Genomic DNA, 71,867 nt, shown 5'->3' on the forward strand with positions numbered 1-71,867 from the left:
TTTTACATGCATTTTAATTTAAATATTCCGTGAGTTTGATATCGACAATAATTCGCTGTACGTGGGTTCGTTCTAAACGGGTCTCAGTGTAGTTGCTTCCGATTCATAACGGGGATATACGCTCCAAAATACGAGGACGAGAAGATGAGTGGCACACGGGACAGGGACGCACTCTCCTATGCGCCACTCATCATCTTGTCCTCCTTTTTTTTTTTGCATATCTTTTTATTTTGAGAATGCCCGGGCTTTGGCACGAGCTCCACACCTCCCACCATGTTTTGGCTATACGCATGCACTTGAGGTGCCCAAGGCGCCGAGGTGTCGAGGAAGGCGGGGAAGCTCACGCCGGAGGCGGGACAACTGACGCTTTGCTTTGATTAGAGTGCAATTAAATGCAAAGGTGCAAGCGAGCTGGACGAGAATGACGAAAATAAACCCTGGAGAAGGGGAACAAGAGGGACAAAGGACTAGCACAAATCTGCAAACACAACTAGGTGACTGGTGCGCGACCAAAAAAATCTGCCTGGTCTGGTTATCGAACCCGGTACCTCTCCATTTCCAGTGGAGCGCTCTACCAACTGAGCTAACCAGGGATTAGACGTCAGTAGAGCAAACAGGTTTTACGTAAGCCTTTCACCCTTGTTGGTGTTAGACTGGTTGCAGCTGATAAAGCCTGTTTGCTCTCTTGACGTCTAACGTCCTTGGTTAGCACAGTTGGTAGAGCACTCCACTGGAAATGGAGAGGTCCCGGGTTCGATACTCAGATTATGCGGACCTTTTTGGTCTCGCACCATTCACCTAGCTGTGTTTGGGAATTCGTGTTTGTCCTTTGTCCCTCTTGTTCCCTTTCTCCGGGGCTTATTTTCATCATTCGTGATGCTCTACCCTGTTTTTCTCACCTTGTAAGTGCTTTCGCTGCCTTCTAGTCTTTGTACTTTTGCACTGTGTTTCTTTAAAGGGGTACGGAAACAAAATTTTTGCTCTTATTTCTATGTTTAGATATGGAATATGTGGTGGTGCCAGCCCAGAAACACTAGATCTAGACTATTGTTTCTGTGCTGCCAGCAGAAAAGTCAAGAAAACTAATATTAAAACGAAGGAACAGATTTCAAGATTGCCCTGTTGGCAGTCCGTGAAGCTCCGTTAGAATGCCACCACATTGTCAGCGTCTAAGAAGGAGCGCCAGTTCGCAGCAGCATAGCTCGCTCGTGGAGTTACTTAGTCCTGAATGTGACTTGGTACAGATTGCTAACGAATCTAATACGTTGTATATGTCAACTTCAACAGTGCTTCGGCAACGAGTATTCCACACCATCAAGATAGCGAAAATAATCCCTGGAGAAGGGGGACAAAGGACAAACTCAAATCTCCAAACACAGCTAGGTGACTGGTGCTCTACCAAAAAAATCCGCCAGGTCCCTGGTTCGATACCATGACCAGGCGGATTTTTTCGGTCGTGGTCCAGTCACCTAGCTGTGTTTGGGGATTTGTGTTTCTCCTTTGTGCCCCTTGTTCCCCCTCTCAAGGGATTATCTCCGTCATTCTTGTTCAGCTTGCTTGCACCTTTGCATTAACTGCATTGTCATCATAACCATCAAGATCTCACTTCTTTGCAGACGTTAAGTAGGAGAGTGATCTCATGATACGAGGACCTCTGCAAGGCCAACCATACCACTCTCTCCCCCCCCCCCCCTCCTTCCCCTTGGGATGCGCTGTGAACGTGCTCAAATATGGCACCCAGCGAAAACCTTATATACAGGGTGTCCCCGAAAAAAAAAAATGTTTTACAGGGTTTTTATTACTGCGAAAATAAACAATGCATCACCTAATGTTCATTTTGTGCCCAGAGGTAGCGCTAGAGGTCCGAACTAGATGCCAAAGTTTCAGCAGAAACCATTATTTTATTCCAAAGTTATAAGTGATTTTTTTAACATTTCAGTGGGAAAATGGGGCTCATTTTTGCCCGTTTTCGGTTTCTGGCGCCATAGAGCTTTCATGTATTCGAGAGCTCCGTCGGCCACCCATTGAAATTTTCAGAAAATCGCTTTTAACTTTTGAGTAAACTATTGGTTCGTGCTGAAACTTTGGCATCTAGTTCGGACCTTTGGCGCTATCTTTGTGCAGAGAATGAACAATCGGTGATGCATTGTTTATTTTTGTGGTGGAAGAAACCCTGCAGGTAGCTTGCAGGTGTTGCCATTGCAGTGTACTGACTGTTCTTTCTATGTTACTGATTCCGTCGAGTTGCAATGTGAAGCTAACACTGTGAACCGAACGCTAGTGACAGATAAAATGCCGGCATTTCCGCAAATGACGTTACGGGCATGCTATATATAGGACGTAGGGCGCACAGTCCTGAGATATTACTACTAGGCGAGATTGTCACGCGTTGACGCCGATGGCAACGCTTGCAACGTCAGCACCCTTGGCCATGCAGGAGCCATTGACGTCACGAGCGCGATACGCATTGCGCTTCTTGCTGACCGATTTCGAAGGAAGAGGTAGAGACCACACGTCGACGTCATTTAGTTTCCGTACCCCTCCAAGTCCTTGCCTGGGAAGTAGTTCCGTGGTGTTTCCTTGGTCACAAGCCGTGCTGCCATGTGAATGTTATTAGTCGGGGGTTAGTTGCAAAAGGTGCATGCCTCTTCATGGAATTAAAAGTTGGCATTGCTGAAAATCTCAACTAATTTTTTTTTTTTTTAACGTGGTAACGTAAACTTGAGATTTTAGTGCTCTAAGTCGTCGTGCACGTAAATGCCTCTTATGTAGTTGTGCCTTTATATTGAGCTGTATATTGATCCTTCTGGTGAATAGGCAAGCATGAACTGTGCTTCCAACTTTTTATTGTGACATTGAATTTGAGCTTCGCCTAAAGGAGCTCAATGGGTGATATTCACTGGACGCCATATTTGAGGTGACTGCTCACAGCGCATGCTCGGGATGGGTTCTTATTTACGGTCTCCCAAAGAAGACAATCTTGGTGGTGTGCAATGTGCGTGCTGGAAGCGTTGTGGAAGCCTCCGTAATTGTAGTTCACAGGAGGTAGGCGGCAGTGTACGGGGCAGCTCGTGCCATGTTGTGCTCTGCTCGCGCACACCCGCAGCGGAGTTGTGGCGCGAGCGGAAAGACTACCTTTTCCTTTTCGAGGATGCATGCCGGCAGCGGTGGTATAACGAGACTGTCTGGTGAGATCGGTCTATAGTTGAAGTGTACCTTTCTGGAGAACCTATACTTCTGCTCATACTTCTGCTTTTGCACCCAGGGGCACAAAATATGTCTAATCATTTGAGTTTCCTGGGAAACGTATACTAGGCACCTCTATCCAGCCCCTTAATCTGAGACTACAACCAAAGCTACAAGCGAGATCTAGCCCGCGCTTTCGGCTTTGACGCTTGTTCTGCAGAAGAACGTTTCAAAGCCCTGTGCTCTCGCGCTTGTGGCTTTGGCTGCACTCTCAGCTTAAAGGGTGAAGGGAGTATTATAAAAGTTGGGGTGTTTTCACATGACGTCAATCCGCCATTTTGTTGTTCGTTTGTTTTTTCAAACAAATTTGCTAATTTGAAGGATTACATTGCAACCTGTTGGGGAGATAATAGCGTGGTAAGACTTTTAAGCTTCTGTGCTCCATGCATTTGAGGGGTCATGTAAATCCTTGGAGTGCTTGCCTTCGGCCCACGCCAGACAGCTCACAACAATAAAATGGAGGACAAAATTACGTCAGCGAAAACAGACTTGTAGCCTTGTTCTTTTTGCTAAGAATCAATACGGTTTGGGGCAAATCTGGCCATGTAATCTCCAAGCACGTTTATATTTCTGAAAGTGTATATGTATAGTTTTTTTTTTTTTTTTTTTTTTGCACAGTGATTGAGCTCATAAAAGCAGATGCTCTCCGTGTGGCATGGAAGACCCAGCAAAGTGGTGGAGTCTCAATAAATAGATGTAATTACCCAATTGTAGCTGCTTCCATGACTTTCTTTTCTAGTCCAATTACAATTTGATTAAATGCTAATGACTATCTCTGAAGGAGGTGACCATGATTTTGGGAAACAAACGCTGTCCGCATTGTGTGTCATATTTGACAAAATGGTGAAGTTCCAATGAATAACTGTATCAGTAACTGTCTAAAACGCTCTCTTTTCTAATGCAGCTACGGAGGGATGGGAAGGGCTCCCTGTACGGAAACTGCCAATATATATTTTTTTTTCTTCTTTTTTTTTTTTTTTGGGGGGGGGGGGGGGGGGGGTTTGTCGCATAGCAAATTTGAAGTGGACGTCTTTGTCTCGTGAAACTTGTACATACAGTTGCTCAGTTTTGTTGGCTTCTAAGAAACTGGTTCTGCTTTGCATCGTAGTAATCTTGTTGCAATTTTATTGTACACACACGGTATAACATTCAATTAACTAACAGAGTGACTGCAGCAGAGGAGAATATTAAAATTACCAATACTTGATATACCAAATTATGAACCTTGATGATGTGGATGCTTGGGCGAGTTGGTAATTCACGCTTGGATTACCATTAACGTTAATTAATGGCAATGAACGTTAATTACCATTAACGGCGAAGCAGAAGAAGTTGACGATCTGAGGAAGAAGAAATATATTATTGAGTTGCTAGTCAGCCCTGCAAATGTGTTTCTTTCCTTGTGTTCCATCCAAGCACAAATTATGAAGTAAAGAGGAGCTTAAGTGTTTTAAGATTCAATGCAGTGAAGGTAGGCTTATGGTACTAGTACATAGGGTGAAAACCTATGTACTAGTTCGCAGGTTGAAAGGTCTAAATTTTGATACATTAAAGGCAGTATTTTGGATAACGAGATCGTACATATCTATTGGCCTGTTTTCGAGTTTTTAGGGTGGAGCCGCGCCCGTAATGTTAAATACGGGTTTAAAAACCATATGTTAAATAAACGGCTGCTAACTAAATACGCTGTTTTTCTTTTCTTATTATTATATATATGGACATTTTAGGTTAAAAATGATTCAACGGCGGACGTGAGGTTACCAGTAAAATCATAATTACCGTATAGATACCTGAAATCCACTAATTAAAAAGTTTAAGGGAAAAAATATATATAAATATTTTAAATATAATTGCGCATTGTCAAACGCTCAATCTCCGCCCAAATGTATCGCTAACGATCCGCACCAGACGCACGTGCAAAGTTTTGTGACATTGCTAGGAGAAAAAAAAAATTGGACGCTCTTGTAGATTTTGGTTTTTTATCGGAACGCGCCTTTGCGCCTCCTGCTCCCGGTCGTGACCAAAACGCGCAACTAGATAATGTACGCTGCCACGCAATATTCTTCGCATGACGGACGCATGCTGCTCGATACGGCGAGCTAGAAGGGGCGGTGCGGCCATGCATCGCTTTTGCCTCTCCCAGCGGCCGGGAGCAGTGATTTCCCACACACACCCTAGGGGGGGGGGTGTACACCCCTCCCCGCCCCCCTAACCACTCCGCCCCCCCCCCCCCCCGCCCCCCCCGCTTATGGTCAAGAGGTTCAACGAGTCAAAAAGTCCAAGGAGTCAAGAGGTCCGACTTCTTCCAAAACCGAAGCGCCCCATCGCGGCGAAATACCACGCAGTGCACTCTGGGAACTAGTTGGCAGCTCAGTTTCGGTTTCGACTGAGCAGCCATCTCATGCTATCACGCCGCGACCGAACGCGCTGCTTGCGTTTTCGATTATCTGACTTTTCACGAACGTACAATACACTCATTCTCGAGCGATACAAAACGAAGACCGGGCACTTTTCTTGGTTCCCGAAACACCGGATATTAGAGTGCGTATGCAAACGTAGTGAGACGTGGCTTAGTCACCTCACCCAACGAGTGCATCTTTGAGTTCAATTTCAATAATCCCGTCTAGTACTAGTGAACTAGAACTGAAATTCGTTCACCTGGAGCCGTTCACCTATTGTTTGCCAAACGTCCGCTTCTTGTTACTTCATTGGGCAAAAAGCAAGCCGCATTCTCACAGGAGTGTCAAAGTGGAGCCCAGCGTTGACGCATCAACTTTAAAGGAAACGCAATAAATTCGACCTCGCTACTACACAAAAGTTACTATGATGTCTTCCTCGTGTCATCATATATCTCCCACTCAAATTTTATGCTGATAGAAGATTAAGTTTTTACAAACGCTGAGATCGGCTAGTTACGACGGAGGCCCTAACAAGCGTCCCCTACTCCTCGCTAAGCCTTTTTGGACGAGCTTTTACTGACGCCCAAGATCTGTGCCTGAATGGTGTGTCTGAAATTATCTCGACATACTCAGGCAGGAAAAAAGCAAACACATAACAAATATTATGGCCATTAGCAACTGTCAGACGCGCTTTGAATAATTTCGTTCGTTTGGCGCACCGCATAGGGGTTCTTGCCCGTCCGGCGCACTCCCGGCGAATGGTGCGACATTCTTCACACAAGTGCTCGACCTTTGCTTTCTAAAAATGGTCTGTATGTGCGAATGTGCCTATATGATTGCAGGATAACTTTATGGGCATACGCCATGTTGAAGATTATTGAAATGCAAGCGGGTGGGGAACTCACTTCGTGGAGTGCTGCGGGTCAGTACAGATAAGAGATTAAAAGTGTGTTAAAATTGAGCTTTTCAATGGCGCCTCCGAGTTTTACCTCGCGTACTCAGGCGTATTAAGAAAAACAGTAATTGCAAAAAGTGATTTTTCGTCTATGGACGCACGAAACAAACAAACTTCCTGATCAACAACACTAATGTAAAGACGCGAGCTCGATGTATGCATACTTATTGGTTGCTACAGCTTGTTGGTTCGTACATAGGCAAGATCCCGAGCTTCGCAGCGTCGAGATTCCCAGCACTGGCTCGTCCACTTACCTCGATTGGAACGCTAACAGAAAGGCTCAAGTACAAAAATACAACAAGCATCAGTTAAGACAAACTATACGTCGCGGGCTTGTCTAAGGCTTCAAGGTCTGGCCATTTAGGTTAGTTTAGAGACCACAAATGACGCTCTCGGGACCAGAAAACATGAGATAACGGCCGTTAATAGTCCACGCTCTGTGGATAATCTTTTGTCGACGTGTCAATTTCCAGGCTTCCTTTCCTTTCAACACTTCTCTCTCTCTCGACGTGTCAATCGAAACCGAAACCATGCCACCCTCCTCCCTGGTTGGCCAACTAGTTCCCAGAGTGCAAAGCGCGCCGTGTTGCATGTAGGGCTTTATGGAAGTAGTCTATTCGAGTCAAGAGGTCCAGCGCGTCAAGAGGTCCAACGAGTCAAAAGGTCCAATTTGTGTCAAGAGGTCCAACGCGTCAAGAGGTCTAACGCGTCAAGAGGTCCATCGAGTCAAGAGGTACAACGCGTCAAGAGGTCCATCGAGCCTTATTTTTATCTTCTCTGTTTATTATGATATTGCTATTAATGGACTGCTTGTGACGGTTACTGACTAGTTGACCTGTTTTAATTATTTTGGAGAATACAAGTACAACATAGCCATTGGAGACAAGTAGACAGACACTATTTGCCACAATGTATATGCATTTCAGTGTTAAATATTGGACAGTGCCTGTCGACGTATTTTGGACTTGTAGAACTTAATATCTGTGTTCCAGTCTCTCTGTTCTATGACACATTTATGCCATTTCTACGGAAGTGTCTCTCAAATTCCCGAGATATAAAATACAAATGTACCTCAGCATTTCGCGTTGAGCCTTCCCTTTCATGTATCTCAGTATTTCTAATCGCAAATACTTTCTTGGGTAACTTTGTCCAGTCCCGGGTTCTCGTGTGTTGTTTTAAAAATATGATGCACTACTATTTTATGCTTTAGCTTTTATTCACTGAGTTCACCGAATCACTAACGAGGTAAATAACACAACATGGGAAGAAGCTCAAACGAGCCCAAATTATGCCACTTGGCGTCCAATAGAGTGTGGCAAATGAATGCGAGCATTGTCTCCTTGAAGCGTTATGACCGGTGCAAGCTATAGCGGGATAATTTGGGCCGTTGGCTTACTTAAAAGCAGGGAGCAGTCAGAAATACCTATGCGAGCGATATGTAACTCCTTTACTGCTCTTTATTTTTGAGAATGCTGTGAAATAAACCATGAAACTGAACGTTTCATGATTAAGCATTTTTGACACGAATTACCTAACACTTGTTTGTCTATATCATTTACTTTTAGTTGAAATTACGCGATGTGTTAGTCGATTGGAATTGTAAGATGGTGGGTTACTCGCTCAATCATTTTTAGAAAATTAGGTCATAGAGATTGAAGTCGATTGAAGAACTGCTCGTGTCGGAAAGCAGGTCAATCTCTGAAGCCGGTAGATCTCTACTGTTTCCAGTGCTATGCCATGGCGAATGAAAAAATGACTAACTTTACATGCCATGCTGCGCCAAGGCAAACTCTCTCTTCACGTTCTTCGAAGACTAAGCACTTCAAAATATCAAGAAAGCTATTTTGACGAGACGTGAACAAATTTAAACAATTATTACAACATTTAAAAACGATGTCACAGAAATAAAAAAAAAAAAAACTATGTTCAGTTATCCTGACGTCAAACGCCGTAGTAGTGCTTTAGTGTGATGGCAGACGTCGAAATAGCATATAACTATGGACATATCTTTCGTATGTGACGAAATATCTGTTCAAAATAGTTTTACAATTATTTCGAACCCGGATGTCGAAGTAGTCACTTCCTAAAAAAAAGGCATCTCAAATATTGAAATGCTAAGACCTTTTTGGTTACGTGTTCGATATTCGCAGGGGAGAGCAACACGGGAGATGCAGATTTACGACTTTGTGGTCAGGGGTAGAAGAGAGAAAGCACGCAGGTCCCCAACAAACGAATGTTGCTATAAGCTTGAAAGTTTAAAGCAACAATGATTTTCGGTGTTTACAAATCCACTGCCCAGCATGCGATCCCCACAGCCCAGAGCGCGCGTATCTTTCGGTTCAGAAACCAAACAAATCACAGGTCATACGCACGAACACTGATTACATCACCGGCCACAAACGATATATCAAAGCCGTGTTCGTGAGATCCCCGGGCCTGCCGTGTGGAAGTCGTCACAGCTCAACTTTTATGGGCGAAGCTCCTTAGGGGCTAGCCATGTCCGTCCGATGTCCGGCGTCGGGTGCTCGTGCTCCCGTGCTCGTGTAGGGCAAAAAAAAAAAAAAAAAAAACGCATCTCCACGTGGTGAATTATGTTTATTGGGGCGAAGCTCTGGTGGTGCTTGTCTGCGTAGACGCTGAGCCGCAGCATGCCGAGCCTTTCGTTCGTTTTCATCCATGTCAGAAAGAGAATGTGTGGTATGGAACCTGGTTATATACGCATTTGAGCATTTGACCGCAGCGTGACATGAATGGAAACGAACGAAAGGCTCAGCATGCTGCGGCTCAGCGTCTACGCAGACAAGCACCACCAGAGCTTCGCCCCAATCAACATCATTCACCACGTGGAGATGCGGTTGTTTTTTGCTTTTTTCGACATTGGCGTCTCCGTCTTTATTGTTGGCATCTCTGTTGTCTGCTTTTTTAATACGTGTGCATTACCTGGCTCAGTCAGCGAGAAAGCCGTCGGCAAAATCCGTCGTCAAATTCCGTGACTTGCCAAACACAATCCAACATAAAAAAGAAAACTCTGGTTACGGGTATCTCTGGTCACGTGATCTCTCTGGTCACGTGACCTATCTGGTCATGTGACCAAACAAAAAAAAAGTCTGTGGTCACGTCACCAAAAAAAAAACCCACTGGTTACGTGACCTCCCTGGTTACGTGAGCACGAAACCATCACTTGCCTGGTTTCGAACCTGGCCCTCTTGATCCCGCAATTAGCGCGCTATCCGTTGCGGAAACAGAACTCGGGAAAAGGTAGTGCTCGCGCATTCTCACATCGTAAGAGAAAGCTTACGTGCCCTCATAGTTTTTCTTTTTTTCTTTTTTGCCTGTACTTATTTCACACCCCTTGCCTGTACATATTTCACTCCAAGAGATGCAACGAGTCGAGCTATCCAATATTGGACCTCTTGACACGTTGGACCTCTTGACACATAGAGGCACGAGTCAAGAGATCCAATATGGGTCAAGAGGTCCAACGCGTCAAGAGGTCCAACGAGTCAAGAGATCCATGGCGAGTCAAGAGGTCCAACGCGTCAGGAGGTCCAACGCGTCAAGAGGTCCACTATTGGACCTCTTGACTCGTTGGACCTTTTGACGCGTTGGACCTCTTGACTCGGAATCCCCCCCCCCCCCCCCCCTTATATAATTCGCTTATTATAATGCAATCATGGACAGTTCCAAAGACCCGTTTTCAAACCGGCAGAGAACATCTGTCGTTTTGAAAATCTAATGTAATCTGGAAACTAGCGGTTACTTTGAATCGAGTGCATGCCTTTTAGGTTCTAAATGATTTAAAACGGCACCTCTCTCCCTGCATCATATTTACATCGTAAGGATAACGCGGAATCGCTGGATTATCAAGATGCACGATATTGCACCAATCGTCAACGATATATCCTCGTCACATTTCACACGAGACTGCAGAACCGACTTTGGGGTGGGCGACCTGGGGGGCAGGGCCGTATATTGGGAGAGTTTGGCCAGTGGGTGTGGCGACGAAGGCGCCGGAGAGGAGAAAAGTAAATGAAAGGGAGGAGAGCGCCGAAGGAGCGAGAGAGAAAGAAGGGAGCAGAGAGGAGAGGACCGCCATTTTTGAGCAACGCTGTCGGAGACTGGTCGGAGAAGAGCACTGCTGAGGCTACGCGTCGTCTGCTACGGGCCGACTTCTTTTTCGCCTGAATAAAAGTTTGTGGCCATACACCGAAAAATCTTCATTTATTAGCTTTTTAACCCACCGAGGAATAACAGAATGTCATTGTCTTGCTAGAGCCAGCGATATAAAAGGTAATAATCGAGATTTAGATGCCTATCCCACGCATTCCACCGGGAGAATGATCGAAGATGGCGGCCTTCCCACTCAGGTGGGAGCAGCCGGGAGTTCATGCGCATGCGCCCATGCCTCTCGCTCTGCGCCGCGTGCTGATTGGCTCACTCGGGAGGAGAGCGTTACAGCGGCGAGATCATAGACTGACCAAACTCTCCCCATATACGGCTATGCTGGCGGGTAGCCCAGGACGCCATCTAAAGAAGGGCGCCGCCGCGCCCCCCTTTTAGAGCGCAGCTCATATTAGGCGCCCGTTTCCGGCTTGAGCGGCGTCGGCTTAACCGCGCGTTGCATTATGGGACGTTTCGCATAATGACGTCACGGGTGACGCCACTCGTAACGTCACCGCGCGTTGCATTATGGGTAAAACTCCCCGCTAAATTTAGCGGAAAATTCTCCCCCTAAATAAAGTGGAAAATTTCCCCGCTAAACTTAACGGCAAATTTAGCGAACATTTCCTGCTAAATGGCAGGGGAGAAGGAAAGGAGGGGAGGGTACGGATGAGGGGGCATACCCTCCTTTCCGTACCTTCTCCTCCTCCTCAAGAGCTGCGTTCTAATTCGGCGTTACAGGGGATTGTAAACGTCTTCTTTTTATTTATTTTTTTATTTTTTTTTGGGGGGGGGGGGTGGGGTGGTTTTTGGATTTATTTGAACATGGCACCCGACAGGACACTATATGCTCGATCGCCGTTCGTCTTTGGACTGCGGTTCTCGTCTGACAGAACGCTCGTGTTGGGCTATACTCACATGTTTATTAAAGGGACCATGAAATGATTTTAAAATCTAATTTCATCCACCGCACGTCGTAAAAGGTGTGAAAAGAAACACAAAAACACAAAACTAGGGAGCCAAAAAAAATTATTTGCTATAGAACTTTTAAAAGAAAACTGGACTCTTTTGCAACTTCTTTCCTTCGAAAGCTCTGCCGTTTCACTACGATATATCCGCAGAAATGGAGCACGTCAGCCGAATCTACGTCGCCTATTGGGTAAGAGCCTACCTCACCAGCACCGCGATCGTAAACAATAAATAGCCGGCGAATGTTTCCTAAAAATTTTGTTAAATAATATTCAGACCCACATTTTGTAGCATAATTAGAGATGTGTGGCGAAAATTGCCAAATTTGATAATGCTGAGAGCCAAGCGCCATCTCTCGTGTGGTAAACGAAGCAACTACTGCGCGTGCGCAGTAGGGCAGGGCTGGCAGGGCCGAGTTCAGAACGGTTATTTCCTTTGGTTTCCTTCCTCTCAAAACTCTGACTGACTGGACGTTTATTTTTCTACGTGTTCATCTCGCGCGTGCCGACTTCAAGCAGCAAGAAAAACATGTACTTAAAACAGACCACGACGAACAAGAACGCTGGATCCACAAACACCCGAGAAGAGCGACAACAGCCGCGAATCGCGCTCCGACGAAGCTCTCAGAATATAGGCCTAGCAGGCACTCCGACTCGGCGCAGCGTTGCTTCGTCGCAAGACCGTCTGCCTACGACCGGCTGGCGTGCTGAATGGAATATGCCCGCGCTACCCTTGTGGACCCTTCCCGCATTATAGTTTGATCGCTGACCTCAATTTTAGATTAAGAGGTGAGGTCAATCTCTTCCCCTTGTTTTCCGAGGCAGTGTTGACGAACACTCGTCGAAAAGGGACCCTCGTCGATTCTCTCTTCTTGTTTTGTGTGATATAGAGCTGAAATAAACGCTGTATGGATTACCTTCGTAACACGGTATGTACACTTTGTTATTGGTATGCCATTTTTATCCTGACAGACTGCACGTCACTGTCGAGCTGTAACAGTTCGTGAGAGGTATACGTGCAATACCGGTCCAACCTTTCTTTGCCGAGTGTCGCGTCAGTATCGAGTTGCAATCGTAAAAGATCGGTCTCGAAGCGCTTACCAACAGCGCGAATACAGCACTTCCATCAAACGTGCGCGTCCGCTCCGAGTGTTAACAGGTATTTATACGTGGCTCTTGCTGACACTCGTAGTTCAAACGTATCTTTTTTAACGTCGGCTCGCTCCTGCATCTCCGAGACCGCGAAAAACGCCGCGGCAATTTGTTTCCATCTACGTCGCTTTGCAAACGACTGACACTGGCCGCCTTTTGCCAACAATGACAGTTGGGTTGACTTCTGGAGTCTTCACGGGAAGACTCGCTGCACTTCCCAACAGGCATACCGGTGTATGGGACTAGTCCCATACTGTCGCTGTAGCGCAACATATCTCGTTGAATTTCGCTCAGCTGCGATGCGGCGATGAGAGGCGCCGATTCAGAAAATACATCGGTGACATCGGCGCAGTAAAACCTACCGGCGCACCCCAACTCGTCGCCGCTAATGCAGCTCCCATCTCCTACTGCCGAGAGAAGTTCCGGTTAGGGGTGTCGCGAACTTTTGTCGAACCAGATTTTTCGGTCGAACTTTTGGGGTTCGACTGGGTCGAACCTGTTCGACGAACCTTCGAACTTTTCACCAGATTCGACCGGTTCGACTTTGTGGACAGTGTGGCCAGACCTTGATACAAGCATGTCTAGGTTTGGAGAATTTCTTTTTTTATGCAAAGGATTATTTTATTGTGTGAACAACTGCAATTAAAAGAAACTAATTCTATTCACTGAAGAAGTTAATAACTTAAATTTATTACTGTATTGACTGAAATAGCCGATCAGCGCTGCACTTAATTCATCTCTTAGCCATTACCATTCAATCCGAAGCCAACTGCCCAGCCTGTCGCGCATGCGCACACGAGTCGAACCTCAATACCAGGTTCGACGAACTTTCCACTAAAAGTTCGAAAAAGTCGAACCTGGTCGACCTCGAACCGCGGCCGGTTCGCGACACCCCTAGTTCCGGTTCCGGAAATAGCGTACGTCACGGCTTGTTTTGCGGTCAAGAAAAAGTCGATATTTCATTAATTTTTTGTGTAGAAGTTAATAAACCGAGACGAAAACGGATGCCTGTTCGGCATTCAGTGAGCACTGACGGTTTAATGTAAAAGTTATCTGGAAAAAGTAAAAAAGTCATTTCATGGTCATACTAACTCTAGAGGAAAAGGTCCGCCATTTTCCCGTGCATTCTGGCTGCCGCAAGCGGCGGAGCATGCAGGCAGACCCTCGGGGTCCCACATGGTTACCAACTGCCTTCGATTTCACAAATATATCATCAGAGCAGTGTCATGAACTTCAACAATCCAAGAGCTTACCGGTGGAAAGATATTCGCGTTCCTTTCGAAGCTTTCTTTTTGCATAGCACGCAGACGTACGGCCTCGCGTCAACGCTAAACTAAACCAGATACCCGGCTTCGCCGGTGGGCGCGGGTGGGCGCTGTTGAGGAATACGAGACCGCGCAGCTGCCAGATTTCTGAGATTTCGACAGAAGGGAAGTTAATGCAGCGTAAAGACTATATTGCTTTTTATAAGCGTTAGAATAGCTCAGAATTTAGTTTACAACGTTAAATTATCACTGTTCATATTGCTGAGAGTTTTCAGTCTTCGCGTTTACCATTGCGACTGTCGTCCTTCAGCTGGCAACGTTACTTTCTTTCTCTCGTGTTCTGTCGCTCTCTTTCGCGATCTTTCACTCGGGACCCCGAGTGTCGGCGCACGGGATTTGCCACTCCTCCTCACCCACCTTTACCCCCCTGTTATTAACAACGTGATGTCGATAGCTACGGGCGTATGAAAAAAACACTGAAAAAAAGAAGGTAGGGGGGCGCCACGGTCGGAGTTTGCCCAGGGCCACGGTGAAAGAAACCCATGTTTCTTTCACCGTGCCCAGGCACGGCCGGACTGGAAGCGCGCACTTTCTTTCTCTTACGGCCTTTGCAGTCGCCCGGGAGTCAATGGCATTTTTTCTCCGTATGTAGTTCACTTGCTTGCCGCCAGGCGCGCAACTACCTCACAACACTTAGAGTTCCTGTATATGCTACCTACGGTAGCAGAGTTGCGCATTCAGCCTCGGCGCGTGGCCGTAAAGCCGACTTTCCCGCACGAAAGGGATGCTTTGCTCCTCACGTGACTAAATTTGGCGAATAGCGGTGCCGCGCGCGCCGCCGCGCATGGAAAACAGGAGAGGAGGAAAAGGAGGCGGAAAGCAGGGAAACATACGCCGGGGCAAGAGAAACGTCGGCGGAGCGACCGTAAAGGTGGCTTTCTTGCACGCCAACGGATGCTTTGCTCCTCACGTGATGGATCTCGGCGAATAGCGGCGTGGCGGCGCGGGGAAAACAAATGCGCAACTCTGGCTCCCGTAGGGAGCCTATACAGCAACTCTAACCCCACTTCACCCCACTCGGAGGGTCCCTTGGAGCCGCTTTGCACTAATGTTGACTACGAGGAACAGAGGTAATCCTCTGTTACTTACTCAGAGAGTTTCTTCGAGCTGCTGTTGACTACGAGTAACAGAGGTGATTTTCTGTCCGTCTTATTTCAAGGCCAGGATACAAGCGGACTTCATTATCCAAATCCTAGGTTCCTCGCACTTCTGGACAACATTGCTGTTTTTTTTGTTTTTTTTTAAGGCTGTTAAACACCTTTTGCGTACAAATTTGTACAAAGTTCTGCAACTACTCATTGCACCCTATCTTGAGACTTGAAGACGCGCCCATCCTAAGTTGCCCAGAGGAAAGTGACAACAGTCACTCAAAGCCCTTGGCTGGTTTAATTTGCAACAAGTTCCTCGGAATACTTCTGAGTAACCATGCAAAGACGGTCACGGACAGAAACGAAAAATCAGCTTGATATGTGCCCAAACCCTCGAGGAAGCACTTTAAGCTGTAATATGCACTGTGCGAAAATTGTACAGACTATTACACCTTCGTCGAGAGCAGCTGACCGACTTCATGTCCGCGGCCTATGAAATGATGATGCAGACCACGGCAATAGATAGATATTGGGCCTGCTTAAATTTCACGAGAGTGTACGAATTATTTATCATTTAAAGTTCCTTCACGTAGAAGGGGTCCGTCTCCTCCTGTTCTTGAGTTGCAACAGAAGTCCTGGAGGTAAAGAGCAGTATAGTTTTTCCGCAATTGCATTCGCTGTCTACTTACTACTTTCTACTCCCGAATCTCTCGGAGATGTGTGTCAAATATTCACCGTTTTGGGCTCATCAGAAGCGCATTAGATGGTGGCTGAGGGTCTAAACGTAAGGATCAGGTGTCAAAGGCGATAAAAATCTCGGCCGCAAGTTGCGACAGCGCTGAGAGACACTGTCAGACGCCCTCTGTGCGAACGGCAAAGGGGTAAAAGGGGTGAGGCGACAGCGCCACCCGCGAATTGCGCCGGGAAGCCAGAGAGCGCGCGCTTCCAGTCCGGCAGTGGCCCAGGGCGCTTTGACGGTGTAGGGCCCCGCACTGCACAGGGCCAATCACTCTTCTTTTTTTAAGTTATCTAATTGAATAATTTTTAGACGAGAAAAATTGAAATCTATAACTTTTTCGAGTAACGTGTGATATTTTTCTAGCCCACCATGGTGTACGATAAGTGCTTTTCGAAGGAACGATTTGGTCGGCGTTCCATGGAACGCTTTGTGTGCTCTTCGTTTTGAAATTTCACAGCAGAAAACGTGTTTAATAATAATATTAATATTTATTCTGGTCCAGGAAAACCGCAGTTCTTTACCGTCACCTGGCAGTTCTCTCGCGTCCCCCTAATTACCGTCGCTATTTTCCCCACCCAACGCGGCCCAACAAATTTTCTTTTGGCTGTTGCCTGGAGCTTCGTGCATCTTCTCAGCGAAGAAAAAGACGACGAAATGAAGAAGAGCGTCGTGCCAACCGTGCGGGCCGCCCCCCAATGGTCCCCGCAGGCCCCTCCGAATGCCTCTCTGAAAAGGGCAAGTATTCGACGTCGTCTTATTCGCGCCTATGTTTCCGCTGAGTGTACGTCTACACACAGAAAGTCAAAGGTCGGTCCTGAAGAGTGACCCTGTTCTCGTGGTAGGAGCTGCAATCAAACTCCAACCGTTTGTCGTTTTTTTTTTTTTTTTTTTTTTTTTTTTTTTTGTATAGGTGTTAATTTTTAAGTTTAAATTATAAAAAAAAAAGAATGAGAGACGAGTGGCCATCTTCATGGTGTATTTATCAGATGAGGGGGTAATCGTCATGGCAAGACGTCTAATTAACTAGATTTTGTTCATAGACTTTTAACCTTATACAAGAACAAATTACGGAAGGCAGAGTATACACTATCAAACAATTAGTTTATTAACTAACATGCCCTCTATGAACTATGCAAAGTCGTTCCCTTTATTTAAAAAAAGAATGTAAAGCACTGCTGGTAGGCAGAGATATAAAATTTATATAAAATTTATAAAATTTATCTAAGCTTCCTAATCACAATAAAGTGTTGTATTATACTTTATACCTTCGAAATTCATCCTTGTTTTATGTGCATGACTCGCCTTGTTGGGTGTACACTGTTCAGTTTCTGTGAAGTAAGCGATAATGATGTTTGTTATTTGTGTGTTCCTTAGATGACTTGTTTTTTCTTTCATGTGGATTATAGTCTGTATTCTTGTTTTTTGCATTCAGTACTATTTTTATCCTTATATACATGGTTTTTATTGTTGCATTTGTGTTATGTATGTATGCCTCAGTTCTGTAAAAGTTTTTTTGCTGCTGTATTATTTTGTTAGATGGAATCCGTTTTCATGTTATATATATATATATATATATTTTTTTTTTTTTATGTGTGGACTGTAAGGGACCAGTGCCACGTCAGGCTTTTTTAGCCTTTTGCACTAGCCCTTCTTTCGGGCTCTGCCCGAAGGAAAACAAATAAAGAAAGAATAAAGAAAGAATTATTGGCTTTAGGGGTCGCAATTGCTACAAGAGGCAAGACCAATGAAAAGAATTGGCGAAAAAACAATGCTTTATTTTTTTTTTTCAATTTATTATTTCTAAATATAATTTCATAACTTAAGACTGACTTTCTGCAAATTCAAATAGGAGAGCAGAGTTCGTTCTTGGTAACTGCCGCCATTGTACTCGAGGGAGCTGCCATTTTCCCGTTGAAAATTTTAGAAACGTTACAACTTTTGAGTAAAGCGGAATCAGTTCTGAAACTTTGGCACCTGATTTGGAGCGCTAGCGATGAGTGATTTATTTTTGCAAAAAGCAAACTAGCATGCCATTTTTATTATTATTTTTTTATTTTTTGAGGGGAGCGGGCATTTTGTAGTATAGTGCGTGGTGTGGAGCACGGGTCCGTCCTTAACGTAACAAATCAAATTACCCTCTAAATGTGCCTGGGGGGTAGGGAGGAGGAGGTGGAGAAAACAACAACGACGACCACATCAATATATATATATATATATATATATATATATATATATATATATATATATATATATATATATATATATATATATATATATATATATATATGTAAAGTAAGGTAAATATAAAAACAATGGACCGGGAAAAGTTAATAAGTCAAAGATGCGTACTGTCGGAGTTACTAATTCGAAGTTAATTACGACGTTTCGAGCGGGGACCGCTCTTCATCGGGTATATATATTAGCAAGCCCTGGACTCCACCATAATGTAGCTCTAGCGGTTGGAACCATCTTAAAGATCTAATTCAAAAGTTATAAGCGATTTTCGAAATTTTTCGACGAAAAAACGGGTTTTGTTTCCGGCAACGAGGCTATCTGCAGGTCCTCCGTCTTGCGCGAAATACCGTTTATTTAAATGGGGCCGGGGGGAGGGGGGGGGGGGGGGGATGCAACGATTTCCGGACTGCGGTCAAACATTTGTGGAAGTTGCCCTCTGACTCTTCTAAAGAAAAGAACATAAAACCGCTTTCGCCTGCGTGTCCTAGTTGTTGTGAAAAAAAAAAATATATTGGCATTTTTGGCACCTCCCAGCCTCAGGGTCACACCTGGTCCCCCTCCTAGTGACGTAATTCGGGGTGCCGTGTAGGTTCCCGTGTGCTCTCCCTCTCTCTGCTGACATTAGCGGGCGTTAGGATGCAGCTCCGAGCGAGGTCATGTAAGCATTTCGCCGTCGTAGTTCCTTCGAGTGCCACTCGCGGCTGCAGGTGGGAGAAAAAGTTCGACTTTTGTTTTGCGATTATGCAGCGGAATCGCCACATTTTTTTTAATGGCGGAGATGTTTTCTCTATCCTCCGGGACACGATAAACAACGTAAAAAGGACGAGGTGCAAATTCTTTTAATCTTAAAATCGTTGCACACCCCCTGTAAGCGAAGACCTAATATATATATGTATATATATGTATTGGTCGGTCCATACGTGTACTATGCTGCATAAATTTCCGTGGAACTCCCAGTAGTCGCCATAGTTGTATATTGGGAGAGTTTAGCCAGTCTATGATCTCGCCAACGCGTCCCCCTCCCGAGTGAGCCAATTAGCCCCCGGCGCAGAGTGAAAAGCGTGAGCTCAAGCGCCTGAACTCCCGGTTGCCCCAAGGAGGTTAGAAGTACTAGGAACGTTGCAATATCGGTAAAGCCTACTCATAAAAAGTTTAAACGATGTTGTGGCCAACGTGACCGTAGATCTCTCTGGCCGTTGGTGCGCGTGACATGTCACGTGTGAGACGGATGGTTGATTGTAGGATCCCTTGCAGGCTTGCGCGCGCTCCGTTCGGTTAGTTTTATCATATCGAAGGCTAGCCTGTGGTGTCTTCTAGTACTCCATAGCTAGACGAAGGCTAGCTACGGTCACGGGATGTGGTCAGGTCGGCATGGTAAGTGAGGAGAGTAAGGAGGAAAATAAGAAAGAGGCGAGGCGTCAAGGCAGCATGGCTTGTGGAGGCTACGCGGCTGGCGTCATGCCCTCTCCCACCCTTCTATCCTCCTTGGGCTGCCCCCAGCTGAGCGGGAAAGTCCGCCATTTTTATTCATTCGCCCGGTGGGGTGCATGGGATCGGTATCTAAACTACGGTCATTTCCTTTTACATCGCCGGCTCTGGCAACAATACGATACACCGTTATTCCTCGGTGGGTTAAGAAACTAAGGAATGAAGTTTTTTAAACGTCTGACCGCAAACTTTTATTCGGGCAAAAAAGGAAGTAAACCCGTAGCAAACGACGCTTAGCTTCAACATTGCTCGGTACGGAAGACTTGCAGCTCGTGCGAAGCGCGGGGGTCCGCTGAAGTTCGTCCATTCGTGCAGGGCGGGTACAAGGCTGGCGGCGCGGGAACACCGATGATATTCTTTGGCGCACTGCCGCGCTTCATACGTGCTTTGTCTTCCTAAAAATTACTTATTTAGCGGTTTTCGATGACGCTCCGAAAATTAACTTTCTAATAGGTATGTTTAGTTGCACTAATAAAAACAAAGTTAGTAAGTTTTAGTTTACTAGCTAATTATTATTTATTTTGTTCAATTCCTGACGTCCGCCGTGGCTGACAGTTTGTTCCCAAAGAGAGTTTCTTTTTTTCTCTCGACCGCCCTATTGGTAGGCATTTTTGAAAGTATTCGCTCAAGCACCGGGTACTACCACGCACGTTTACCGTAATAACAACTAAGATTCATCCAAAATTGTAGTGTTAATATATATATATATATATATATATATATATATATATATATATATATATATATTTTTTTTTTTTTTTGTGAATACATGAGTTGGTTTTTGTAGCAGATGCAAACGACCCTGGATGAGGAGGAGGAGGACGACTTCACGGACATTCCGCAGCACATCCGTGTGAACCCTGGCTACATTGTTACCATGCAGGGCTTTCTCACCGTCTTGGAGACCGTGAGTGCGCTGTACACGGCTGTGTTTTCCATGCTTTTTTTGTTTTGTTTTTTCTTTAAGACTTTGCACTTCAACAGTGTGCCAGTCAGGTAGACATGCGTGTATAAAAACTCTGCAATTAATTATTTTATTTTTATTAGTATTAGTAGTAGTACTAGTATTGAAAACGTGCTTTGAGGGACTCGGAAAAGGAGCGAACCACAATGTTCCTGTATTTCTGCTCTTCATTCGACAACCAAAAAAAATCCTTTGTAAGGCACCAAGTTCGGTGCTACCGGTAGAGGGTAAAAGTAAAGGTTTACGTTCTTAATCTGCTGGACTAGGTGTGGTCATAAAGTGCTCCCGTGGAGGAGTTGTCCTCCCAGCTCCCCAGACGGATGTGGGTGGGAACTCAGCGTTCGGATCGTGCGCTGTACCAGATCTCGAATTGACAAACAAAATCAAAATGTCTGAGGAAAAAAAAATAAAAGGAACATCCATTGATGGATCCTTGGGGAATGCGTTAGGCACTACCTTTGGGAAACGCCACACGCTGCCCTGGAAACACTAACGCTGACCTCTTCACTTTTCTCTTTGGCCTCCTCTGTTTTTGCTGCGTCTTTTTGGCTTCGTTACGGGATCAGTGCTAGCGTTTCCGAAAATGGGACGTGTGGCGTAATTCCCAAGAATTCAAACCCGTGGATCTGTTTGCCGCCTACTTGGACCAGCGTCGGTTCACACTTCATTTTGTAGCACAAACCGAGTCCTACGCGCCCCGCACACCTGCAAGTTCAGACTCGCCCCAGCATCCGCGCGCGCATTGGCTTCCGGCCCGTGACGTCGCCTCCCCCTGGCCTTTGTTCTTTCACTACTCTCTTCCTCTTTACGCGGCGCGCTTCCCCTTCCTCTGTTTTGTCCACAGACGGACACCGTCAGCTCTCCTTCAGCGCGAGCTTACTCGCCTCCGCAGTGCGTTGGTGGCGCGTGCCTGCGCGTTCAAACTTGTGTTCGCGAGGGCAGAAGGCTGGAGACGGAGCTTCTAGTCTCAACATTGAAATAGACCGATCTCACCGAGCGTTCGGCCCATGCGTGACGCCACCATAACTTTAGTTCACAGGAGGCAAACGGCAGTGCACCAGAGGGCTCGTGCTGTCTCGTGCTCCTAACGCGCAGAGCTTCTTCGAGGTTGTCGCACGTGCAGAAAGACTAAAGTTCCCTCGATGCATTGCGGTAGTGCTGGCGTAGTCAAACTGGCCGGTGAGATCGGTCTATTTGCGGCGGCCCTAGAATGTATGCATTTACGTTGTCATGGGAGACCCTCAATGTCTATTCCCTTTCTGACTACGGTGCGGAATCATTTTCAAAACAGCAATAGCTAGTATGCTTTAATGGGAAGATGGGGCACTTCTGCATTTGAGAAAAAACACTTTTATTGCGTTCACTTGGCCTTTAGAATAACAGGTATCTCAATTATGTTTCAATGCGACGCGCCGGGAAGCCATAAGAGCAATTTTAAAATAGGGCTGAAGCCCCGCCTCCATAGCCTTGGGCAGCCAAAACATCCGTCGATGACGTCACGGACAGCGACCGTCTTTCGCGTTTTCTCGCGTTTAAGAACATTTGCGCAGCAAATGGTTTGGGTATTCGGGTTCACGGGGTAAAAATACATCAGAATTCACTTCTAACTGAATTTTTTCAAGAACCCCCGTAGCTTCCCTTTAACGTCGTTCGTCAGAGTCCAACTGCCGTAATATCCCGAGAGATTTACGCCCCACCCCTGTTTTTGGCACGATTTGCTATTCTTTCAGAAGCACAGAAAGAAAACACCTCTAGTGATTGCAAGCCCAAGGTGACCTAGGCAGAATTGGAGTCACTCAGCCACAGTGGGAGATAAGCGAACGTTTTAATGACAGTTTCCTGCGCTCCACTGCCCCTCAACGTGAAAGCAAGCTTGGCAGGTGACAGAATATAAAAGTAGCATTCTTACAAATGCTCTTGATTGCACACCGAAAGTTAGCCTACTTCTCGTTTTCACCCAATTTTCTCATGTTTTTAGGTGGGCTATCTCTCGGTATACTACGAATACGGTAGTCATTTACTTTCTTTTTTTTTTAATTTATAAAGACACGTCTGGGAAAGAAAACCCTTAAAGGGCAACTCCGCTCAATTCGGAAAAATTTAGGCTTCCATGTGATTCACATTCACAAAGCACTACTAAACAACTCTACGTCTTCGGATTCGCGAAATGTGAAGTATTATTTGTGTAATCCTAATTTAAACATCAGCAGATACCGAAACCGAAACTTCGGTTGCGTCAGGCAACATTGGTCTCAGGTCGTCACAGTCATGATTACGTCACGTCGAACCACGTGGTCTTGTGACGTTCGGGAGGGAGCGAGAAACAGGACACGCAACGCCGGCAAGTCTTTTTTTTTTTTTTTTTATTGGACGCGTGCAGGCCGCTTTGCATGGCGTGGACGGTGATGGCCCGGGAGAGAGGGGGAGGGGAGAAGACGAAAGAGGAGAAGGGGAACGGGGAAAAGACGCGGGCAAGGCAGCGCAAGCTAGCGCATCCGTGTTAGGGTGATCACGTGAACGCCCGGTCAGCCAACACCGGGAGGAGAAACTCATGACGTCGTCGTTCAATTTCGCTCTGAGAAGTAAAAACAAGCAAAACGTGAGAATGACGTTCACATGCCTCTGACGTAGTGGTTCAGCGTTGACCGCTCCAACTCCGTGGCATTAGGGAGTTTTCGTAGACCGCGTTGCCCCCTCCGCTAAGCGTTCCGCAACGAAGAAGTTGCTACTGCGCCTGCGCGCCGATAGCCTTGACTGTGGAGTTCCCGCTATCCTAGCGGTGTTCGAGGCGGGGTTTAGGCCGCACGTCCGGAAGCTTCCTGGCTCGAGACGACGTCCATTCCCCGAAGTGAAGAACCCAGGGGTTCAGTGGAGGTGGGAGACTTGGTAACGTAACGAACGGTTTAATTACATGGTAGCGATACAGTCGTCAAATCCGAGAGAACAACGGAGCAGCCTCGCGCTCCGCCTTATATAGGGTCCGTTTCTCCCTCACTCTCCGCCAGGGCAGCCAGTGCGATGCAGGAACCCGCCGTCAAGTGCGACGCAGAAAAGTCCGCCGTCCAGTGCGACGTAGCCAAAGTTCTCCGCAGTTAGGCCATGCCTCTCTCCCTTTTCCGAGCGCACCAACCACCACGCACACACACACACGTCCCGCTAACGTCACGGGCGCGTTGAGACTTGTTGCCGCAGGCCTCGTCACGCAGGCGACGGTCCCAGACACGTCGGGACTCGTTTCGCGCAGGCCCCGACAAGCGGGCGACGGTCCCGGACTCGTCTTGACTCGTTTCCGCAGCGTTGAAACGCGGAAGAAGGTCGCCGAAGGTTCCATTCTTAACAGCCCCTCCGGGGCCAGGGAAACCTCGAATGGCCGGTGGTACTATCGCTGGCCTGAAGAGGTGGGCTTGGAGTAGGCCTTGAGAAGATGCTGCAAGCACTAGCAAACTCCCAAACCTCTCACAACGGAGGCATCAGCGGAAACGTCCCCCACAACACCACGCCACACCGCAGTCAAACGCTCGGAATCCGCCAGAGACCCGCCAGACTGGATTACGGATTACCAAAATTTGCCAAAACAATGCAATTTAAAACCTTAGGACAATTTCGGGTATCGAGACCCGCTGTCGCCAAAGCAAAACTCATTTTTCCAAAAAGGTCACTATGAACAAAATACAAAAAGACAAAAACTCTTCGCAATTTGTGAGGTCATTTTGGGGTTTTAACGAAGTGCCCCCTACTTCGATCCTCATTCCCGTGGATGACGAAAACCTCTGAGATCATCCCTACTCTTTTTGGTATTATCAGAAAAATCTGCTCAACCCATCGGCATTGCTGTTAAATTTGCCTTTCCTCTTTCTTACGCTGAAGTCATAGTGATCGATTTTCACGTGATTTCTAGACGTGAAAATGCGGTCCTTATAGCGCCGATAAAACAATCCGCCTTTTTCATGCCCCGTTACATTGGCCCTAGCAATACCCTCCTTGGCTGTATCGTGCAATCTTGACAGGCTAGGGTCGCTCTTCTGCTCGGCTGTCAGAGACGCTCGGTCCACCCGCAACAGACGATCAAAATTACGTGAGGTCGGAGCTAAGAGAGACCCCTCAACGACCCCGTCTTCCTCCGCCTCCTGCGCCGACGCGTTGGGGCCTCGTACGCTTTCTGGTGCTACGAGGTCGGGCTGTTCTACAACCTGGTCCCCCTCATCCCGTTTCTCTGCCTCCAACTCTGGGAGTGCTTGCTCCCCGTCAGCTGTCTTTCGCTCTGGATCACTCGTTAACAAAGGGGCGAGCTGACGCGATTTGGACCTCGTACATGACTGAACTAGTCCTCCTCCCAGTTGTTGACCCCTTTCGCGCAGCAGGAAATCTGACCGGTTAGAAAACAAATAGGGATACTCCAACGGGACTGTTTGCGAGACAGCCGCCTCTGTCACTAGCTCTCCGAACGGGCCAGTTATCCTTACTCTCGCCATAGGCAGACAGACACTGTGCTTCTCGAGCAGCTGCTTGATCCAAACTACCTTTCCAGTAAAGTCGGATGTCGTCACATACGACGGATGAACAACGTCCATCGTCGCTGCACTGTCCCGAAGCACCCTGCACGGCTTTCCGTTTACCTGGAGCTCGTGAAGATAGGGACGAAGAAGCTTCAGGTTCTCGTCACTACCGTTCACGTACGAGAACACAACCCGCGGTTTGTTACACCTGGCCGCTGTGTGTCCCGGCTCCTGACAGTTGTAGCACAGGAACGGCTTCCTTGCCTCGAACTGCCCTTTTTGGCTTTTCCGTGCCTCGTCTTCGTTCGAGGGATCTCCGTTCGAGGGATCTCCGCTCTTTTCTGGGACCTTTCGTCCTGTTTCTGGCTTCTCGGGCCTTTTTTCTCGCGAGCCGTTTCCCTGTTGGAAGGGCTTGCGCTGATCGCTCCGGCCGGGTTCGCTTTCCTCTCCGCTCAGCTTTCTACGCGTTGCGTACTCTTCGGCTAGCTCAGCGGCCCTTTCGACAGAGTCGACTCCCACCCTATCCTGCACCCAGAGCTTGACTGACTGCGGAATGCCACGAAAGAACTGTTCGAGGCACACACACTCGACTACCTTGTCGCGGCTTTCGTACACTTCCTCGCTCTTCAACCATTCTATCAAGTTGGTTTTAAGCGCGTACGCGAATTCCGAGTAGCCCTCGCTGCTCTTTTTGGATGCGTTTCTAAACCTTTGACGGAACGCCTCGGCAGAAAGGCGATACCGCTTCAAAAGGCTCGACTTCACCTTGTCGTAGTCGTCCGCGTCTATAGTACTAAGGCGCGCGACAACCTCTGCAGCCTCACAGGGCAACAAAGTCAAAAGCCGTTGCGGCCACGTTTCTGGGGCGAAGCTCAACTTCTCACATGTCCTCTCAAAGTTAACTAAGAATAGGCCCACGTCTTCCCCAACTTTAAACGGCTGCAGGAGCTTCTTCATTTGATACGACTCGGCCTCACTTGCTCGTACCGGAGCCCCAACTCTACTGTTCTGCGAGTTTAATCGCTGTTGTTCAATTTCGAGCTCTAGCCTTTTTAGCGCTCGTTCCTCTCTTGCTGCAGCCTGCTCCTGTTCTCGTTCCTCTTTCGCTGCAGCCTGCGCTCGTTCCTCTCTCGCTGCAGCCTGTTCTCGTTCCTCTTTCGCTGCAGCCTGCGCTCGTTCCTCTTTCGCTGCAGCCTGCTCCTGCTCTCGTTCCTCTTTCGCTGCAGCCTGCTCCTGTTCTCGTTCCTCTTTTGCTGCAGCCTCACTTTTAGCGTTCTGAAGTAATTCCCACGCAATTTTAATATCCTCTGCTTCCGCGCTCTCTGAAATTGCTTTACTGATCTCAGATTTCTTCATCTTTTGCTCCACCTCCACACCAAATTCTTCACATAAACAGAGTAAATCTGTTCTCAGTAACCTCATTAGATCCATGATCGCTGCTCTTTAGCTTTGGCTTTGCTATAAAACTTGTCGCGAGGTTGTACACAAACCTAGCGCACGAGTCAAACACTAAGGATTCCCAGCAGTTCAAAATTAATTACCCATAATCTGAAGCCCGGCGAATCTCAAAGCAAAGTCCAAACGCTCACCCACAGATGTAGCACGATGTCGCATGGTCCGATCCCAACTGCTGCCAACCAGTTGTTCGAGGCGGGGTTTAGGCCGCACGTCCGGAAGCTTCCTGGCTCGAGACGACGTCCATTCCCCGAAGTGAAGAACCCAGGGGTTCAGTGGAGGTGGGAGACTTGGTAACGTAACGAACGGTTTAATTACATGGTAGCGATACAGTCGTCAAATCCGAGAGAACAACGGAGCAGCCTCGCGCTCCGCCTTATATAGGGTCCGTTTCTCCCTCACTCTCCGCCAGGGCAGCCAGTGCGATGCAGGAACCCGCCGTCAAGTGCGACGCAGAAAAGTCCGCCGTCCAGTGCGACGTAGCCAAAGTTCTCCGCAGTTAGGCCATGCCTCTCTCCCTTTTCCGAGCGCACCAACCACCACGCACACACACACACGTCCCGCTAACGTCACGGGCGCGTTGAGACTTGTTGCCGCAGGCCTCGTCACGCAGGCGACGGTCCCAGACACGTCGGGACTCGTTTCGCGCAGGCCCCGACAAGCGGGCGACGGTCCCGGACTCGTCTTGACTCGTTTCCGCAGCGTTGAAACGCGGAAGAAGGTCGCCGAAGGTTCCATTCTTAACAGCGGGTTGCGGAGGGCCTTGCGGGACGGCGAAAACGATCTACGAAAACTCCCTATTGACTGCGCTGATGATTGCGCCTCGCGTTGCACGCTAGAGTTGGCAGATTTCGGCGACTTGGCTCGCTTGAAGGTTTGCTGGCCAGTTTATTAAATATATAAACGGAATTAGATGGTAATATTTTGCATGGGGTCTTTCTATATGATACTGAAGAGGGCTACATAGGTTTCGAAATATCAAAAATGAAGCGGACCCTAGTAGCACGAGATGTTGCAGGAACGTTACTGCAACGTGGCTAATGTTGTGCAACGTTATGCAACGTGTAACAATGTAACGACAATATTACTAAAACCATATTGCAAAAACATTATTTCGAAACATCAACACAATGTTACACAAGTGAGATGCAACGTTACACTACTTTTACGTATGTTACTGAAATGTTGCTGCAGAAATGTTAGGGCAATATAATCCAGAAACAAAGAGCCTATGTTTCAAAGGTAACATTAAGGAGATGCATCTGTGATAACTTATAAAATGTTACAAAAACATCCCGCAACTTGAGAGAACAACACGCCTTTCTGTCTGCAGAAACATATCTCGCCTGTATTTATTTCATAAGATCCACCACCACAATGACATCCCCCTTTGTCACACCTCCACCTATTGTCAGTCATTCCCGCCTATGTCATCACTAGGCAAGAATCATCCCCCCTACTTATCGCTGGCCTAGCTGATTGCACCGAATTTAAAGATGCAGTGTGATAATGAATTCGGGGTCTTGTTAACAATATTTTGATTTAGTTTTTAATGTGTTTGTTTGCAATTAGATATTTCTGTCCACTCCACTCTGTAATGTCTCAATGCCCTAAGGAAATAAACCGCTACAATATTTCTTCGTCCGCACCCGGCGTGAAGCCCACAAGGGCTAATTTTGGCTCGAAAAAAGTGTTTTTCTTATACAGTCCCCACTCGGTGTATAGTCCACAGGGGCAAATTCAAACTGAATATCTGTTTCCTTAGACGGTCCACATTATGGGGAGAGGTCCTTTTGAGCCCGCTTGTCGTGGTGAATCACAGGGCTCATGAGGATTAAGCTTGACAAACAAAGATTGCCTGGAGGGACTTAAGCTAACAGCCTGTCAACCCCAAGACATCAAAGGCCTGGACGACACACTGACAGTATGACCTGTTTCTCACTTCAGCAAAGCAAAACATATTGTAAATATTGTATTGTAAAATATCTAGAACGAAAGACACAAAATGTATTGTATCCTCTGCACCTGCAGATAGTCTGCAGAGTGAAATATTAACTTTTAGGCATGTATAGTCTGCAGACTATGGTCTGGGAACTATTGTACTTTTGTGTGTAAAGGGCTCCATTGAATGGATGTAGCAGTTTGGTTTTACTGAAGTAATTTCTGAATTAACTAATGAATATTTAATTAAAATGGACGGAGCATGGCCTCCCAGTAATCAGAAATAGTAAACGGAATGCACAGTCTCCCCAATTGCCACTTCAGTTTTGGTAGAGCTACACCTGCATGCAGCACGAGCAAGCTCAAAAGCTTTCGAATGGCCCCAGTGAGCAAGCGCCCACGAAGCAGGATGCATGCACCACGTGCCCTTTCGCTCACTCATGTCCAAAGGGCCGTCTCACGCTGCAAAGCTGCGGTCTAGTGGCTGTAGCCTTCGCTGCACCTTATTTAAGGGTCAATGCAGTGTATAGTTGTGCAGGAATATTTGTCACCATTGTTTTTGTTTCTGTAATTGTAACTGCGATTGTAATTTATTTGCACACGGATTTGACGTGTATGCGACGACGTGCGAGGCTAGACAAGAAGGTGATAACCCTTATGCATATGCGCCTACTAGCAGGCCGCCCCCTACAGTGCAGGAGACAGGAGAAAGGGGACTCAGTAGGGTAAAACAAAACAAGCACACACAGCAACAAGAAAAATAATGGTGCAAGTCACTGGTCGTCACGAGCTCAAAGCCAGTTGGCGAGAGAAGAGCTAGCAGTGGCGGGTGGTCCTCCCGCGGAGAGGCTCAGGCTGCCCAGTTCTTTTGCTTGTCCGCACTGCGGAGTACAACGAGATCCCGGAAAGCGGTCCATCGAGCATCCGGCACAGTGCGCGCATCCGTGAGGCCCGTCGCCTCTCGTGGGGGGTCGCCGACCAAGGGCACCCACACCAGGCGTGCATCGTACGAGCCGTCCGCTGTGCCACAGATGATCCGTGTCGCACGGCGCTGCACACTTTCGAGCCGTTCCCAGAGGTGCTGCTGGGGCGGGGACCAGGTCGCCGAGCAATACTCCAGTCCAAAATGGGAAGTACGAGGGCCGTGTAGAGCGCTCGCAGAGCTTCCGTTCTACAGTTTCGTCACCCGCGATATGAACTCGCACATCTGAAGCGCCTATCAAAGAGTATGCACAGATGTAGCACTCGTAAACCTGAGTTCTTAAACTTCTGATGATGAAAAGCTTGTACGCGGATCACTTCGTCTGCTCTCAATCGGTGTCATCGGAAAAACGCTTGGAAAAACGCTTAGGAAGAACGGGAAAACCGGGAAAACACGGCTGCCATTTTGGGTACGCTGCCTGGATGGATAGATAAGTACCCTTTGTAACGAGTAGTAACGAGCGGTAGCTTGCGTCACCTAGCGACGTCCACCAATGTTCACCAACACAACCAAACTTTATTATCGACTAAAGTGCTAAAGTGATTAAAAACAATTTTATAATTAAAAAATTATTAGTGTTATTTGGTACTATATACAATAAAATTATTTATTTTGTTCATTAATAAATGATCGAAAGCGGGGCCATTCTGGACTCTATCGGGCTCGAGGCCTTTCGTCTCTAGCCATAGCCAGAAGTAGCACTTTTCTTTTGTTTGCGCAGCCGTTAGTGTTCCCGCGCAAGGCCGAGGCTTTTGAAAGCGCTATCCGCACCCTCGTCACCATCGCAACCATCGCCCTATCGTTAAATCGCCGTTCTCCCTGCAAATAACACAAAACAAGGTACGTGGTATTTTGTTACTTGTTATTGTGGAGAATGGAGCGCGTTAAGCGTTCGCTGTCGGAGTTGTCCGATCGCCAGAAAAGAAGAATCGCGCAAAACGCTCAGAGGGATCTAGAAAGGTACCGCAAAGAAGATCCCGTGGACTCCAGCACCGATGAAGACGTTTGCGCTCCTCCGGTGACGACAGAAGGTGAGGCAACCGAAAGCTTAATTGAGGTCAGAAGTCAACAAGGCTCCGAAGTTACTTCAAACGAAGACGATCACGTTTCCCTGATAGATCCTGTGGACTCTAGCACAGATGAAGATGTTTGCGCTCTTCCGGTGGCGGCAGAAGCCGAGGCAACAGAAAGTTTGATTGAAGTCCAAAGTCAACGAGGCTCCGAATTTACTTCCGAAGGAGACGATGATATTTCCTTGAATGACCCAGACTACCAGTTGTACTGCACTGGCTAAATATCTCATCTATAGCGTAGACGTATGCGCATCATTTGAATGGCTGATCAACATCACGCTGTCTAAATATCCACAACCCTTTTTTTTTTTTTATTGCAAGCTTTTAAGATTTGAGCATACAGAATGTTTTTTCTTATTTTTTTACAAAATCTTTTAAAAATAAGAGCTGATAGCTACGTGAATGCCGCTTCACTGTATGTTTCTGGGGCTCGGCGTACATTAGGTGAGGAGATAAATGTCAAAGTATGTTCACTAATTAACAAAAACTGATAATTAACTTTTTATTTGATGGCTTAATTGGCCATGTTGCAATTGCAGTTTTAAAGGAAGCAATCAATAAAGCCCATCCCAATGGAGGTAATTTGCGAAAAGACAATGAGCTTTGTGATACTCGTCGTTAAAATTTTGCCGTTCTTCGCTTGATTCAAAACGCGCACCTGATTATGCTTGGTAGAAGAGTGACATAGCCACTTCTGTCCATCTGTCACAATCTCAGAAGAGTGACGCCGGCGCGTCTATGAAAGGCACGCTGTAGAGATAGTGACGATGAACCAGAAACAAATCCTTCACTATTCTATGAATCCTAACCAGGCGCGGTTTTCAGCACGCGGTTTTTAATCAAGCGAAGAAAGGCAAAATTTCAACAATAAATATCTTAATGTTTTTTTTTTTTTTGCAAACTGTATAAATTGGGTTAGCCTTTACTAATGGCTCCCTTTAAAACTGCAATTGCAACGTGGCCCATTAAACCGTTTATGAAAAAGTTAATTAGCAGAATTTTGTTAGCCAACATACTGTGACATTTATCCCCTCATAGAATGCCCTCCAAGCCCCACAAACATACACTGAAGGCGAATCCACGTAGCTATCAGCTTTTTTTTTTTTTTTTTCAATTCCGTAAAGAATTAAAGAAACGCCCTGTATAGCTTTACTCTTTAAAGGGGTACTCCGCCGATTTCTTCATGGTCCCCGATTTGCTTGAAATTTTGCTAAACTCGCCAAACAACATCGCCAAAATAGTATCCCAAATATTGGAACAAAATAATTTTTTTTCACGAAGTTATTGCATTTACAATTTTGGTCCTCACCGTGTTTTTCAAACTGAATGTCTCTACTGGCAACAATGAAAAAGTGACGTCATTGGAAGTGCAGGGGTTCACTCTTTGGACTGTAGAATTTGTTCCCAACTGATTTGAAGCAGTTTCATGGTGTCAAATGAATGCCTTGGAAGCTCGCTCCAGTCCCCGCGCTCCAGCACGGAACAAATAATTGGCATATTCTATTTTTTAGACTGCTCGCCCGACTGGCAAGCTGAACTTCCACTGACGTCACGGCCCTGAAAAGGGCGGGTATATTTGAATGTCTGTTTTTGCATCATTTTCATTTGCCGATTTCGCAATAACTATTATGAATTTTACGATATTAAATAGCATTCCAGAAAGGGTAAAGGCCTGGGAGTCAGAAAATATAGTTAGTTGAGGTAGCTCAAAAATCGGCGGAGTACCCCTTTAATATGCTTTTTGCAGGAGGGCACTGCTTTTGCCTAGAGGTGACTTTGTAGAAAGAGGCAAGCACTTTTTTTACTCTTATTATGTTTATAGTCAGCTTCTTTCACTCTGACTTTCCCTTTTATAACTACTTTCCAGGCATTGAGTGACCTTTGATGTGGAAATTATGTTCCTTAATATGTCAGTTTGTTTTGCTGACTTTGACTGCACTTTAGAAACAGTACTGAGAAAAGTGAATGTTTATCTCGTTAATGTCATTACCAAGCAACATGAAGCCTGCCATGTGCACAGCTTTTTTTAGGTTAGGGGGTGGGGACCCATGTAATTTATTGATCACAATAATTATGACGTTTATGTTATTGACAGAGGACAAGCAGGACATTTGCCTGTCTCATTCAGGTTTCCGAAAATAAGTTTTTGACTTCTGGGAGTAATCTACAGCTAATAATGACACTTGGTGTAGAGAAAGGGTGACACTGCGCTCAAGATGGCGATAAGGGACTGTGTGCCCTCTAGTTTTATGTAACTGTTCCTCTTCCTTCTCTGTTCATTAATATGACATATGTTTGTTTTATGATAACTTTGAGCAGCAACAGATATGGTAACATCAGTGGCAGGTTACTCTAGTGGTTTTTTTGATTGAACTTATTTACCACTATTTTCACAATCTAATATCTGTGTATATAGAACTAAGCGAGTAGCTGTCACACCTATTCCTGGTAAACGTCGATACTGCCTATGAATAGGATGTAAACATTTTTGTTATAATTTTCGTCTGTGTAATTACTTTTTTTTTTCCTCTTGCAGTTGCCCTACGGATGCAAGAATGATCCGTTTGTAACACACCTTTGCTTATATATCTAGTCAATTTTATTTAACTCAAAGTTACTTTCAAACTACATGTTTCTTCTGCTAACTTAAGCTTGGTTGTTACCACTCATTATACTTTTTGAGAAGTTGAGTATGTTTCTTAGTGAATCTGCAAATGTTTCCGCAGTATATGTCTGGTCCTGTTGCTGCAACCTTTTTCGTGATGTTTTCTCACTGTTTATTTTAATCAAGTTGGCTGAGCTTACAGCTTCTACTGAGTGCAATGTAAAACTTGGAAGATTTATGAAAATAAACCCTATCTCAACAAATCTTTTGGATTCCTCTAAGCGTCCTACTTTATGGTCAGTGACAGGTGCCTCTTAGAGGGCCACTAAAAAAGTTAGAACAAGTTAGAATGACATGGATAGGACACCCATGTCATAAAATGCATTTTCCTTGAAAAAAAAAAATAAAGTATAACTATTCAGGGTGCAAGACTCATTTTGGCAAGACTGATTTTACATGGTTGCCTGAAAAGTGGTTGCTATTTCAAGGAGATAGCTTTCTTTTTGTAACTTCCTATTGGCTGGAAGAAAGTGATGGAGACGGATGTGCATACTTTTCCCAGCAACCCCTGCTTCCTTCTCTGCTTGCCACGAGCAGATGCGAGAGAGAAAAGTAGAGTGGAGGACTGCTTTAAATTGTGTCACAAAGTGAAAATATTGCTGAAATTATACTGTCTGGGGGGGGGGGGGGGGGGGGATGCATCTTGTGATATGCATGTTCTATTAGTCAGTCTTCTGCTGTAGAGAGTAGATAATCCACTCCAAAATAATTCAAAATCTTGCAGTTGGAGAAAAAATTGTAGAAGTTATCATGCAAATCAATTGCCCAATGGTTGGGGATACTGGTAATTCATGAAACCTTTTACTTTTGTGGGTTGTGAAAGTTTAATATAAAAGAAATGAAAATCAACCCTAATTAATTTCGAAATATTGAGTCTGAATAGTTACAGTGCTGTCTCCACTATGCTCCGTTTCACTTTAAGTTAAAGCATAGTGAACGGTATGGGCCATCCCAGCTGATCCAGCGCCGGAAGAGTATCACATGACTTTCCAGTTGTGTGGAACGGGAGGCAGAGCTCAAAGTCGCATCAGACTTGACGCTAAATTGACTGGGATGGCTCGTAGTGTATGCTGCGCTTCAACTGAAGGTGAAACGGAGTATAGCTGCTAAATTTGGCTTTGGAGTTCCGTGAGGCATATATATTACAGGCTACATTTCTGGTAACCGACATGTCAGCAAGTGCTGTGCTCAACAGTTACTAAGGTGTCAACTTGGGTATTAAGGCAACTTGGGACAAACATTTTATCTTCAATATACCCATTCATTAGCTAAATGTGTCTAGCCTTTGTTGGTTATAAGTGCTAATTATTTTGGGAATTAAAATCAACGTTTGTCCTTTAAGATCATCAGAAGTTCTTTATTTCTCTGTCACGTAAGAAAGATTTTTTTTCCCTCACAAAGTTTACTTCACAATTAGGCTAAATGTCTTTTTTAGTGACTTCTCTGCTCAGAAAATTCTTGTGCAAGAACATTGGAGTGACAAACATCTGAAAGTTAAACATTTTGATTGGCTGAAAAAAGTTTAAAAAAAAAGTGGAGCTTTTTATAAAAGCTATTACCTCGAAATAAAACTGGGATAGATCGACATGATTGAAAGCAGATTACAGAAAAGAGTATTCACGTTTTCTCAAGTGAAGTGAATAACTTCTTAGAGCGGTTCAGCAGCAGTGCTATTTGATCAACGACTTTCACACAGGCGAAGGTGGGGTGAAATCGCTGAGAGAGCTAGTCTGCGACTAATTTGCCCGAGACGAGGAAAGATAGAAACGAAGCTAGCACACTGCGGCTATGTATATGTGCTTGTCCGTTTTTAGCTGTCCTTGTTGTGGGTAAATTGATTTTTTTATAATGTAGCTCATGTAGAAAAGTAGTGGTCAATTGGCAATATATTGGGTGTCTCAAATAGTGGCCAGTCTCTTTAAATCGACCACAAAATTCGGTTTCTTAACCTGTCGCGCTAGGATTTTGTGCACCGTTGCCCACAGGTGGTGTATTTTTTTCTATAAAAATTGCAAAGAGCGAACTAACTGAGGAAAAAATAAAGAAAGAAAAAGGCTTAACTGCTATGGAAATGCAGCGAAGCCAACGGTCTTCAAAAATAGGGCGCCCTATTGTTTGAAGACTGGTGCCTTCGCTGAATTTCCAAAGGAGTTAACCCTTTTTCTTTCTTTACTTTTTCCTCAGGTAAGTTCGCTCTTTGCAATTTTTATAATAAAAAAATGCACCGCCTGTGGGCAACGCTGCAAAATCTCCTAGCGCAATAGGTTAAGAAACCAAATTTCGCGGTTGATTTAAAGAGCCTGGCTGCTACTTGAGACACCAAGTTAATGTTACACGAATGTTGAGGACAAAACATACCACAAATGTTTGCTGTGTGGTCATTGGAAATATATAAACAATGTTAATAAATTATGTTCCACTAATGTTGAGGGCATAACATACCACAAATGTTGAGGGCATAACATAGCACAAATGTTGAGGGCATAACATAGCACAAATGTTTACTGTGATGTTACGGGAATGTTTTCAGATAACGTTCCAGCAACATGACATTTCGCGGACATTAGCCACGTATACACAACGTTGGCGGACCACATTCCAGTAACATTGTGGCAACATTCGGTGCTACTAGGGGAGTTGCCCTTTAACTCTCGGATCCGCTTTTCTGTCTAACCATGCAACACAAAAAAAGAAAGATGGTTATGCCGACATGGCGGGGGGTAAAAACGTATCTGCCGGCGCGTCGTTACCTGACAAACTTGTCGACATGCTTCCGAACGACGAGTACAGCGCACACAAAGGGTGACCACAAGTGAAAGGTGTAGCGGCTGGCACGATTGGTTCTGTGCTGTAAGCCCCACCAGAAAACACGCGGGTTTCGGGACCCACTTCATGATACTATTTAGAAAACAAAAATTCATCGTCACAACATGCCGACCAAAGTTTCGCCTCCGTACTCTTCTGTGCGGAGCTTCCATTGTCGCTCGGATTGGCAGGCACGGGCCGTCGTCTGTCGTCGTTTTTCCGAGTAATTCTGAAACGTGTGACATAGGTGTATACAGTCAACCCTGTAGAGATCTCGCGTTTATCTCGCACATGCTTACCGAATTCTGGACTCGCAGGTGGGAGCCGCGTGCGTGCTGGTACTGTACGTACTGGCGGCGGGTTCCGTGATCGTCCAGTGGTACCCTCACGTGTGTTTCCTGGTAGCCTTCACGTACTGCCTCAACAACATGCTCATCGTCATCGCCGGAATCTCTTCGCCCTCCACCCAATTCCATCTGCCACAGACCACCTTTGTGAGCACCTTCGGGGCTTCCGGTGTAGGGCGGATATAAGGTCTGCAAGCAGGAGGAAGGCTGATCTCCTCGAAGAGATCCTTTTCTGCTTCTAGCAACACATTTTGCCGTTCGCGTGTAGCGTATCGCGGGTCCTATTTTCGGAACTTCTAATGACTTCCCCTTTGACTTACAGTACTTGCTGTACCACTATGTGGCCGGATTTATCTACATGTTAAGCGGTGTGCTCCTGCACCACTCGAAAAGCGGGATGAAGTACAGCGATGCCTCGGCGGTAAGCACCATGCAAGGCACTGCTCTGCCATGCCTTGGTTGACGACTATACTATAAGGCCGTTTAAAATTGCTCAGGCCAGCTTTCCAACGGACCTCTACAAACAATAGAATTTACTGTTGGTCACAGGTCAGGAGTTCGCAGAAAGCTCCTCCCCCTTTTTTCCCCTTCGGCAGTACGAACGCTGGAGAGGACGCCGCCTCCAATCCAGCGTTTGCTCTGCTGAAGGGGAAAGAGATGGGAGAAGTTTCCTCTGAAGACTGTACTGTACCTAGTTTTAACTTTTAAGTGTTTTCGACTGCTCAATTGCGGTCACGTGGATCGTGGGATTATTATTACAATTCGTAAGTATAACTGTTATCGATACATTACAATTACTTTTTCGATGTAATTTACTCAAGTGTCCCTTTAATAAGGTGTTCGATCAATGTAATAGATAATATTCAATTAATAATATTATATTATATTCCAACAAAGCAATAAAGAGGACAATAAAATGAAATGCCAAACCGCCGTGCTCAGGGCCAACGAGTGTGCATTTGCTTCTTTTCAGTTCACCTCCGTTGCACTTGGCCTCGTTCACGCTTTCCACAGTCTCGTCAATTCCTTTAGATGATCGAAGCTGACCACTGCTCCGCGTCTCGTCCACGCTTGCCTGTTAATAAAATTATATACGGCTTCCTATAGTATAACACCTTTTCAGGCTTGTCTTATTTACATAGGCTTTATGAGTCAAGTAGAAAGTACTCTAGTCCGCGAAAGAATAATGCAAAACAATGGGTTCGATGTGCAGGTGATGAATCAAAAACATTGTTATTAATATTAATATTGAAAAATTAAAAAAAGATTAATAAAAAAAAAAAAAAAAAAAACATTGTTGATGAAGCGCTCCTACCCACCCTTTGCACGCGACGCCATCCTATCGTGCTGGTGGTCATTCCGGGCTCGTTCTTGCGGAGAAAAACAAAGTAGGGGTTGTGAAATGTTTGCTGCAGGGGTGTATACGCCCCCCCCCCCCCCCCCCCCCCCCCCAAGCAAGTTCCACCCCAAGGGCTGATATATGACGTCGATGCAATCAATGTCCCCTCCCTATTTTTTTCCCCTGCTTTTAAAGCTGTCCTCTTATCTGAAAGTATGCCATCGTATCCTAACTTTATTTATTCATTTTAATAAATAACATCCCGCACCCCAGCGAACACTATTGGAACGCAAAGCTTATTTCTCAATCTTTAAATTCTCACAATTGGAGAGGTAACAGAGCTTGTAGAAACTGTAGGAAGAGTCCAGATTGAATGCTTCAGATCATATCGTTGGGAGTGCGTATATATGCATTCGGCTCGCTTTTGGGCAAATCGTATCTTTATTCGCTTAACTCCCGTTCCCACACTGTTAGAAATCAAGAGAGATGCATATTGTTGCGATTCATATAGATGTCCGCGCTCGACTCGTCAATGACTATATATAAGGCCGGCTTTGCTCGGGCAGGCGTGGGCGCAGGCAGCTCGGTCGTTGAACTGGTTCGGGCCGGCCAGGCAGAGGTCCAGGACGCTGTTGCACGTGCGGCTGACCGTGTTGAAGAACCACGAGAATCTCCGCTGTTCTGCGCTGCACTTGGATGATGGCCGGACGTCCGAGCAAGCGTCTAGAACGACGGACATCGGACAAGCTGTTGGCAGACGAGCCTTCCTTTGCCCACACCGAGCGGAGCCAGTGCGCGCGCGCGCAGAAACCCGATTCGCGTGAAGCGCCTGCGCCGGCGTCTGAATGGTAGCGGCACGCGTTCGTGTGATCACTGCTGCGTGGTGCACGTTAAACGCCCCCAGGTCAGCGGTCGTACTGCACCTGCTAAATTGCGCATCTACAGCTGGGAGACAGGTCGACCCCGTTGAGGCGTATCAATGCTGTCTAAACATACAGGCTACACAACCTTTTTGTCCCATCGCATTTCCCTCTTTTCCGGTACTTTGTCTATCTAGTATATGTCTGCAGTAAAGGCAAGGGCATAGGCGTGTGAGCCTAGCTCAGCAGAATGTTTTCGGTTATCCGAGAACTCATGCATAGAAGGCACTTTCCAAAGTCACGCAGATGTTTGGAGACAGTTGACTGGACGCTCAAAAATTAAAGGGCGTTCGTTGCACGGGAAGAGAGAGAATAAAGATTTCTGCCTCTTCCACCCTGAATTTTCGTTTCCCTACCCTTCCTCCCCACCCCTTCCCCCTAAATTTAGCGGAACCGCGCTCCCCCTCCCCCGCGAATGCAGCCACCGGACGGCCATCTTGAGCCACGGAAAATCGACCTTTTGGAGCGTTGCGGAGGCTGGGCGGCAGCGTGCTGAAGACACGTTTTCTGCTCGCTCGTCGTCATTCGCCAAAGACGTTTTTTAAAACCTTGTGTAAACGGTGAAAAATGCCCTCGAGAACACGTGAAACATTTTATGAAAGTGCACCACCCCAGGAAAAAGGCACAACTCGTCGAACGCAAGTCCCGCCGGTCTCGCGGCGTGATCAAAGCTTCCTAGGCACGCCGAAGTGCTGCGCCTCTGTGCTTTTGAACGCTTGAATATTTATCAAGAATCGACGTCGTGGCAAAGTTTTGAAGGTGTGTCGCGCGTAGATGTATTCTGTTCCGGCGTTCTGGATCACCCAGCTTTTCCAAGGAGTTGCTATCCATAAAGGAAAAAACAAAATCTGTGGTTGCTATTTAACCATGGCTGTTCAAAGTCTACTCCAGAGCTCTGGTCTACTCGAATGTATCACATGACAGCATAAATAGAGTGACGCTGTGCAGGAAGGTAAGATTTCGAACGCAAAATTATGAGACTGCGAGATCGAAATTGTTTTTGGAACGTGGCCCATATGATTGTGTGCAATCTGTCGCCGTCGCCGTACCCCTCCTCCGTCGACACTGGGTCAAGCTCGTTTCTGGACCGCAAGTGCGGCAAGTTAAAATATACAGTCGTAAGAGCAATAAAACGCTGCTCCAGAGGCACATACGTCTTCACGCACGTTGCACTCGCGAAACAAATCCAGACGGCGCCGATTTTTGATCGGTATCCAAGCGTGCGAAGGTAGAAACGCGGAACTTCGGCGTGCTAAGGAAACTTCGATAACGCAGCGAGACCAGTGAGACTTGCGTTCGACGAGTTGTGCCTTTTTCCTGCACTGCTGAGCTCTCGTAAAAAAATCCACGTGTTTTCAAAGGCAATGCTTACTGTTTACATGGGGTTTTAAGAAATTTCTTCGGCGAATGACGACGAATTAGCAGAAAGCGTGTCTTCAGCACGCTGCCCCCAGTCTCCGCAACGCTCCAGATGGTCGATTTTCCGTGTTTCAAGATGGCCGTCCGGTGGCCGCACTTGCAATGTAGCGACCAAGCGGGGATGCGCGGTCCAGCAAATTGTCATAGGGAGTCACTGCCTTAGCTGTTGCAGCAATTCATCGACAAAACCGCCATTTCTTGTTATTATAGCTGGGACAAATTTCTTCTTATCATAGCTGAGACAAGCTTTTGTCCGGACAGAATGGTCCCACCAGCACGTGGAGCAAAATCTCGCGCTAGTTAGCCCGGGAATCCCGGAGGAAAGCTCACCGGAGAAAAGTTCACCGCAAAACCGACGGATGCGAAGAAAAGCTCACCGTTTTTTTGTTTTGTTTCCATATAGAGGCTGTCGGATCATGGTAACATACATCAATTTATTATCATTAAAATTCGGCACATTAAAAAAAAAAAATTGCTCCAAAATAAATCATTGCGGGCGAGTGTTTTCTGTGCTTTACTCTCTAGGCAAGTGGTTCTCAAATGGGGGCCCGCGGAACCTTTGGGGTCCGCAAAGGCGTGGTAGAGGTCCGCGAAGCCTTGTCACATCAGTCAAGCCCGGCGATAGAAGTTCTCTTTATTTCATATTGAATTCAAACGTTCCAATTTTGGGGTACGTTTCCTCGTATGTATGTGATTGAGAGAAGTCTACTTTACACTAACCCTTGGTAATATCTAGAGTCACTGGTAATATGCATTTAAAAAATCATTATAATCATTAACTTATATCTTTTCCTTCCCCTCATCCCGAACGGGGTCCTCGTCCGCGAAACCTAGATGGTTGAGAACCACTGCTCTAGGCAACTTGAAAAGCAGAAAAAAGTTCGAAAACTTAATGATGTCTGCCTAAAACCTAAAAAGCAAAACTGTAAATGCCAAAAATTCGAAAGTGCATGCGCAACAACGCAGTGCCTGAAATTCTCTTTGAAGCTTTTGTTAGTCTTTGAAAACAGGATAAAACGGTCAGTAGGATATTTAGATTTTTTTTTTTCTTTTACGGATATGCACGTGGGCGAAAATACATCCCTCAAATTTATTGTCACTGTCTAGAGCAGGAAGAAAACTACGTGCTGCATTGAATGCAGTGTCTCTCAATCAAGCGCAAGCGTTTAGTGACTTTGTGATTACGGTGCTAGTCCAGGGCAAGAATAGTGACGAAATCGACGTTCACGTGCAGACCGGCTAAATAAGTGCCTGCAACAACTTGTAATGCTTTCCAGCCTGATTTCCATCCATATTTTTGCATGGAACATTCTAAATGCGCGGGTCGTCCAGATTTTCGTAACTGGTGCGAGTTGCAACAATAAAAAATTCTCTAGCTTGTGCTGCGCGTCTTGGTCGTCTCGGTTCTTTGTTGGTCTATACCAAAATGTAATCGACCGAAAAAGCTGCTTGAAGCTATGTACTTTTTTCACCTATTACGTCCAAGCTGATTACATTTTTTTGTGATTATATTTCTATTACGTTACTAGAGACTGCACACTACCTCCCGAGTGTGCGATGCAAAATTAAAATGAGATACACAGAAACCCGTAGCAGGTGCCCTAAAGTCGCTGACGCAAATTTTGAGGAATGTATTTGGAAAAGTATTTGGAGAAGACCAAATACATTTGGTTGTATTTGTATATTGTACTTAAATGCTTTTTTTTATGTAATTAGATTTGTAATTAAATACATTTTTGATGAAGTATTTTGTATTTGTATTTCGATACATATTGGCATGTATTTTGCCCATTCCTGCTGTCACCGTTGTAACTCGTGACCTACAGGGTATACAAGGAGACGCCAGGCTCTTTAAATCGACCGGAAAATTCGGTTTCTTAACCTAACGCGCTACGACTTTGTGCAGCGTTGCCCACAGGTGGTGCATTTTTTTTTTTTTTTTTGTAAAATTTGCAAAGAGCGAATTTACCTGAGGAAGAAGGAGAAAAAGGAAAAGGCTTAGCTTCATTGGAAACGCAGCGACGCCACCGGTCTGCAAACAACACGGCGCCGTTTCGCACGGGAGACAAGAGATGGCGCAAGCGGTCGCGACGCCAACTGCCGCCAACGAACGAGCAGACGACGCCGAGAGCAGGCCTTTTTAGCCTTTTTAGCAGACGATCTTCTCGACTCAAAAGGGGCGCGCGTTCCGCAGGCGCGACAGTCGCAGAAACAAAAAAGAAAGGCGCGGTAACTAGTAACAGCAAGGAGCTGCAGTTCCTTTTTTTGCTAAAGGGCCGGCTCTCGGCGTCGTCTGCTCGTTCGTTGGCGGCAGCTGGCGTCGCGACCGCTTGCTCCATCTCTTGTCTTCCGTGCGAAACGGCGCCGTGTTGTTTGCAGACCGGTGGCGTCGCTGCGTTTCCATATTAGCTAAGCCTTTCTCTTTCTTTACTTCTTCCTCACGTAAGTTCGCTGTTTGCAAATTTTCCAAAAATAAAATGTACCATCTGTGGGCAACGCTGCACGAAGTCGTAGCGCGATAGGTTAAGAAACCGAATTTTCCGGTCGATTTAAAGAGCTTGGCGTCTCCTTTTATATAAGAACTTGTCTTCTGTAAGGTGCTGAGTTGGGCGAGTTCGTAAACGTTATACATGATGAAAACAGCTCAAACGACGAAGACGGAATGAGGACAACCAACACGACTGGGCAAGCTGCTTTTGCAAGTTTTATAAAAAAAAAAAAAAATGAAAGACGTTTACAACTCCCTGTAATGCCGAATTAGAGCGCAGCTCTTGAAGAGGAGGAGGGGAGAGTATGGGCCCCTTCTCCTTCCCTTTCATTTAGCGGGAAATTTCCGCTACATTTCCCGCTAAATTTAGTGGAATAAAATACCCGCTAGCGGGAGAATGTTTCCGCTAAATTTGGCAGGAAATTTTTTCAGCTAAATTTAGTGGGGATATTGTTCTGCTAAATTTAGCGGGGGAAATTTTTTAGCTAAATTTAGTGAAGAATGTTTTCCGTTAAATTTAGCGGGGAAATTTTTCCGCTATATTTAGCGGGGAATTTTTTTTCCGCTAGCGGGACAATTTTTCCGCTCAATATAGCGGGTAATTTTTTCCGCTAATTTTAGCGGGGCAATTTTTTTCCGCTAATTTTATGCTGATTTTATACTTGTGGCGTGACTAATAAACGGAATGAATGATTACTAATTTCTGAGGAATTAGTAAATATGCCCAATAAACTTCAAGAATATTACAAAAGAGTACAATTATTTTAATGAAGAATTCTAACTGTGTTAAACTGTCACGTGTAACGCAAAATTCGCTGAGCTAAGAAAGAATAAAAATTTCGATGAGCTTTTCTCTATCTCCACTCCAGGGCGGTGAGCTTTTCTTCTCATCCGCTAGTTTTGCGATGAGCTATTCTCCGGTGAGTTTTTCTCCGCCGCTTGAACCCGGTGTGGGGGGGTGTCGGCGTATCACATGCATAAGTAAACATGCCCCCCCCACACACACACTTTTAGACGTGTGGACTTCTTTGGGGGCGGGGGGGGGGGAGGGGGAGGGGGAGGGGTCAAGCCATCCCGATCACTGCTCTAATTTGCCACTACATGACTCCCATTAGGGCTCATTAACTTCACGCTAGCTGTCTAAACAGTCACGACTTAGTTCTTTTTAAGCGGTCCCGAAGAAAGTTACACAAAGTTTCCAAACGCAAACTGTACAAAACAATCCAAATTGACTTTCGCCAGCATTGTTCTGCAGATTAATCCAGTATTTACTTGATTTAGGCTTGAACACATAGAAAACAAAATGTTTGTTTCAAAATACTTCAATCATGAAATATTAACCATCTCTAAAATGTATTTATAAAATGCTACATCCAAATATAGACTGCTACTAATAGCACTCATATGTATAGCTATATATTTACATAATCTTGTAGAATGTACATCACAAATACCCTTAATTCTTAATGTTTTCCTTGCTCATGGCGATAATTTATTTGAATGTTTGAACGTGAAAAAAACAAAAAAGAAGCTCACAAAACGTGATTATTTCATTCACACGCCAGGGCAATCAATGTCCCTAGATCTCGACTGCCTAACAGCTGTGAAGCAGCATTAGAATATTATAGATTTGATAGACGCTTGAACTGGCTCTTACCCTGCACTCCCTCTTTCCCGTTTTTTTTTCTTTCTAATTATAGTTTTTAATAAAATTTACATTGAGTGCATGTTCAACTATATTGCAATTCACTAAAACCAGTAAAAAGCATCCTGCAGCAACAAATTTTAGGAATCACTTTGTTAAAGCATCCCCTTTGTCCACGGGAAAAAGAAAAAGATGATTTTTTAGGCTTACTTTTCTCCGAAACCCACACTTATAAAACTTGAGTACATATAATTAATCCACCACCTAGTCACCTTTGTGAAAAATTTCAATGCACTCCGTTCACTTGTTTATTTATGTTTTTTTATGCCCCAATACTGTTGAGCCCAGATTCAATTTATCTTTTCAACCAACTTGACTCCGTTCAGTACAATGCAGTAAGAACTAACAAACAAGTGTCTCCACCCTTACATGCCAGCTGGATATTACGTCTGTCATAAAACATACCACTAATGTCCCTTTCATAAAATTTATTATCATCTAGGGCATTGTAACACACTAATACTTTCTCCTAGCAGAGCATCATCACGACCAAACCACCCACGCCACAGATCACAAATTACTGGTCGCGTAGATTATCTTTTTTCTTGCACACTGTTAAGGACTGGAAGGACCTGCTGACATGTTAGCGACACAACCCCATCATGTTTCATAATACAGTGCATTCTCATTTCTACTAATGAAGCCATATATTAGTAGTTTTATACTCACACCATTCAAGTTCTTGGAGCTGCCTTTTGTTTGCCTTTGCAAAATAACAGCACAGCCTGCTATGAATCACCCAAACAAATCAACCAATCATTCCGATGTCTGTGTATTTTTGGCCATGTACGCACTCTTTTTGCAATGCCCCTGAACAAGATGCCCATAGTACTGCAAAGAAGAAATAAATAAACCCTCGTATCTTAGGGGGGGGGGGGGGGGGGGTATAATTGTTTCTTGTGGTCTCCAAGGGCAGAGTCCGGGATCCTGTCCCGAAAAACAAGGGAGGCATCATAGATGAGTGGCTTTGGGTCAAATAGGATGGTTTTGTTTCATTTTGCTAGCTTTTCGGACTGACAGTGTAAATCTTGGCTGGGCCTTATAGGGCAGTGGAAAGTTCGAAGATTGACTCGTTGCTGCTGTGTTGGCTGATCCGCAATGCACTGGCCAGACCAAAAGAGAAACAAGGCTAAAGGGCAGCAGAAATGATCCTTAGCACCTTTGAATGGTGTTCAAACTGAGGTGGTAATTGGTTATCCACAAAGAGGCCTCTTTGGGGAAAGAATGCATGCGGGAGCACAATCCTCTTCACATCCCACTCAGAAACAAAGAGATTGTGATGGAGATTTCCCAGTCAAACTCTTCTGGGCCAAGGTAACAGCCGTGTCTGCCACCAGGTCACGCAGATGCATGTTGTGCAGTGGGCAGCCCGTCTGGCATGCGCTTCTCGTCGTGCTGCAGGGCCTTCTGTCGCAGCTTCTTGGCCGTCTTGTCGCACATCTCTTGGTAGTGCTCTGCAAAGAGGCTCTTCAGCGCCGGGAAGAGGAGCGGCAGCACGGGCAGGTCGGATGGCCGCACCAACATGTGGTCGAAGGCACAGCCGACCGAGGCGTGGAACCGGTCCGACACAAGGGGCAGCTTGGCGTAGCGCTGGCTGAAGTGCGTCAGCAGCGTGAAGCGGGCCCCCATCCGGCTGCCCACATCGATGGCCTGGCTGGTTGTGCTGTGCGTCTTCAGCAAGGCCTCCTCGGCAAGGTCGTCTTCCATGGTCGCTTCGTGAATCAAGATGTCACTGCCCGTACCGGCCCGCACCAGGTCCTCACAGGGCATTGTGTCCCCAGAATACGTCAGCTTCCAGCCGGCCTCTGTCGTCAGCGTGAACCCGTATGCATGCTTGCAGTGCTTCACCAGCACGCTGCTCAGGTCCTTGAGCTTGAGCCTGCGGATCAGGTCGGAGCGCTCTTCCGCCGGAGACGGCTGGTCCCAGAGCAGTGACGCATTGTCCACGAACATGAAGAGGTGGGAGACGGGCTCGAAGGAACGGTCACACCGTGAGGTCCAGGGAACCATGAACCTCGGCGCCGCCACAGGCACCGGCTCCTTGGGCAGGCCGAGGGCCTCCAGGGCAGACTGCCTCGCCCGCAGAAGTGCAATCAGGCCCAAGTGATGGTCTGCATGCAGGTGCGACACCAGGATGCACCCCAGCGTAGCTAGCACTTTGTTCACCCGTGAGAGGCCATAGAACCGGACCAGCTGGTTCAGCGTCCCTTCCCCGCAGTCCAGCAGGATGCACAGGTCCTCACGGAGGTTGACAAGCACAGCGCTAACATTCCGGTCCTTGCCGGGAATGGCCGACGCCGTGCCGAGGAACACAATTTCTGGGTAGGATGACGCCGCTGCGCTGTCTTGTGACTTCGCGGCAGAGGCAGCCTTGAGCTCTTGCAGCCTCTCCGAGAAGCCGGGACTAGCCCAAGCCTCCTGGACGTAGGCGGCGGGGTCCAGGGCCACCACAGCATCCTTCTGCAGCCCGAGGTTCGGCCGTAACCTGAACTTGGTCAGCGTCTCCGCCGCCTGGACATTGGCATCTCGAAGGTCTTTCGGGACGCCAGAGGCTTCCTCCACGTGGAGCAAGGGAAAGATGGAGGAGCTCAGCAGATGCAGCCTGTGCTGGGCTCGGTAGACGGCGGCGCTGCTTAGCGTGCCCGCGTACTCGTTTAGCGCCAGATGCACTGTGCTGGCTGGAAACCTGGTGATCCAGTCGAGGTAGGCCGGCCGCTCCATTACCGATGGCGGGCTGAAGTGCACCACCACCCGAGCAGCGTCCTGCTCCCGGGCGGCCGTCGCCTGGTGGCTAGTGAAGGCGGCGTTCTCCAGCAGCGGGTCCAGGTACTCCTCCGACGGAACCTCCACCACTATGAACACGGGACCGGGCTCGTCTGGCGATACCACGTCCGACGACTTAACCAGGGTGCCGTTGGGGAGCGTGACGTCCCGGCCGTTCTTCAGCTCGCCGAGCAACGGTCCAGGGGGAACGCCTAGGTCGACACACTTGCCGAGGTGCAATTGGCCCGGCTTGCTGTGGGGCTTGCAAATGTACGCCACGACCGAAGCGCAGTCCACGTCACATTTCCCTTTTTTACACGCTTTGTCGGAGGTGACCTGGGGGAAAAGCGGCACGTACTGCACCTCCATGCAGTGGTCCGAGAAAGGCCCGTCAGACGGGCTGCGCTTCGCAATGGTCAGGCGGTCCGTCACCATGAAGCCTCTGGTCATGTCGAATAGCTGCTCGACGTCGGTCGGACCGTGGAGGCGCAGCTCGGGCACCCCAATGTCCTGCACGGTCAGCGCCAGGCCGGGAAGGCCTCCCAGGTTGCCCCACGCGTTATGAGTGAAAAAAATGTTCTCTAACTTGGAGAGTTTCATCTTGTGTTCGTGAGCTAGCCGCTGGGTGCCTTCGCCGCAGTTGAACATGTAGCGCGCTTGGTCCGTGATGACGTAGAGCGAGCGCGGGTTGCCGGGGCCCCCGTTGCCCAGCACGCAGAGCGTGATCTCGGACGGCCTGGGCTTGGGAGCGCCCTTGGCCTTGACCCGCTGTGCCCGCAGCTCCTTGGCGGCCGTCGGTTCTTTGGGCATGCTGGCGACAAGGCGGGTCAGGCGATCGGCATCGGTCGGCCCGCTACACGCACATCTCACCCACCTCCGGAGCAAAGCAGGGCGCCATCGGACGAAGAAGCACAGGCAGGACGCGGCTCTCATCAACACGGATAATCACAAGGCAATGCGCGAGGTAAAAACCGTTGTCGGCACGGGGAAAAGGCTTTTTTTATCAGCGGACTGCAGCTACAGCTACCTGCACCGTGCACGTGGGCGCCGCCATTGCCACAGGGTTTCCTCACGTCCAAGTTCGAAAATGTCGCTAAAGCATATCAACTAAACAAATCTGGCGATTTAAACAAATGGCTGTAGGTAGAAATAATAAAAAACCTTTTGGAAACATGTATGCACCTTTCTTACAGCTTAACATTTTGTTTATTAATAATTGTTTCCCGCGTCTAAACAAAAAAAAAAAAGAGAAAAATCATCAGCGAACGTTTTACCCTTTTTCACCTAGGTGGCGCAAGCTACCGATCAAGGGAGAATGGGGGGTGGAGGAAGCGCGCTATTCAACTTGTGCTCTCGCTCTCGCTGCACTAGCGCTCGTGTATGCAGCCAACATGCAGCCGTGGTGCGACTCAACGCAAGGAGGAGGTGCTTGTAGCTTTGGCGGTTAGTCCTTGTTGAAGTGCTAAGCGACCAGCCGACTAGATATATTAGTCACTGAGGTCAACTTCGGTCAATATTTTTTTTTTTTCAATTTAGGATTACGACTATTTCCAGCTGAAGCAGTGTCCCTGAATTACAAGATTTTTTTTTTCCTCCGTATTGAGCGTAGATTCATAAATATCACTGGTAAAACTTTGATTCTGAGCGTCTACGGCAAAACCTAAACTATCTGCTAGAGGAATGGCAGCAGTGCCCGCGACGCGACGTCACAAGCGTGCTGCGGTACGCGGTACAACCAATCAACCACAGCTCCACCCAACGTTACTCGATTGCCTCAGTTGTGAAACTCCCCCCGTAACGGGTTACCCCCGTTACTAACTTCAGTCCGCCTTCCGTCGTTTGAAGTGGTCTTTCGACTCTTATATATTTAATTACTTTTCATGTAGAGCCGGCACAGGATTGCCAAATCTTCACATTTGATCATTTATTTAGGAAGTTACGCGTTCATTTCTAAACTCTTCCGATCGACAAATAAATAAAAAAAAAGCTGTTATTTTCTTTATTTCGGCTACGTCAGAACTAAATATGGTAGCAGTCGCGCGAAAACGGTCGACTTGAAAGAGGAACAATGGCTGCACAGTACCCTGCATTGAAATGTGTACCGCCTGCGCGCGACACGCCTGTTGTTTTTGTTGCACCACTGCTCTAAAGCGTTCAATAAAGCTCCCGAATATGGGAACCCATTGTTAAACTTCACCGAATAAACACTGAATTGATGACGACCACCTTCAATAACCATTGAAGTCAAAGTGAACTTTTCTCCGGGGTTGTCAAAAAAACTGTCGAGTTGTTTTCCGGACCCGCACAAAAGCGGGTGAACTCCGGTGAGCTCCTCTCCCGCGAGCTTTTATCCGGGATCCAGCCAGCATTTATGCACTGGTGTAAACGCACCAATGCATGCTTTTTTTTTTTTTTTTTTTTATTATCAACAGTTATGTGATTGGTACGAGCCCTTTTTGGGGCATCTCTTGGAGTAGCAAAAAATAACTTTTTCGAGCATAAGCACACGGTTAATTTTTATTCGTACCACTGCAAATATTATGTTCAGGATCCATGTGTAATCACACCCAACTAAGAAAGAGTCTACACTGCCCTTTTCACTTCTATGCAACCGTCGGCTAAAGTGGAAAGAGTCCCTTTGGACTTTAGCAGAGTAAATGCTGGAGAGGAGGGGAGTCCCTCCTCTCCAGCGTTCGCCCTGCTAAAGTGGAAAGAGCATTCTTTTAGCCTGACACCGACAAGAGTGTTAGCAGATCGCTCCGACACCTCCGATAGCTTCGATAACGATACGATGCATGCGTAAAAGCGGCGGCGGCGTCTGCGGAGTATCGTTATCGGAGTCATCGGAGAACGATCTACTAAGACTTTATTTAGAGCTGTTTCGTTGCACGTGGAAACATCAGGCACGGTAACAGGGTGCCGCTTCATGAGGGACAGTACGAACTGGCAATCATTATCTTAGTTGTGGCATCAAACTTCAGAGGTAAACCGGATAGATTCCACCGAAATAATGTCAGAATATAATCACTTTGGGCGCCCAAATCGATGTTTCATTCGAGCTCCGAAATTCGCGCTAAAACTGCAATCCTTCATTTGGATAAAAAGAAAATTAAGGGTTTCGCAATTATTATATTATAAACATTAATGACATTTGACACGTTTGACGCCTTTTTAGAAACAGTCAAGTCGAACGCGTTAATAAGGTTATTCCCAAACCTCCGTACCTGCTTCAATTGACACTGATACATTATACTCTATTTATTACCATCATTGCCGCGAACAGGGGGAATCTATATAAAGGTAATAACTAAATAAGAAAATATACATATAGAATTAGAAATATAATTATTCTCGCAATACCCAAGCATCCTTACTATATCTGAAATCCAAAAAAAAAAAAAGAAAACAGATATCGTGAGAATATTTTTTTTTTTTTTTTTTACGGCGAGGCAAAGTTATTACACCAACATTCACATATTTCACCTTGCGGGCATGTTTTTTTCCCTTAGCACTAAGAAGCACTGCAGGAAAGCGATACACGGGAAATCGGGATTCCTAATCCGCGCTTGTGGCTTCGTCGCAGCACACCGGTGCGCGGTGAGAAGCGCACTCAACGAAACAAACTCACCCGCCAGAACAGACCACAAAACGTTCGACTACTGGCAGTGTTCCATGCGAATATAAAGCCGAACAGTATGTTATATAAGGCGACAATCGGAAGTTCTGAAAATTCGCACACGTGTACCGCAATGGTCCGGCCGTAAGCGTAAGCTTATATTACATTTTGTGTATTAATAAGGTAAAATTAAGAATTGGAGCAATGTTGGCGCAAGTTCCTCACATTTTGACGAAATAGAGCAGGATGTAGAAGGGTAAGCACTTTGACGCAGTTTGACGCAAATGGCGTGGCAACCACATCACTGCGTCAGTCTAAATCTGTTTGTTTTTAGGCTGACGCAGTGATACGGTTGCCTCGCCATTTGCGTCAAATTGCGTCAAAGTGCTTACGCTTCTACACCTTGCTCTATTTCGTCAAACGTTATGACGTGAACTACGGCTCCTTGTTCATATGAAAGGTCCTATCAACAAACCTGAAAATAGCAAGAAGAGAAAACATTCAAAACAAGCTCATTAAAAAAAAAAGAGAAAAAAAACTTTTTATAATTATATGTCGTAGATTTTCCGCAGTTTATTTATAGGGAAAATCGACGAATGAAGCAAGAATTTCTAGAGCTGGTGTTTTTTTATTTCAACCGTTTTCTTTTTTTTTTTTTTTTTTTGTATTTTTGACACCAACGGATGCTTATCGGTGTTCTTCGATTTTAGCCGGTTTTGTGTCGTTGACTTGGATAGAGCCTCCTCATAATCTAAACCCCGAAACTCAGACAAATAGAATAACAAAAATAATCGATTTTTTTTTTTTTTTTTTTTTTTGGGGGGGGGGGGGGGGGGGAGAGAGAAACCGTGATCAGATTAAACGATTTCAATAAAACACGTTCGGGATCCACAGAAATCTACTAATTCTGTTGTGTTCAATGGGCTCCAGGCATCTCCGCTGTGGATGAGCAATTTAAGCAGTGCAGTACGACTGCTAGCCTGGGGTCTTTAACGTGCATCAGGCAGCAGCGATACACGACCGCACGCCGGTACGACGTTCATCCAGATAAAAACGGACAGGGGGCTGAACCTAGGCTCCCTCGGCCCGCAGCGCGCGCCTTCTCTGCACGCTCTTTAGCAGAGTGAACGCTGGGACTGCCAACTTTGGAACCGCTCACTCAGTCGGCGTGGAATTCCTAGGCGGTGTTTGTTGCGACATAGAAGGAGGGAATGAAAAGTTTCAGCCCTGTGAGTTACTTTGAGGTATATCCCCAGAACGAAGTAAAGCATAGCTTAGCATGGAATCTGCTCAATTAATCTACCATATAGAAATGGCGTTGACAACCACCTTTTTTTCTCGTGGAATGTATAATGTAATTAATGTTGCTGGCAAAATAAATTTCACAAGATATTCATTTTTCAGCTAAAAACATTAATGAAAAACATTTTCCCCGCATTTACATAGTTTTGCTAATTACAATATTTCATAATAAGCCAACGTGTAAATGCAAAATACAAGTTCACAGTATCCGGCTCCATAAAATTTCAGTATATAAGCCGCAAAAATTAAGTCTCTCGATAAACAAATGAAGCTTTCTGGGAATACTCTTTAATGAGGGCGGATGTAAATAAGGCATTTTCCAAAATCAACTTTTTTTTTTCTTTTTTTTTCTTTTTGTGTGTGCGTAGGGCATCGAATTTCTATGGATCCTGACGCACCTTTGTTGAAAAAGCAGGACGAGGCGCAGTCGGATTGGCTGACGAAGTAGCGGGCGGCCTCGTAGCAGCCTCGCGTCTTGTCCCACTTCTGACAGCTATGGCTGGAAGCGTCGTAGTGGAACGTGTCCGCGAGCAAGTCGGGCCGGCAGCGGTGCAACTTGAGGAGATGAAAGCACCGCACGTCCGTGACTGCGCCAAAGGGAGTCGGCGTGTCAGCCGCGCCAGGGCTCGGCCGAACAACTTTGGCGCACCATATATATCCCCCGATTTTCTTGCGGGCGACGCCACTTTAGTACTTCGCGCAGAGCGGACGCCAATGGACCGCTCAGGAAATACATGGCGCCCGTCTGCTTGCCGGTGTGCGGCACGTGGAAGATCATCCGGGGAGACCAAAACCAAGTCCGTGTTGGTTGGTTTTGAGAAGTTCATGACGGGCAAAGAAGGCAGAAAAAAAGCAAAACAGAATACGCGATGACCTTGTTTCGTGTTCACTTTATTTTTCGTGCGTTCCCAACTCCCAGTGTTTTGAGAAAATGGATCGTGCCTTCATGTGCGCTTCGCATAGAGTGATGCCAACTGCCTGTTTCCCTTTCCCAAACCCTCTTCCACCGCCATTTTGTTTCTCTCATTGTTTCCCCGTGCGCCGGAAAGTGGCCTTTCTGTTCATCGGTAATCCCATCCGAGGGGGAAAATGCTAATCCTCCCTCCGTGGGTTCCACAACGCTGCTCCGAACTTCTGAGATGAGGTGCTTGTTTCCGGGAAGGTTATAAGCCTCACGGATTATCGCCGAGGAACAAAATGGCTGCTGGTTTGTCGGCGAGTGGTATTACAAAGGGTGGCATCACCCCAGCAAACCGCACATGAAGGCTCCCTAGTGGCATACGAACTCGTTTTTGGGTAGGGGGGGGGGGGGGGGGGGGGCAAACCAACCCCCCCTCTCCCAGGGCCGGGGTGCGGTGCCCTTGGTATCCCTTGGGCGCCGCCGACCAGTGTTTGCCCTGCTCAGTGGTGGCTGTTTCAGAAGGGGGCAAAACACATGCTTTGCCACCCCCCCCCCCCCAGTCTGAGTACTGTGTATGTGGGTGTTTGGGGGGGGGGGGGGGGGGCAAGCGCCCCCCTTACCCCCCCCCCCCCCCCCCCCCGGTCGGTACGCCCATGGATCGTGCCGCCGTGAAGCGACCGGGTAGACACCACCCTTTTCAAAAGTCCGCGCCAACGGCTGTCCGCCATTCTGCGTCTGTTTTCGTGATGAACTCGGCTTGGCTCGGATCAACGTTACTAGAACCACTCAGTTCGGAAACTGCCATAGAGATTGCTCTGAAAAAGTGGCCCCAATCTGTCCACCAGAACCAAGCTAATGGCGAACACAACGCCGCCATTTCTCCCGCGGCGGCCACTCGAGGAACTGCATGTTTCTTCTATTTTGGCTTTAATCGGCCATATTGGTGCCGAAACAGATAGAACGGAAGAGGTTACACCTCCGTCTCCCCCAGCGGGCGCGCCGCGAAATTCTACCCAAGTTAAAATGCACCTAGGACGGGACGCGCTACCTGAAAGGACCGCTGAGGCATGGTTGTATAAAAACAATAATAATTGTTTCGCAAAACCTTGCAAACTAAAGAAGATAAAAACATCACGCACCCTTCATTTTGTACTAAACTCCAACAAATTTCATACAAAAAGAGTCGTTTTCGTTTGTTTTTATGCAAAAACATGCAAAAACCACAGTACAGACAAATGATAAAGAGTGGCGCTGTTGTCGTATTTAGCTCGGTCTCGGTGGACGCCAGCGGCCCAGGTTTCGACGGCGAGTTTCCCAACTGAGTGTTTTAGTAACGTTGGCTCGGATCAACATTGCGCTCGACCGAAAACGAGCGCTGTGTCACCATTCGGCCATTCGGCGAGCACTTGGATCCTTGGATCCAATCACGCTCCTCGTATCTATAGATGGATGGATGTTAGCGGCCGTACCCTTTGTATCAGACGGTGGCTTGCGCCACCTTTCAAAATGCGCCACCCACTTGTTCCTGACTTGGCGGGCGTCTCGCACGTGCGGTTGCAATCGGCGCGGTCGAGCACGGACGGCGGATTGGAGGCGTCCAGGCACCCCACCGTCAGCTGGTCCTTCGGGGAGCACAGCCCCGTGTTCCCGTCGAAGTAGTACTCGCTCGTTCCGAGGCCCGGCACGCAGGGCAACCAGAGGGCCGGTTCGAAACAGGGAGAACCTGTATACCGAAGGAGGGGCCACGCCGCCGATCAGTCTGATAACGAAATTCGATCCTCCACCGACGTCCGTGTGCATACGTTATTGGAGGTATAGGAACGATCTACTAAAGGGAGTTTTAGTAATCTTCGCGACAACTCCGATACGATACCCCGATACTCGCCCGGCGTCCTTGAGCATATGCAACTTATCGTCACGGGTATCGTTATCAGAGTTATCGGAACGATTTACAAAATTCTATTAAAACTCTCATACCGTTACGGCTACCGTAGCTCTAATGGCTGAACTACGTAACCGAGTTGTTATCAAGCGCATGCAGTTGTTACATGGGTATAGGTGCTGAAACGGTAATCTTATCAACGGTATGCTAAAACGTTCAAATAGAAAATTTCCGGTAGTTTCTGCATTCCGATGGAGATACTTCGCCTTCGAATGCAAGACCGACATGCTCACAAACAAGCCGGCGTTTGCCCACACCAGGTGTGGGCACTGCGCGTGCGCACAAACCGAATTTCGTGACGTCAGAGCCGCGTGTTGGTCTACTCTATACGCCTCGCAAGTGGGCTCATTTTCGTCTTCTGCGCAGGAGAAAGGAAGTAGCGGTGACGTCAGAACGCCGAGTCCTGATTGGCTGATCGCGACCCCCTATTGAGCGTCGTCTGCTCCTTTGCAACGTCGTCTGCTCGCAACATCGTCTGCGTCTGTCTTACCTTTCCTGCGACTTTCGGAGCGAACTCAGACGAAATAACTCGAGCGGTACGTTGTTTTCGTTTAACAACTAGCAGACGCGCATCAAGGAGGGAAGTCAAAGGACTCACTGGCGAGGTGTCCCGGGGCGCCGAGGTTTGTTTGCTTAGAACCGAGAGTGAGCGTGTTAGTGTCCGCAAGTTCCCTCCCAAATACTTTTTACCTCCATTCGTGTGCGGCGAGACCCCTCACTCTTTAACGGCGCCGGCGGGTTGGCGCAGTTAACGTCGTCTGCTTTACGTCTGCTAGTCAAAGCGATGGCTGCTTTACCTTTCCTGCGTCTGTCGGAGATTCGCCGCTTTTTCACCGGCGAGAGTCACCGTTGCCTCGGGAAACAAGGAGATAACAAGAGGAAGAAATTGACCTCTTAATCTAAAATTGAGGTCAGCGATCAAAGTATAACACGGGAAGGGTTCACAAGGGTCGCGCGGGCATATTCCATTCAGCACGTCAGCCGGTCGTGGGCAGACGGTCGCCGAGTCGCGGAGTGCCTGCTAGGCCTAACTGCCCAGCTCGTTTGGTCCCGTTCGGTGGAATCGTCGCCGTTGGAGCTTTTCCCCGGTGTCTGTGGATCCAGCGTTCTTGTTCGTCGTGCTCTGTTTCAAGTAATTTTTACTTTCTTTTCGCTGCTTGAAGTCAGGACGCGTGAGAAGCTCACGTAGAAAAATGAACGTCCGTGGGTCGTCGCGACCGCGACGCTGTCAGCCACGCTGAGTTGATCGTAAGAAGTGCGTAAGACAGCTCCGGAGCTGTCGTAGGATTTCGCCGTAACCTGCGCAAAACTTACGAAAGTTTCGTTTCGTGTATACGAATTTGTTCATAAGTTTTGTCTTACGCACATTTTTGGCGTAAGATCGTTTCGTGAATCTGGCCTCTGCACTTCCGAAAGTCGCAGGAAACGTAAGACAGACGCAGACGACGTTGGGAGCAGACGACGTTGCAAAGAAGCAGACGACGCTCAGATAGGGGGGCGCGATCAGCCAATCAGGGCTCGGCGTTCTGACGTCACCGCTACCCCCTGCGCGAGGAGCAGACAAACTTGCCCTCCGCATATATACACCGACACGCGGGCTTGACGTCACGGAGCTGCGGCGGCGCTGCAATCGCGCCGGAGCCGGGGGAGTGTGGGCAAAAGCGCGCACGTTTCGCATGGGCGTCATAGCATTTCAGCATGCCGCGAAGCTGTGTTGCCGTTAATTGCACCGAAAGGTACAAGAAAAGCAGCGGAGTGAGTTTTCACAAGTTCCCGGCAGACCATGAAAGGCACAGAAGGTGGGTAATATCCGTGGATCGAAAAGAATGGTCGCCTCGCGCGAACGACCGTTTGTGCGGCAAGCATTTTCTTGAAGGCAAGTGCGGCTTCCATTTCAACCTCCGTCCCAAGGCTTGCTTATGTGCAGGGAAACCGTTGTCTGATCGAGATCACCCGGATTTTGTTCCCACGGTGTTCGCGCACAAAGCACCGGCCAAGCGCTCGTCGGAGGCTCGCTAAGCCCGTGCTACCCAACAGAAGGGGACCGGCGACAGAACGGCAGTGTTGTAGGCGTTACCAAAAAAAAAAAAAAAAAAAGTAACGAAATACGTCACTCGTTACTTGCAAATAAAAGGTACGCGTTACTGAGCTACGTTATCTTAAAATAAAAGGTCGCGTTGCCGCTACAGATAAAAAGTAAGGCAGGCTACTTCTGCGTTACTTTTTTAAATTATGATTTAACACATTTTACGGTTTTGACGACACAGGTCATATATCAAGAAACATTATGTTCATGCAGAAACTGAACATAATTACTTTATCTCTTTTCACGGTTTCACCTAAATACTTACGAGAAAAAAACGGAAAGAAAAACATGGCTTGACGCCTAAAACACGGAAACAATTGAAGTGTAATTTCTTTAAGACTTGAGAAGTAGTAACGACTAACGTAACTACGTTACTTGAAATAGTAACATAAGTACGTTACCCGTTACTGTGTCGAAAACGTAACGAGTAGGTTACTACGTTACTGAAAAAAGTAACGCGTTCCTGGTAACGCCGTTACTTGTAACCTGTTACCGCCAAGACTGCAGAACGGACAAACCTTTACTGATTGTAATGCCTTGTGGTCATGAGGATATGAAAAATATCATACCTTGACTTGAAGACGCTTTGTGTATTTAATCAATTAATGAATACACACACTTCCGCAGACCCACAGTCTGCTGATCCCGCCGGCAGTGTGGAAACCGACTCGATGTAATCGTAGACCTCGAGAGACTTGTACGCCTGCACCGTGTTGGCCGTGAACTGGCTTGGCGAAAAAAACTAAATAAACGACGACCTGAGCCGTCGACTTCGGTGGCAGCAACTTTACGTCGGAAGTCCAGCAGGCCTTGTTTACGGCGTACGGATCCTCGTAGGCGACGCCGTCCACGCACAGTTTGTTTCGATACCGCTGCCGTTCAGGCTCGCGCAACGAGCTCAAATAGTCGGGCATAGCATACGACATACGTTATGAGGAAATACGACGCTACAAATAAAGATACAAGCGTCCCTACAACGTCAACAACGAGCGCACGCCATAGAGCGCAATGGCGAAAACACGGACAGCCGGGCTGCTTTTGCCCACATAGCTACCGCGCATGCGCGGCCTCCCGGCCGTGTTGGTAAACAGAGCCGCTCCGCGTGTCGGTCTTTCCCAGTCGTCAACTGCGCATGTGTTTCCAATAACGCACATGTGCGTGCAGCTGGCGCCTAGATAGCTGCGGGTTACCTCTGTTCACTTCAACGGCATGCTAAAACGTTCAAATAGAAAATTTTAATAAATCGTTTCCGAGTTCCAATAACTATCCAAAGTACCATGCGCCGGCGCCATCGCACATGCGTGCTTTTTTTTTTTTTTTTTCTCGCAGTTGAAAATAAAGGAAGCGTTTATTGAATGTTCGGCGATAAAGTGTCGGCTGTGGTGCCCGTATGTCAAAGTTGGGGGTTATTTTCTAAAACGGCGGCTTTGCAGTAGTATTTTATGACAGAAAGTTTTTGCTCTTCCGCAATAATGGCCGCCATATAAGGGAAATTTTAAATAGATGTTTTTTCTTTTTCTTTTTTTTTAAATAATTTTCGGAAGTCTAAGCCATTCTTGGGTACTGGCGAAATTGCACGTTTGATTTATTTGCATCTCTTGCACCGGTGCAGAAAAGCGTAGGGCGGTGTACTTCCGGTCGTATCACATACCGGAAGTAGGCTGCCCTACACTTTTTTGCACCAGTGCAATGGATGCAAATAAATCGAACGAGCCTAATGTCTACCAAAAACGCAAAAAAAAAAAAAAAAGACTGCGTAAAGTTGATGAAACAAATTAGAAACAAAGAAAAACAGCTTCCCAGGCAGCCTTTTCTGGCTGCGCCTGCACGGAAAACATGACCTAGCTGGCAAGGCCATAGCGCCGAAGACTCGCCAGCCCGGGGCACGGACACCGGTGCCGCGAGCTATCGACTGGGATCCGTGTTCAGTCAGTAAGGTCACGAGGTCCAGTCGAATGAGGTGTATGGTGTGCACAAATATTTTACACCGCACTCCGCGAAAATCCAATGACATTAGGGAGTTGTAGTAGATCGTTTTCCTCCTCCGCTACGGTATCTGTAAAGAAAACGCCGCAGCTGCGCAAGCGCGCCGGCAGCCTTCTCTGCATAGTTCAAGATCTTGTGGCGGATTACGGAACGCTATCACAGCTTTCGCGTAGTTGGAACGACTAAATGGCGCCCAGGCTGCCTCGGGGTTTTCTTCGTTGAATGTGAATGAAAGCTTCTCTATTCGCAACTTCAACGCCCTCTAGGTGGCAGGGCGGGAGTGGCAAGGTGGCGGAAGAGACGGGGATAGATTCTGCAGGATTTCCCGTGCGCCTGTTAGCTGGTCGAAGCTGGCCAGTCTGCTAATAATAATTTATTTGGCTACAAATGCGAAGCGGTCAGGGCAGGCGCATATCACAGGTGACGGAGTAGTTGACGTGCGTTAAAAAAAACACTAAAACCCCAACGTTCTTTTTTTTTTTAACGATGCAAGTTGTAGTCATAGACACGCAAAAAATACCACAACGCGAAAAAAGTATTTCCCCAAGCACTCGCGCGCCTTTTACAGCGCAGCTCTTAGGCGCCCGTTTCCGGCTTAAGTGGCGTCGCCGTCGCCGTCGGCGTAACCAAGGTCATCCTAAGGTCACGTGACCCCTCCAGGTCACGTGACCCCAAGGTCACCTCAAGGTCACGTGACCCCCTGAAGGTCACGTGACCGCCAAGGTCACCCAAGGTCACGTGATTCCCAGGTCACGTGACCCCCAAGGTGATCCCACGTGACACCCCAAGGTGATCCCACGTGACGCCCCAAGGTCACGTGACCCCCAAAGGTCACGCCTCCCCGAGGTCAGGTGACCCCCCGGAGCATATTAAAAAATGAGGGGAGGACGAGGAGGAGGAGGAGGTGTCTACCCTCCTCTCAGTACCCTTCTTTCCTCCTCCTCAAGAGCTGCGCTCCAATTCGGCGTTACAGGGAGTGGTAAACGGCTTCCACTTTTTTTGTCTTTGGCGTTTTTCTTTCCCCTTTCTCACCTCCCCGCTTCTATTTATTTGTGACGTAATCGATCATGAAATTTAGAAGCTTTGTAAGCGACATTTCTATAATATTTAATAACGGCATTCGCAAAACATGTTTTTAACGCTATTGCGAACGCACTACGGCCTTTCTTTTTGAAATACCGAAAATCGGAGTTCGGAGTGATGTCGCCTCCTGGCTTTTTTTTATGCTCCCCCCGAAAACATGGCGGGCCGCGGCGCTTGGCACATCTAGCACTGAGGGTGATCGGTGAGTCGGGGGATCGGATGAAGTTATCTTTTTTAGGTGCCCGCATGCCTCTCGGACTTCGAGAAGGAAATCGTCACACGGTCAAAACAACTGGGTTTGGTGTCTGCACCGTAGTTTCGGTTGTGACTCCGCCGGGGCAGCCTTTCACGCAGAACGGGCGCGACGTGGCCGCTCACGTCGCTCACAGAAGTCCACTGCGCGTTCTCTTCGACCTCACACCGCTTCAAAGAATTTGAGATCGCTGTACGGGACCTAAAAAAACTTCAAACTCTTAAGTGAAGCGATCGTCTGCTCACAGCGATAGGCGTCACGCAAGGAGAAGAGCGGGTGGTCGCGGGACGCGGGCGAACACGACACTTCGGGTCGGGACGGAGGCGTGAGAGAAACTCTAGTTGCAGGACGGCTCAATCTTTGACGTCACTGCACTGGCGCGGATCGCGCGGGAACTTCAAATTCGGTTTTTGGATATCGTATTTTTATTTCACCAATACTGAGTTCCCAAGTTTCGAATTATATATGCATATACAAAGAGTTCGATAGCCTTAAAATAATAAACATAATGGCTTTTTTTTTTTTTTACGCGGGTTAGGACAGCGGCAGTTCCTATTTTAACGCACTCGCTTTTTTAGTTAAAACTGCGTGATGCATGAGCACGCCGACCGGAACCACGCGGAAACAGCAGCACCAAAACCCTGCCAACTTCTCCGCTGCCGTCCCCGCTCCTTTGGTTATTCGTCGGTCCGCGAGAGGGCGAGTGAAGGGCTGGAGTTGCGAATAAGTGCAATCCACCCATAACAATAATGAGAAAACCCGAAAATGTAATCGTAATAACCGTTTATCGTTGTATCTGGAATGGATAACCAACGCAGAAAACGCATGGTCCTCTATAAACTGAGCGTTATAAGCGGTGCATCGTTATACGTGGTATCGTTATATGTGGATTGCACTGCACGGAACGTAGTGCCATTGTTCGATGCTCTGACACACTCTCACTCTCTAGAGAAATCGTCCTCGTCCTCTTCCTCTTCAAACTTCCCCTTACCCCTACCACTGCTGATTGGCCGAGGGTTCGTCCGGTTTCGGTTCGCCACTTCCGTCCGCCATTTGTGGCCTCCCGTGTCGGGGCCTCGCATTCTCCGGCGTTCGCTCCTCAGAATGCGGGCTCCTGCTCGTTCGCAGGAGCCTGTTACGTCATTACGAAAAGAAAGAGGCAGACCGCGCTAGGAGAGGTAACGTCATCTGCCGTTGACGTTGCACCGCCTTATGGTATCTGACTCTAAAGCTGGATTCAGCGTTTCCCGCAAGTCAACGAAAAATGCCAAGTCACTTCAGCCGAACGTTTGGTGTGATGTCAACTCACCATCGGTGATCCTCGAACCTGCGGAAAGGTCACACGTCAGCCTGTTGGTATACGCCAAAATATTAAAATGGGCGCACCGCAGTAAATCAATCTGCGCCCCCACTTTCTCTGGACCTCAACACACACACATAGTAGACATAACTAAGAACAAAACAGCCCAAAGACGAGGACAAAGTAAAAGGTAACCGACAAGACACAGCGCTGACTCTCAACTGAAGATTTATTTATGTTAGCATCCAGTATGGGCACCCTGCAGATCTAACTCAGTGCCGATACGCGCGCCTCTCGCGGCGGGGTCGCGCGTACTCATCGGGAAGCGATCTCGGCAGTCGCAGCTCGACTGCAGTGCTACACCACATTAGGGAGTTTTCGTAGACCGCGTTTCCCCCTCCGCTAAGCCCTCCGCAAGGAAGCAGCCGCTACTGCGCCGGCGCGCCGATGGCCTTGACTGTTCCGGCTAGCGTTGCGGAGAGCGTTGCGGGACAGCGGAAACGATCTACGAAAGCTGCAGCGCGGGAGCAGCGGGAAAGGCGGCGGAGCTCTCCCGCTCTCCCTACGCTGACTCAAAAGTGGCTGCGGGGGAGCGCTGTTCGCTGGGCGATAGGTAGCGGCTCTTAGCGGACGCAGGGTGCCCATAAATAGCAAACCTGCCACACCACATAAATCAACACACAAAAAAAAAAATGCATATCACGTGTTCAATACAACACCGTCACTGGTTTGCACTCCTCGCTCCACGTACTGTCGCTCTTTATCTGAAAGTGCGAGCGACGGGGCGCTAACACAAGTGCGATGTCACGAGCTTATATAATTTCACGCGTGACTCTGTGTTTATTTTTAAAAACCAGTTGGGCATTTGTCGAAGGCTGGGACGCAACTACAATCTCTGCAGAGCACCCCGAGGTGACCCGACACAACTTTATAAAAACGTTATATCGGTGTTCTCTGAGCCGATCGTGCCCGCACCTTCCTGTTTGAGCGACAAAACAACGGCCGCAAGATAATGGAATGGAATAGACCACTCCCTGTATCCAAGCCACGAATTGATTTTGGTGTTTCTTTTAGTGCACCCGATGTTATTTTTAACATCTGAATTAACTTTTCTGCAGGGCCCGGCCAGCTTATTTGGTGCTGAGAACACCACCTCACCTCCCACGTGACTTCTCGCTTTCTTCGGGTTATGAGAGATACCGTGCAGGTATGGCACGAGAGTGACATCTTTGTTTACTTGTCTAGCTTTCAAAGTGGACTTACTACGCCTTTTCTTTAGTGAGGTCTCAGCCACTGCAGTTAGTAGGTACGACGGATAGCCCGCAGTCCGGACTCTAGAAGATAGCTTATCAAAACTTTTATCAACCTGGTGTGAGCAAGACTTGTTCAGTGCATTCTGGAAACACAGGTTAACTATCCCTGTTTTTACTAGTATCGATCACACATAGCTGGAGCACAAACAACATTTTAAAAACCCGGGAAGAAAAAAAAAAGAAAAAGAACTAGAGCTCTGGCGCACACTACCAGTCATTGTGTCTTTATATGTATATTTAAAAAAAAAGTAATCCCCAAGTCACGCGTATAATTTACTTCTCAGTCCTTGCCACACTTATACACAAATTCATAGCTTCTAAAACAAGCCCGTATATAGGAGCTGACTATGACACAACGTATGCGTAGGAAGGTCACGCCATAAACATATGTTTATGACGTCACATTATTATTATCATGAGCTCGCTGAAACAGGACTTTATCTCTCAATATGAACACTCGCAGATTAAGGCTTGTCAAAACAATAAAGTAGAATTGGGAGTTCCAAACGTAGCAAGTTTAGAACTCCCGTTTTGAGGTTTAATAAATGAAAAGTGATTTGGGCCTCTATGGTATGTCGACGGTACCACGTACTTGTTTTTGTAGTATCTGCCAGAGAAAAAAAAAAACATTAAATTAAAAATAAACTGTTATCACACGCAAACACGCGACTATGAATACACACCTTTTTGTGTCCCTTGTAAATGGAGTGACGTGGCTGCAATAGGAAGACGGTAACGCACACTTACCGAAGTAATGTGTTAGACCTAAATGAGTCACAATTAAGGCCAATTAAAAAGTAGTCTAGTAGAATAAGTTTAATCGTACTTTTAAACGGATCAGAATGATTTCAACACACAAAATGTCATCGGCCAAATTATTGGAATTAAAGTCACAGCTTCAGTTTTGTTACCTCGCAGTTAAAAGCTGCGACTTTAATTCGGATGATCTGGCTACTGCGATTTCGTTCCTAAATATTTCTGTTTCAAAGAACCATGAAACGTTTTGTTTCTTATGCAGCTTGCTATACAATGTCCAGAATGTCTTGTTATACAGCATAGCACGGGTGTCTGTTTTAATCTCATTCACTCAAAGAAATGGCATTGACGATCGCTCAGATTGTTTTATCGTCTCTCTTTATTTAATTTCCACACAGTGTGCGCACTCGACGCGTCGGCCGCGGCCATTTTGGCCACCGACAGGCCGGCTGCTCAAGCGCTCCCTCACGGCCGGCATGTGTGAGAACCGAACAACAGCCGATGCTCCATTATGTCACTCACCCTCTTGCAATATAACAAACTACAAAAAAAGTGTTTTGTTTAATATACTGTCCGCTTAGGCTCGGCGGAACGTTGCTTTTGTAAACGCCAATCTTGGGAGAAAAAAAAAAAAAAAGGTGCGAACGGATGCCCCCTCCCCTCCTCCGTGACGTCACAAAACGTCCTGAAGTTCTGATCCAGCGCCCCCTCCAGCTGCTTATTTTACCATGGACGTCAAAAGACGTCGGCAAAAGACGTGCTCCATCGCTGTTGCTGCCATGACGGAAGCTGTACACCGCAATCATTTATGAAGATGAAATAGATGGGCGCGGGTGGGCAGAAGCTGCATATGGAGGACAAATATATGTTCCTTAGTGTAGAGACACATCAGTCAATAGCTGGTGCGATCGAACTGGTCGAAGAAGGATCCCAAGCTCCCAAGCTGTTAGCAGTGATAGAGTGCAGGCGAGCTGGTAACGAATCGACATATTGTAGACCCTGTGATGGGGAACAATAAAATAAAATGGACGAAGACAACAAAATCTCAAACGCAGCTCGTTTAAAATTTTGTCGTCTTCGCCCGTTTTTTTTATTTTTTATTGTTTCTTATTTTAGGGAACGTCTACAAGATGTCCAAGCTGTTAGCGGTTTCCGCATTGGCGTTGGAACAAACAAGCTGTAGTTGGGCGTTCTTTACCGCGTGTTTAATGATGTACACTGCTGAACGTCTTATTTTTCTTTTTTTTGAAAACCAACAGAGTGGACCTTACTCATCACGTACGCCAATCCAATGATGGAGAAGAGGACGAAGACTGGGAAAGCAAAAATGAGGCAGCACGTGTTCAGCCACCGAGGAGCTTGGAAGGTCGCAACTCTGTCACTGGAACAAAGGGGCAGTCGCTGGGAAAGCAATGACAAGCGTGTACACTCTCAAAATTTACAGGTTCTGGTCAGGTTAGTGTAGGGCAGTGGTTCTCAAAGGGGGGTCCGCGAATCCCTGCCTATTCAGTAAAACGAAAGGAATAAAAGTTTTTTTTTTTTTTTTTTTGGATTGAGAAGAAATGTTCCAATTTTCGGGTGAGCCTTCTGGTGTGTATATCAATAAAAAGTCTACTTCACCCCAGCCCTTAGTTATATACACTTGATGAGATTTGCTTACAACAACATACATTATGTTTCTGAACGGAATAATGTGTGTTAAAAAAAATTCTCATATCACTCTAGAACAAATGCGTATACGAGTTTTGTGTATCAAAACCAGATTCAGTTGTCGGAAGTGAAAGTTAACGTAAACACTTCTTTTGGGCAACTTCTTTTTTTATTTTTATGGTATTTGCCCGAAAGAAAATAGGCCCATTTACCCAGAAGGCCAATTTTTACACACGCAAAGGATTCCAGATTTGAAGTACAGGGTGTCACAAAATAAAATTTACACGGTCTTTTTTACAGCAAAAATAAACTAGGCGTCGCCGAACGCTCATTCTCCGCCCAAAGGTAGCGCTAGAGGTCACAACCAGATGCCAAAGTTTCAGCCCGATTGGATAACTTAATCAAAAGTTATAACTGATTTTCTGACAATTTCAATGGTAAAATGGCGGCCGACGGAGTTTTCGAACACATGGGACTCTATGGCACCAGACACCGAAAACGGGCAGAAATGGGCTCCATTTTCCCATTGAAATTTTCAGAAAATCACATATAACTTTTTATCAAGTTATCAGATCGGGCTGAAACTTTGGCATCTGGTTGTGACCTCTAGCTCTACCTTTGGGCGGAGAATGAGCATGCGGCGTCGTCTAGTTTATTTTTGCGGTAAAAAATACCGTGTAAATTTTCTTTTGTGACACCCTGTATAGTGCGCTTTACGCAGGCTTCTAAAGATGAAGTTTACTTACGTCACTGAAAAAGGAATACACCGTTGTTCGTAAAAAGTCGTTCTTTCCCTCGTGAGGTGAAGTCACTGCGACTTTCCATATTGACAAGCTCGAGCAATTTGCTGAACTGGTATTTCGGAAAGCGCGAGCTATCATCATGAACGAATTTAGGGAGGGAGGGGGGAGCGACCGGGCACCCCCCCCCCCCCCCCCTTTTAAGCCTCCCTGAGCCCCACAAGGGTCAGCATATTTTAATAAAACTTTTTACCCCCTTTTACAGCGAAGCTGTATATGGCTCGTCGGTCGAACTTCTTCGGGTCAACGTTCTCATAAACAAAAAACAAAAAAAAAAAAAAAAGCTTTCAGCGATTGAAGCGATAAGTTCATACATTCTTAGGGATCGTGCATACAACATACAGCACAACATTCGTTTCAATAAAGAACAAGCACAAAACAACCATTCGAACCACGAAATTGATGCGCTCCGGCTACCAATGCGAAGCACGTAGCGCTCATCGCATACGTTTCCCGGTAAAGATATACTGCTGCGCAGGCTGCCGCGGCGACGGCAGCTTGCGACGTGGTAAGTGACGTCACTAGCCTTTCATATATAAAAAGTTTTGGTACAGTGCATTTACTTTTCTTTCGTCAATCATTTGGTAGAGTGCAGTGGGCAATCGTTGCAGGTGAGCATTGCTGTCCAACCACGTTCATAGCGTAGATTGGAGCCCCGACTTTCTTTTTTTCTTTTTCTTAGAAAGTAATGTTCAGTTTCTGGTGCGGTCTGGGCAACGCTTTCAACCGCAACGTCCTGCAGATCCCCATCAGCCAAAAGCGGCCCCAAGCCTGACCCATGAATTCATCCCTGGCTATCATACGCACGAACCCTCAAGATGGTTCATGGAAGAAGCGCGAAAACTCGTATACCCATTCTTCAAAGCAGTGCTCATTAGATTGATACAAATGAAAACGCCACCCTCCCTTTTTTTTTTCATTTTTACCATAGTCAAATGTTGTTGTTGTGTGTGTGTGTGTGTGTGGGGGGGGGGGGGGGGGGGGGGATAAACATAAAATCTCAAACACAGCTGAAAATTTATTTGATAAGTAACCTCTTTTTTTACTGTATTTTGTGTCCTTTCCGGACAATGAACAGCCCAGCGTGCGTTCTCCACAGCACAGCACATGCGTGTGCTTTAATTACTTGAGAAAGCGAGCAAAGCACTTCCAAGACGGCACCTGCCAGAAGCTGTTGATTGGGATGATCGATATCAGGGGTCTCAAACTCATTCCAGTCTGGAGGCTAGATAGCCCAGCCACAAAGGTCGAGGGGCAACAGGAAAGGAGGGGGGGGGGGGGGGGTAAATATTTTGTTATTTGGGACAGAAAATAGAGAAGCTTCATGTTGAAAAGGAGTCGACTCTCCCCACGAAGCTAGATTTCCTAGAAAAAAGACGTCGTGCTCTCTGCTTCTTTAATCTCGCAGTTTTGCCAGAAACGCCCTAAGTTTTGATTTCCATATAAAAACGCGGGTAACGTGCTGGCAGTTTTTAATAGAACAAGAGCAAGCAAATGGTCGTTGCCCTGCTCAACAGGCACGGAAAATGGTGTATCTTTCTTGATACGGCAGTCTCTGTCTTCCTGTTAATTTTCGCCTTATCTTTGTAATAATTGCAATTGTGTTGTGTGTCTAACACACAGCGGGACGTTAATGAGCATCAATGGGCCTCTAATGGCTCATCTGTATATGAACAATTTAGCCAGTGTAGTACAACCACTAGGCCCCTAATCTCTACGCCTTATCTTTGGCAGTCGCTCCTTCTGAGCGACAGTTTCTGCAGCATACGTGCCCCCTTGAACTAAGAGATCGCGCTTGTGGTATTGTCGTTCCGGCTGATTTACTCGAGAAAGGGCTGAGAAGCGAATATCTAGACGAAACAATACCCAGTCCAAATAAAAAGAATAGTGCAAAATCTGTGAGCACGTTATATGAGCAGCGCTCAATCCTTTTCAATTAATCGCCGATAACGCTCAAGGCCTGGGAGCGGTGGCCGACTGGGCTAGCGAACACCAACTCGGGGCACGTGGAGCGAAAGCTCGCGCTGCAGAACCCACGGATCCTGGGTTCAATCCCCACCCCTGCCCGTCCCGATCAGGATAATCATCGTACCGACGTGCGGTCGTGTATCACTCCTGCCTGGTGCACGTTAAATACCCCAAGGCTAGCAGTCGTGCTGCACTGGCTAAATTCCTCATCTACAGCTCGTAAACCAGTCACGCCGCCCCATACAAAAATGTCCTAATGGTCGGCTATAGGTTGTTTGCACATGACGTCAATCCGCTATTTTGTTGTTGGTTTGTTTTTTCAAACAAATTTACTACATGAAGGATTACATCGTAACCGGTTGAAATAATGTCAGCGGTGCTCTACGCATTTGAGAAGGCATGTAAATCCTTGAAATACTCGAGTTTGGCACATGCCAGACAGTTCGCAACAACAAAATGACGGACGAAATTACGTCAGTGAAAACACCCTATAGAAAATTCTTTGTATGGTCGGCTTTAGCTATTTGGCCAAATTCGCTAAAAAAAACTTCTATGGCTGTCTTTAGCATTTTCTATGGTCGCCTTTATGGACCTCTTTAGCTTTGTCTATGGCCCCATCGCTGTCCAGCCATAGCGCTCGTTAGCTGGTCTAATGGTTGGCTAAAGACTTCTCTATGGCTTACCCTATGGCTCTCTTTAGCCAGCGAACTCTAAAAAAATGTTACTTCAAGTTCCCCAGACTTGTGAAAGCTACATGGTAGAATTACATACATCTCTGAACACACAGAACACAAGCAGAACACTACCCCACACAACAGCAATAACGCAGCGACGGAAAATTAGACTAGTGCGAACATACGCTATGTTTGCACTAGCTGTATATATGGCAGTCTAATTTTAGAGCGCAGCTCTTAGGCGCCCGTTTCCGGCTTGAGCGGCGTCGGCGTCGCCGTCGGCGTAACCAAGGTCACCCCAAGGTCACGTGACCCCCAGGTCAGGTAACCCCCAAGGTCACGTGACCCCTCCCAAGGTCACATCAAGGTCACGTGACCCCCCCACGTGACCCCCCAGGGTCACGCGGCCCACCTCCTTGAGTTCACGTGACCCCCTCCCCCCGAAGTCACGTGACCCCCCCCCCCCCCCCGAGGTCAGGTGACCCCCTCGGAGCATATTAAAGAATGAGGGGAGGAGGAGGAGGAGGGGTCTACCCTCTCCTCAGTCCCCTTCCCTCCTCCTCCTCAAGAGCTGCGCTCCAATTCGGCGTTACAGGGAGTTGTAAACGGCTTTAACTTTTTGGAATCCGACTTTGTCGATGACCCATCATTTGTCGCAAAAACACGGAGAGGCGGAGCAAATATTACTCGTACTTAAAGGAGCAATGCAACAATTTTTGTACTTTGCGGAAATACCGCTTAAAACGGATCCCCCAACGTTAATGACCTATGAAACACGCGTTCATTTTTCACCCTACGGAATAGAAGTACCAGAAAAAAATTAAAGAAAAACGAGCAGCGTTCACCCCCTCAACTCGCAACCAGAACAAGCGGCCACGTGATCTGGAGCCGATTATATGCCGCCAGTGTTGATCATAGCCACGCGCTGGTGTTGGCAAAGCGCAGGACACGCGCTGAATTCCAGACATTGTTATGGCTCGGCTGTCGTCGTTGCAGAGATTGGACACAGGTCACAACCCGAATGCTTCTCGAGCTAGCAATTGTCACGAGCCCAAGTCGAGTGCCCACGCAATGCTCGGGTCCAATCTATGAACCGCATTCAAATATCGTCACTTGGGTGTACTGCGATCCCCGAGTTACGTCATCAAATTTTGCAAAGAAGAGATTGAATGAAAATTATCGCTATTGTCCTTGAAATTACACCGCAAGAAAGGAGTTTCTTGGCCAATGCCGTTGCGTGTGAGTATCCTTGAGTTCCAGGTGTGCCAGTAAGCTCGTGTAGAGAAAAAAACATTCCAATTTAATATCGTTGCACAGCTCCTTTAATACATTATTTGAATTGTCTCTTGGAATAGCCCCCCATCATTCAACACCATTCAACACCCTGAAAAAAAGCAAATGTAGATCATTAGGTTAATTAGCTAAAATTTATTATCTTTTTAATAAATTTGATGAATAACGTTGACAATGCAGTGATGACATGCAGTACACTGGTGCTGAAGATTGCAATCAAGCTATTGCTTGATTGCAGTGTTCGGCGCCAGTGTCATTTATTTTCACTTTTGGGGGTAATAATTTTAATTGTTGCGCTAGTAGTTTTCAAACAAACAATATTACTGGTTTTCACGACTCGTTAAAACAGCCGAGAGCGTATCTTGGGTCATGGTTTGTCACCGGCATTACAGAAATTTAGTATTGATTTACTTTTCTAACGCGGAGTGTTTTTACTAAAAAAGTAAGCGCCGGTAGGGATTTTCTGTAGGCGTGGAAAGAAAATTTATTGGTCCTTAGTCTTTAGTCTCGGGGCCATACATTTTTCTTTAGACGGGTTAAGACAATTTATTGGTTCCCAGTCTTTAAACTCGGGGCCAAAGAATTTTCTATAGGCGGGTAAAGAACATTTATTGGTTCGCTGTCTTCAGACATTGGGCCATATAATTTTCTATAGGCGTCTAAAGACATTTTATTGGTTCCCAGTCTTCCGACTCAGGGCAATAAAATTTTCTATAGGCGGCTAAAGAAGATGTGTTGGTTTCCAGTCTTTAGACACAGGGCCATAATTTTTTCTATAGCTGGCTGTAGCTGTCTTTATGGATTTCTATGGCCGACCACAGGGGGCCATAGGGGGTGATAGCCTGCTATATAATTTTTCATAGACGACCATAGACCATTTTTGTACGGGGCACCTCAATGGCAGATCACCTTACGCTGTTTAAACACGAACGTGTTTATTTTTATTTTTGATGCGAAAGCGTTAACTGTTCCATGGAACGAAGCCGGCGTTGTCTGTAACCGGCTGTAGCAGCGAAACGGCAGTTCAATTCCTACTGGTCAAAAGCACAGCAACGGAGATGCTTTGCCACAGAAGCCGACGAGGCCGCTCGAGGTCAAAACGGACATGCCCTAGAAATAAAACACAAAGAAAAGCGCAGCAAAGCAGATGCATCGTCACGGAAGCCGTGGAGCCGGCGGGTGTGCCGCGCCTGCGCAGTGGGGGAGCGTGATGTCACCTCCAGAGCGCCGTGTGAAAAAGGAAGACATGACGCTCTGCTCATAGAAATGCGCTGCGTGTAGGAATGTTTTCGCATTCTTACAGGTGGGCTGTCTCAAGTGTCCTCTTTAGACTTTTTTCTTGCACTACGTAGCCAACAATGTCGTCACACTCTGGCAAACTAAACTTTGTCTAAACAAATAAAGACTATTTTGTTTTTGTAATACATGTCAAATAAATGTTCAGCTGTTTTCGAGACTACTGTAAAACCTTTAACGTTCGCGAGCCCTCAATTTTCGCGAATTTCTTGATTTGAAACATTCGCGATATTTAAGGGCACGCGAAAATAGAGGCAGGTGTCTGGAATTCGCGAAATTTAGTGTCCGCGATTCGGTCCTCTGTTACGGATCCGCGAAAAATATGGGCCGCAAAAATAAAGGGTTTTACAGTACTTGTTTGACTGTGTCCACCCCCCCCCCCCTTTTTTTGTTTACCTTTAGTTTGGGTTTTTTAGTAATTATGCTCAAGTCGAATAGCATAGCCCCTCCCCATGCATCGCAGTCAATTGAGAATTTCAGTAGATAGTTCCGAAACCACCCCTACGTTGCATGCGCAAAAGTGGCGGCGG

General features: G+C 46.8%; 2 protein-coding genes across 2 annotated transcripts; one reads left to right on the plus strand and one right to left on the minus strand.

Annotated features, from left to right (window-relative positions):
- Positions 1 to 20,546: 20,546 nt before the first annotated feature.
- On the plus strand, positions 20,547 to 37,554 carry LOC121048122. Its single transcript, XM_040504048.1, has 4 exons — positions 20,547 to 20,663; positions 36,455 to 36,631; positions 36,807 to 36,905; positions 37,458 to 37,554. The coding sequence occupies exons 1-4, from the start codon at positions 20,547 to 20,549 to the stop codon at positions 37,518 to 37,520; spliced, it is 456 nt and encodes a 151-aa protein (XP_040359982.1). The 3' UTR covers positions 37,521 to 37,554.
- Positions 37,555 to 44,771: 7,217 nt separating this feature from the next.
- LOC120847342 (ribonuclease Z, mitochondrial) lies at positions 44,772 to 48,183 on the minus strand. The gene has a single exon (XM_040219053.2). It carries the CDS (start codon positions 48,049 to 48,051, stop codon positions 45,694 to 45,696), a length of 2,358 nt encoding a protein of 785 aa, XP_040074987.1. The 5' UTR covers positions 48,052 to 48,183; the 3' UTR covers positions 44,772 to 45,693.
- Positions 48,184 to 71,867: the final 23,684 nt, after the last annotated feature.

This window comes from Ixodes scapularis, unplaced genomic scaffold (assembly GCF_016920785.2).
Source record: "Ixodes scapularis isolate PalLabHiFi unplaced genomic scaffold, ASM1692078v2 PGA_scaffold4__175_contigs__length_147842914, whole genome shotgun sequence".
NCBI classification, from domain to species: Eukaryota; Metazoa; Arthropoda; class Arachnida; order Ixodida; family Ixodidae; genus Ixodes; species Ixodes scapularis.

Excerpts from the sequence above, each read along its gene's own strand:
- LOC121048122 (XM_040504048.1), top strand. The coding sequence starts at position 20,547 with ATGCAAACGACCCTGGATGAGGAGGAGGAGGACGACTTCACGGACATT. Across the intron at positions 36,632-36,806 it reads ATCTGCCACAGACCACCTTT|TACTTGCTGTACCACTATGT; the intron begins GTGAGCACCTTC and ends TTTGACTTACAG. Across the intron at positions 36,906-37,457 it reads AGTACAGCGATGCCTCGGCG|TTCACCTCCGTTGCACTTGG; the intron begins GTAAGCACCATG and ends GCTTCTTTTCAG.
- LOC120847342 (XM_040219053.2), bottom strand. The coding sequence starts at position 48,051 with ATGAGAGCCGCGTCCTGCCTGTGCTTCTTCGTCCGATGGCGCCCTGCT.